The sequence below is a fragment of the Festucalex cinctus genome, chromosome 18, assembly GCF_051991245.1.
Source record: "Festucalex cinctus isolate MCC-2025b chromosome 18, RoL_Fcin_1.0, whole genome shotgun sequence".
Lineage (NCBI taxonomy): Eukaryota > Metazoa > Chordata > Actinopteri > Syngnathiformes > Syngnathidae > Festucalex > Festucalex cinctus.
The window spans coordinates 9177460-9249548 of record NC_135428.1 but is presented as its reverse complement, the minus strand read 5'-3'; the positions used below and the strand labels follow the sequence as shown (position 1 = coordinate 9249548).

Here is a 72089-nt window from a genome sequence, read left to right as displayed (position 1 = left end):
CTGCCGAGCCAATACATCTAAACAAGCGGAATCACGCTCATAACAAAAATAACAGTCACACAATCCCATGAAGCATGACAATCTATTTATTAAATGACTGCTATAAAAGTCAAATGGCTATAAAAGTCAAATGTCGATTACTAGGCTGGTGGTGAATGAGTTATTTTCCACAATTTGGAAGAAAACCCCCCCAACAATAATTACAGATTAAAAGGGGACATTTAACTCATTCACTGCCAGTCATTATAGAAAATTTTTACATTTCCAATACTCACGTGATATTACATTCAATAATTATATATAAACCGAATCTACCAAATAACAGAATAGACTCCCTACTTTTTGTCCCGTCCCGTTCTTTTACAATTGACAGCAGAAAAATGTAGGTTTGCCAAAATACAGCCATTTCTCCCATGGACTCTGAAACTGTGTTTATTTCCTATAAAATGGGGCAATGATGTCATCTACCGGTGGTTGGGCATCAGTAAAGTTGTTTCCAAGTTTGATATTTACAGTGGAGCATGCTCAGATTCGCCCCCATTTAGCACCGCTCTAAAAAATACAATTGACAAGTATACTTGTCAAAGGCAGTGAATTAGTTAAATTAAAAGGTCATATCGTTTCACCTCTTGTTCGTTCCAAAATGCTTGTGAATGTACAATGAGTGTATAGTAGTGCCCCCTAGTGGTTAAGTCACTCAAATACCATTTCTTCATCTATTCAAGCCCACACATCAAAATGTTGAAATTGCACTCGAAATTGTCACCTGCTTTCTTGCATAAAATTGAAAACAACAACAACAACAACAACAAGATCTGTACAGACTCATTTTTGCCAAGTAGTTATTCGAAATACCGGCTTGTCATGGTCTCTGCATTTCACAACTCTGGTGGGTGACGTTAATGTTCAACGTTAATGAAACTTGTTCGTGGTCCTGCCTGCCTCTTCTGCTGTGTGGCCAGTTGAGCGCCCTGCAGACGGGCTGCTTTCATATCAGCTTGCAGCAGGATTGAGACTGTGAAATCTTCACTTTTTCCACCGCTGCAGCCAGCCAGTGGGTTGCTCTGCTTTTTGTCATCACCGAATGACACGCAAAGAGAATTGCACTGCGCTGTAAATATTGACTTATTTTTCACTTCGCTCACCTAAAGGAGACAATGATTGTGCAGCCGGTTGAAATTGGACCAGATGAGATAGTTTAGCAGGAAAATAAACGCTACTGACAGATTTGGATGGTTGATCCTATTGCGGCAGAATTTTTAACATGTGACATGTCGTTAAATGAAAACAAAAGCCTGCATGTTTCTTCAATTGCGCGGTCAGCTGAAGTATTTTTCTGGTCTGGAATTACTTGTCATTGAAAAACAAGAGTAATTTGTGAACTCGCTGTGATTAACAAGAATGGCGAGACATGAACGTTATTTGCATATCCTGTTAAACTGGATGCTTAAGTGACAGCATGCAGGTAGTCAACAGGGTTTGCCATAAAAACACGACGCCAGCTAAATGAAAGTTTATGTCACGCTATGACACCTCGCGTCCACTTTTGTTTGTACAAAACCACACACTAATTATTTACGCTGCATTCCAGTCACTCGTACCTTCACTTCTTTTGGCTACTAATATGATTCTATGATATGACAGCACTGCCCTCATGTGGCTGATTTTGTGAATTACATCATGGGTTTGAAAGGCCTCCCCAATAAAAGTGTGGAAAGTAATAAAAAATAAGACTGCATGTGTCTTACCAATTACGTTTTTGTTTGTTTGTTTGTTTGTTTGTTTGTTTGTTTGTTTAATGTAATTGTCACACAGTAGCACCAAAAATGTCCACTAGTAGTTTTGGCTCAATAGTAAAATGTAGTTCTACTAGCGCACTAACTAATTAACTCGTCTTAATAGTAAGGACTAGCACCGCTATCACATGGATCAAGCTGGATAGCAGTGGTATTGAATAAATGCTGAAATGAAATGACTATAAAGAATTCAGGAAATCATATCTGGAGCTCTATTATCAACTAAAATAAAGCCCCAGACCCAACACGGGTAATAGTAATAATAATAATTATTATTATTATTTCCTGAACTCTTTATAGTCATTTCATAAAATAATTATTATTACAATCCATCCATCCATTTTCTTAGCTGCTTTTCTTCACAAGGGGCGCCGGAGCCTATCCCAGCTGGCTTTGGGCCGTAGGTGGGGTACACCCTGAACTGGTTGCCAGCCAATCCAGGAATAATAATAATAATAATAATAATAATAATAATAAAATGGGGCCACAGTGTACATGTAATAATCTCACAAAATATTATTTTGTGATAATAAAATAATCAATTATGAGATAATTATTATATTATTTAATATTTTCCTAAATTAAACCAAAATTAGAAAAATAGTATCCCACAGTGTGAAGAACATATTTGGTCGGTAGAAATTGACACCACAGTCACATCAACAGTACGTCAGATTCAGCCCCTTTTGAACATACGTAGAATTGTATGGTGTCTGCATCACTTGAACATTTGTTGCTGTTTTAAATTCATAAATATGTTCTAATTTTAACAGACAGACAGACAGGCATATTTATTTCTCTCTTTCTTTCTTTCTTTCTTACAAAAAAGTTTGTCCAGCCAAGGTGACACAAGGACACCCACCCACCAAGGCCTGATCACACTTAGCTTTGGTCTGCCTTGGCTGAGATAGAAATGGCATCTAAGCCCATTCCAATTATCTCCAGGCGGCATTATTGTTGTGGTGGGTCGTTGGTGTACTGATACATGAGAACAATTGACTGATTAGAAAGAAAACACACACACACTGGCTGTGTTCCAGCATGTGTGCAGACATGACAGTAGGGTGGTACTTAAGAACACTGTGAAGGTGACACCTCTCTGTCATTCAGTAACCAGAGTCGCGTGCAAACGCATAACAACACATAAATGCAACTTTACTGATAATATATTCCTTGAACCGTGTAGGCTCACTGATTCTAAAATGGATATCAAATAAAAGTAGTAAGAAGCTATAATTAAATTGTGGGGGGATAAACAAGCCACATATGCGCCTGTGTTGATAAATGAGACATACTGTACTGCATAGCAGTGGAAGACGGTGTCCAATCCATACACAAACAGTCGAAGCAGGGACGCAAATGTAGACGCTACCAAGAACGCTAATTTGTACATCGACGTTGCCACCATTTTAGATGTGGAAAAGTGGAGCCTCTCATCCCTGTGCTGCTTGTAGACGCACCGACCGTTTTACACTCAAAGTCAGATTTTAATGACATGAAGCCAACTAAGATTGTATCTGGGAGTGATAACATTATTTTGAGAAGAGAATTGGCTGGCTTTGTGGCTACTACTATGAATGAAGAATGAATAAAAATGGCTTCCTTGTGACTGCCATTATTAGTCGTTAAATTGGCATAAAGCACCAAATATTAGCGATGGGATGGGCGAGTACCGATACCAAGTAGCCTATTGGTATTCCCACTCTAAGGTATTGGTATTTGCGATATCAAATCAGGAGCAAAAGGCACTCATGTCTGACAGTCAGATGCCTACTAAGAATGTATGTATTATTTATATTAATTTTGTGTATTTTATAGCTACAAAATATATATTTTATGAACAGTTGGAAAAAGATACAAGAAAAGGAAAAAAAATGGGTATTTAGGTCTTTCTTTGAAATTATCTGTCATTGTTTTTTTGGTAAATTTTATGTATCAAAAGTAGTGATAGGAGCATTAGGCCTATTTGCATTCAAAGCCATCTGTCAGCAATTTAGCAAACTGTCATTCTCATTCACGCTGTGATTGAAAGATTATAATTTCAGAAACCTGGCCAGCAACATCTATGATCCTTCCATCTTTGTTGCTCTTTTCTGCAACTATGGACCTCCTCTATGCTAAATGTCAATGTAAGGGAGCACCATATTTTAATTCATAATTAGTAGATGTATTTACTTATGTATTTATTTATTTACTGTTGTGTAAATATTTATTTTACAATTGTTCGGTTTTATGTTTCACACACAGTTCAGTACATTGAAATAGAATAGAAATTGAACATAGAAATTGAGTACAGTTGAGTCCAGAACTGCCACATCCAATATGGTAAACGCGCTGACGTATTGCACCAACGAACCATGCTGCTCAATGAGACGTCTAACCTACGTATGTAAAACATCATCGTAGACGTACGCGTGACCTATTATATATGACGTCACACGCACTTCTCGCTTCGTATCGCGAGCTATCGTCCAGATAAATCCGCAACGCGGCTTTCCATTCGGCCATTTCGTCGGTGCAGGCCACAGCCGTAAAGGGCAACGGGGGAAATCCGCAATACTGGTTATCTGAAAGGCACATCAAGAACATCGCACCATGAGTGAGACAGCTATCTCTTTCGCCAAGGACTTCTTGGCCGGTGGCATCTCCGCCGCCATTTCCAAAACAGCCGTCGCACCCATAGAGAGAGTGAAGCTTCTCCTTCAGGTAAGAGAAAAAAAAAAAACGTCTTCCGGAAAAGGCTTCTTTTTTTACGCTAGCTCGTTAGCTTCCTAGCTTGTACCAACTTGCTAAATGAGAGCGCTTGTTCGCCGATATATGATTGACAACCCGGACTTTATCTCAAGGAAAGCGTTCTGGTGCCGGTGTGGTGCGTTTTAAGCGTTTGCACGGCGAGAGTTGTACTGAAATGATGTAAGGTCATCACGGGATTGGGAATGACCTACACGAGCCGGCTGCTAATGCTAGCTGTAGCTCCCCTCCACGTTAACCTTAGCCGGTAGCTAACAAAGGACAAACACGCTCAAGCGGCATCGGTACATCATGTACGAATGTCAAAAAAACGAAATGACTCATTAAACTAACATTTTGTTTACGTGTCTGTTGGTACGACATTTATACATTTTATATTCCATTGTAATTCAGCCGACAGTGTACTGTATGCTAATGTTAAATGGCTGCTAGTTCTGTTACTTTTACGACCGGGTTGACAAGTTCTACATGATTATTTACCCGGTTTTCTCTTTTCACAAACGTCTGGTAGACATTTTCACTTATCTGGTTAATTCACTCATATCAGCTAGTTAAATTCCAACTGCATGCCGTTGTTGAGCTGATAGTGGTGATTATTTGAAGAGTGAAAAATTGAGATTTAATAGGAAGCAAGGGCACAACCTTGTGACGTCACTTAATTGGCTTTCCTCTTACATAACTGATTTCTTACCTTCTCTTCCCCTCCATCCTCACTCCAGGTGCAACATGCCAGCAAGCAGATCACAGCAGATAAGCAGTATAAGGGAATTGTGGACTGCGTCGTCCGTATCCCCAAGGAGCAGGGCTTCCTTTCCTTCTGGAGAGGTAACCTTGCCAATGTCATCAGGTATTTCCCCACCCAGGCCCTCAACTTCGCCTTCAAGGACAAGTACAAGAAGATCTTCCTGGACGGTGTGGACAAGCGCGCGCAGTTCTGGAGGTACTTCGCCGGCAACCTTGCGTCGGGCGGCGCCGCTGGAGCCACGTCCCTGTGCTTCGTGTACCCCCTCGACTTCGCCCGTACCCGCCTGGCCGCCGACGTCGGAAAAGCCGGCGCGGGAAGGGAGTTCAACGGTCTGGGCGACTGCCTGGTCAAGATCTTTAAGTCTGACGGCCTGCGGGGCTTGTATCAGGGCTTCAACGTGTCCGTGCAGGGAATTATCATCTACAGGGCCGCCTACTTTGGCATCTACGACACCGCTAAGGGTGGGCGCCAGCTCTATTTGTGATCGAAGACTTGGTGACTGAGCCTTATTTATTTATTTTATTTTTTTTGCTTTTGTATGCAGGTATGTTGCCTGACCCCAAAAACACTCACATCCTGGTGAGCTGGATGATCGCCCAGTCTGTGACGGCCGTCGCCGGCCTGACCTCCTACCCCTTCGACACGGTCCGTAGACGTATGATGATGCAGTCTGGACGCAAAGGAGGTGAGCTGATTAACATCGATGAGGTTTTAAAGTCGACCGAGGCTCGACCTAACGTTTTCCTTCCCCTCTTCCCGCTCAGCCGACATCATGTACAGCGGCACCATCGACTGCTGGCGTAAGATCGCCCGCGACGAGGGCGGCAAGGCCTTCTTCAAGGGCGCGTGGTCCAACGTGCTCCGAGGCATGGGCGGGGCTTTCGTGCTGGTGTTGTACGATGAGCTGAAAAAGGTCATCTAAAAAAACGAGTCACGTTGTCACCTCACTGTTCAATTTGGCTAAATGTTAAAACTCTTTCCATTTCTTATGGACTCAGCATTCTGCCTTATTTATGGGAACAAAACTATAGTGTCCTCTCTCCACTTAGCTGTGGGTAATGGCTGTACGTTGTGCATTTGTTTTGAAACGTTCCACACCATCCCCCTTTACCAATGTCATTCCTTCAACAAGTATATTACCTCCTGTTGTTCACTAGGTTTGTATGGTCCCAATTCGAATAAATCCATTCTGGGGAACAAACTACAAATATGGATGTCCACTCTCTTCCTCCACTGTCGTAGCATGAGTACACTGCATCATGAGAAAGTGGATTACACCCAACTGCTATATTTACGCAAGCTTATCCCCCCCTGAGCTTCCCTGTATGTGGTGACTGCGAGGCTTACTGCTAGGTACAGTACAATAGAACCTTCTTGTAACTTGTTTCTCCTTTTGTTTGTTTATTTTTTTTTGTTTTGTTTCCCGCAGCGGCTCGTCAAACAACTTAGTTGTAAGCTGGCGGGATTTATGCTTGCTTTCTGTTTTTGCAGACACTTCAGTCATATGTTCAGAAATAGCGGTTAACCGTTGCTACCACCAGTAAATGATTCACCTTATTTCACATTACAATGGTTTATTGGAACATTAAAGTCATGTTTCTCAATTCATACAAATCTGTGTATTTTCTTTGGGATGGCATGGATAACTTTAACTAGTGATAAAAGCAAACTGTCAGATGAATTTTTCGATTGTGGAAGGGAATTTTTATTTTTTGTGGGCTTTAGGCGGCAAAATGGAGTCGACGTGAAACACTTCTGAGTCGAGAATGCGGAAGTTTCAGTTCTCCAAATTGCTGCATTCTTGGAATGGGACTGTAGAGGGCGACAAAGGATAGCAAATTAGCCTTTTCATTGCCGCACCTGCTTCCGGTTCCCTTTCATGAGACATATTTATTTTACTTTATTAAAAAAAAATTTTTCTAAAGCTGTACTCATAAATTGCATCCATAGGTTAAGTGTTTAAGTCAGAGTTCCTAATCTGAATGTAGAACAGTTCGACCAAAAGTACCTTTGTGAGTGTGACCCCAGCCCACCTCTCCGAACCATGCGAATACCACGTATCATTGCCCCATTGAGACTTCCAGAAGTTCACATCAGCAGCTACACAATGGCTTTCTTGAAAAAAACAAATCACTTTGAATTTTTTTTGCAAACAGATATAAGGCTTTGCGTTTACAAGCGTGTCTTAACCCCCTGGCATTAAGTGAAATAACACGACAATGCAAAAAAAATAAAAATAAACTAGCAATAAAAAAGAAAGTGTTGATTGCTTATTCAGTAAATCCTCTAGAAGGGACCGAGCATTGCAGTTTTAAAAAAATAATTACGGTAAAAGATAACATTCAACGTGTTTTTACCGTTTTCCTAATAAAAACTGCTCTGCTCAGCAGTAAGCGTCTACTACTCGGCCATCTTGTAACACCCTCCCTGTTTGTTAGCTCCTGCGGGGCCTGGCTTCCTGGTTTCGTCACGACGGTTATCTGCAGGAGCGGTCCCCCCCCCCCTTCCCCCTCTCCTCTTTATTGTTTAACTTCAAGTGAATAATACAGTGCAACATAGTGCATTGTTAAACATTATATAAATGAACAAGGGGGGGTTGTAGAGAGAGAGAGAAATTGTTTGTGTTATATTATTTTTATTATGATTTATTTTTTGTAAGAACTGCCCGTGCGGACCATATTACACATTCAGTCAAAAGAGTATTTAAAAAAAAAAAAAAATATATATATATATATATATATATATATGTAACCCAAAAGTGCTGCACCGGCCCCTGCGCACTGGCGACGTGCTTGACGGAAGTGGGTAGCGGTCAACATTAGCAGCTAGCAGCCAAGCACAACAGAGCACTTACATGACGCACTAAAATGGCGGTAAAACGAGCCAAAACATATCATTTTCATCCAGAGTGGGAGGAAGATTATTTTTTTGTTTATTATAATTTAAAACCCGTCTGTTTAATCTGCAAGGGAACAGTGGCGTTGGCGAAGAAAGGAAATCTGAAGCGGCACTTTAAAACTCTACACGGGAGCTACGACAAGGAAGTACCGACCAAAACCGCATTAAGCACTGCAAAAGTGCGGGATTTGAAAGCACAGCTTGTAGCAAAGCAATCAATTTTCACAAAACCGAAGACCAAGCGGCAACTATTGCTTCCTATCGCATAAGTCACGTTCTTGCTAAACACAAGAAGCCATTCAGAGACGGAGAAATTGTTAAGGAGCCTGTCGCCAGCTATGTGTGTTTTCCATTTGCTAAAAATATTGATGTTGGCGACATTGCTGCCAAAGTGAAAACACTTTTTGACATGGAAATCTCTGCACTTGAGGATGAGATTCTGACCTTGCAAAATGACATTGAGATGAAAGCCAGATCAACATTTGCTCAACTTGGAGAGCATGTCAAGTTCTGGAAACTGCTGGTGGAGGAGAAGTATCCCAACCTTAGAAGATGTGCCTTGAACCTGACAGCTCTTTTTGGATCAACTTACCTGTGCGAGTCTGCATTCTCACACATGAAAATCATCAAGTCCAAGTACAGCTCAGTAATGACCAATGACCACCTTGTTGCCTGCCTACGCCTTGCAACCAGCACCTCGACTCCTGATTGCGAGAAGCTAGCTGCCTCCTCCCAGTGTCAAGTCTCCCACTAAGGTAGGAAGTGATTTCCTTTTTTTTTTTTTTTTTTTTTTTTTAACTCAGCTCTATACTTGTCTTGTATCTATAAATAGAAAGAAACTGTGGTTCTCAACCTGTCAGTGCCCTGTGTCAAGTAACAATTTTGTTGTAATTATCAGTGTTCTTGTCTGTTTTGTTTGAATTAAATATACTTCCTTAAAGCAACAACCATACTAATTGTTGCCAAATATGCCATGCATAAATCGGATTAATTAAATAAATTAATAATTGTGGTCATTTAAATCTGAACTCATTCAAAAATGCTTTAGTGATCTTATCTTACAGTCTGGCTGCTCTCACCATAGAATGTTGTTCAATTTGCTAATCTCAACTCAACTTTATTTATAAAGCGCTTTAAGAACAGGCGTTGCTGTATACAAAGTGCTGTACGTGAACATCAGTTTTCAGTAATCGACAGACCTGTACCATTAAAGGAATCTAATATCTGTTGACTCCAGCCGACTCCGCCGAAAAGGCAAACAACTTCAGGCGGAAGTATCAGCTAGCTGGCTGCAGTGCGTCGGTTAGCGCTCGACAGGGCGCCGCGCAGTGATACGAACGAACAGAAAAGTAGTGGCTGGCGGTAATGGCGTCTGACTTTATTCAGGAAAGAGTATTGTGATGGAAATGTATCACGCTTTTGAAAACAAATAGTTTTTAGAAGAAAAATGCTTTATTTCCGAGACCCCGGCCAGCTTGCTGGACTATTTTCCTCTCGTCCAACGCCGGACCAGAACTGGTGTCACCGAACGCTGTCAGGGGTAAGTCAGTGCTGATCGCACACACGGGAGGTGAGGATCAAATTGAGATTCATGTTAAAAAATGCGAACGATCCCTTTAAGTGCGACCAACCCTCAACACTAGGAGTGTGAATTGGCTAGTACCTGACGATTCGATTCGTATCACGATTCATAGGTCACGGTTCGATTCGATACAATTAATCCCGATATAACTTGTACACAATAATATTTGTATGAAAATGTATTATTTATCTGGAACTTCAGCCTTATAACTGTGAGCTGTGTATTTAACAGACGGTTTCATGTTTGAACAGCATTGAAAAAACACACAAAAAAAAACAACTAAGGCTTCATGTTCCATTAATATAACATTTTTCCATGCTTAAGGTGTGAACTCTAACCATAAGTAAGACATTTCGCTGAATATTTTTCCATCAAAAATGGATATTTAAAAGTCGATTCTTGGAATTGTTGTTCTTATAGAATGATTGCGTGCCAGAGAGACGAGCAGGATGGCTGAATAAACGGCAACTAAAAGGCACAGCTAAGCGTCCTTATTTCTTGAAACAAAGAACATTACAGCTGCCGCAGCAATTTTCATTCATAGTTAAATGTAACTGCATTGAATGAACAAACCAATTCCAAATGTGCATGTGTGAGCCATAGAAAGACTATATGTTATTGATAAGTGTGATAAAACATTGGCAGTCTGTCCAAGGTTGTTTGCTGCCAAATGCATTCTGGGATACCGCCCAACTGTATGAGGCATATTATTTATGGATATTCCTTTGTTTAGTTTAATGAGTTACAGGCTCACTGTTATGCAGTTATGTGAGAGGTCACGTGCTGAGTCTGTAGAAGGAAAAGAACTCAAAACACTTCAAAAGTAATTGGGATGCAGCAATATATCCGAATATTGTGGTTAGAAAAAAAAAAAAAATCTCACAAAAACGTACGCCATTAATTGTGAAATATATAAATAATTCATGTGGGCGAAAAATGATGTTTGACACAGATATAAAAAAATATTTGCTGGTGTGACTGATTTATGAGAGTGATAACCACTGCAGTATGTTCAGTTGGAAATTTTGTCAATGTGAGCAATAATCAGACCAGGTTTTCTCTTTGGACTGTTTTAATTAGTTGTGTGATTGAGTGTGTGTGGTTTCTGTAGAACAAAAAATAAACAAACAAATACGATTAAAATTAGTCACTTATGAACTCACCACCAGAGGGCGCTAGAACTGCACAAATGGAAAACAACCTGGCTCTTTTCATAGATGTGCTGCTATCATGACGACTATGATACCGTGGCGATTTTAATATCTCATTTGTCATTCGTGTTAAAAAAAAAATGTTAAAAGTATTTTGGTTTTCTCAATGTACAAAAACAAACTATAATCACTAATAATGGATTGATGACCACCATATTTGTCGTTTTGTGAGGGTTGCTGTGAAATAAAAAGGCAGACAAAACATCGTGTGAAGTACAGGAAAGTACTAGTTTTTATTCCTTCATAATCAAACTTCACAAACAGCTTGAACTTGTACAATACCTCAGAGAGTGAAAATTACAAAAAAAGTGCTGGTAACATTTACAAAAAATCATCCTTACTTAGCAACAATCAGTTTATTCTTCCACACTTTTTTTTAGTCTTTTGTATTAAGGCTTAATACTTCTGTATAAAGTATATGCAAGATAAGTCTTCACAGTTTTTCGAAAAAAGTCACAATATTGTGTAACATAATGAAGCTTTTACGGCTATTTTTCTTTATAATAACGAATACACATCACTGGTAAATATATGTGAAATACAGGGCTTATTGTAAAATGGCAAGTTATGATACTGTTTGCTGAGATAAATTGAATTTCCACACACTTGTTATAGGAAAGTTTGCGATAACTGAAGCAGGAGGAGGGAAAGAGAAAAATGATAAGTTGTCAACAGTTGGGGAGATCGCCTCCAAACTTTGGCACATCCCACGAATCAACACAAATATGAGATTCCGAATGAAAGAAGAGCTAAACTGGCGTAAAGTGAAAACATGCTGTGTAGTAAGGTGCTAAATTAGAGATATTACATTGCCAGCCTTGTTTTTTTTTCTTAGTAAAAAAAAAAAAAAAAAAAAAATGTCATTATTCTTTTGTTTCCCCCTCATGGACTGACATGAATAAGGTGCATTTTAAGACTCAACACATTGTACACTTTTTAAATTTATTAAATGTTGACAAAATATGTAATAAATACAATAAAATTCAATTGACCAATAGTCTTGAGGCGACCTCATGCTTTCCCATGGATTGAAAGAAAAAAAAAAAACTTTCTTATGGTGGTATGTGAACATAAAACTGTAGTTATGGTGTTGCCTGTTTTTGTTTGTTTTGTTTTTTTTACATCACAACAATTTTATTTTATTTTTTTAACAATGTGACAAACTGGATGACTAAAGGAGATGGAATTGAAAGCCGAGATATATTCACAAGATCCTCAAGAAGCTGCACTGGTTTTTGTTTACAGGTCGACAGATGGGCCAACAATCTACCCTCATGCATACTGTACGGTTTAAAGTGACGCAACAAGCTCGCTTTAAATAGTTTACATCACGAAAACAAAACCAAAACAAAAAAAGCAATTTGGTTTTTAGTGCAAACACAATTGGCTGGCTTCTCAATAATAACGAGATTACAAGAAGGCACGTACTTATGCTTCCTCGAACACGCGACAACACCAGACAAAGCGGTGGGAACAGGAAGAAAAGCTACAACGCCGCATTTGATGATGACGTTTTTTGTTTTTTTTGTTTTTTTCACACATTAAATAATTTATATCAAGGTCAGACCTTGATGGCGGGACAGAAAAAGTCGATTTGGTGGATGCAGCCAATGAAGTTTATATGACAAAAAAGGTGCATTTCATTTTTGGAACATTCTAGATTTAAAAAAAAAAGAAGAAAAAAAAAAAGAAGAAAACACTCAAAATGACCAAATGAGCAAGTTTGTTTAAAGACTCAGAATGGATCCCTTCCCTCATTGCATCCTCACATCTGCTTTGATTTGTCCAAAAAAAAAAAAACAACAGGAGGAAACGACACTTTAATGCCCCTCAAATGCGGAAAACATCAACGTGTGCTATGACGGACGCCGACAAACAATTATGGTTTCGACAAGGTGTTCAGTGAATTATATTGCTTTTTTTTTCATAGAAGACCAAAATGAGTCTATAGTGCAAATTTCTTTTCTGGTTTGAAAAAGTGGAACGATCATGACAGAATTTGTTATTATCGGCGTCCAAACTGTCACATGGAATATCCCTTTAAGATGTCTTGTCTATACAATCTAGCACCAGCAGGCATGGGCATTGGACAAGGGGGGTGGTATTATTTGCAATATTAGGGCCGGACCGATAAGGATTTTTTTTAGGCTGATGCTGACACTGATTCTTGGAAGAAAAAAAAATACTGATTAATTTGCCAACTAATTAAAAAAAAAAAATCCATTTTTTTTCCCCCAATGCATTTCAGTGGGAGTCAATTATGCAGAAAAAAATGGTGCATTCATGGTACTTTCACAATGTAGGGAACTTGTAAACGCACTGCACCATTCTGCACATGAATCGTTTTACCTCAATTATAAGATTTGAAAGAATCACAATCGTGATGAAATTCCAGCTCAAGCACATAAAGGTCAAAATAATCGGCAAACTTGATTATTTTGGCTGATTGAATTGGCTTGTCGATTAATCGGTCGGCCCCTATTAAATATAATTAAAATGAATACACATTTGGCGAGCAACTGATGTTTAAAAAAATAAGAGGTGCAATGATAAATCTGCAACTAATCAGCTATCAAATTAATCGGTAATTATTTTTGATAATCGATGAATCGTTTAATTGCCGAGATACTCGGAAATTCAGCTCCTCAACAGTAAATACTCTCTGATTTCTGACATCTTTGTTTTGAACCAAAAAAAAAAAAATACTTTGGAAAACATTAATCAAATTTTTGCAGATTTTCCTCACATTACAAACCAAACGAGTAACTGAATCATAATTAATTTATGTTTGAGGCTGTCGATTTGAAATAATGTCAGACAGAAATTTAAATGGTAAAAAAATACAGATTCACCCATTAATCGAAAAGTAATAATCGATTACTGAAATAATCGTTAGTTTCCCCCCTAAAAAAATGCCCTGAACTTCTGTTTCTAAGCCAACCGGTGCACTTCATTTAAACTCTAACCAACAAGCAGTTCCGCACAATCAACAAAATTCTCAATCATCAATAAACAGATCGATTATTATGCCCACCCCCCCCCCCCCACAAAGCAGACAAGAGTTGGGAAGAGCGGGTCACCTACGCGGGTATACACCCCCTCGTCCCAACAAAAAGGAAATGTCTTGATGTCTCACTTTAACAGCTAAGCCCCTCCCCCTTCTCTCCACCTGTGCAGTCATTTCTGTCCAATACATCGCTCAGCTTGGAAATGTTGGAAAACTCACTCCAGTCCAGTGTTTGACAAATCATATATTAAAAAAAAAAAAAAAAAAAATGTCCGTTTTCTCCTATTTCCGAACAGCAGTCAAAACATTTCAAACAAGCGTGTTTCATAACAACAATAAAATATCAACGTGGAGGATAAATTACCAAAAACAAAAGTCCAAAAAAAAAAAAACCCGGTCCTGCAGCATATATTTCAGGATTGTTTTGTTTGATGGCGTCTTTAACTACCGTTTACTACAACAGCTCCACTTCGGATGTTTTTTTTTTTTTTCAAGGGGGAGTTTATAATAAGAAAGCTAATTTAGCCAGAAACAAAATATACACACAAGCAACTGAGTTTACACAAAAGTCATCTACAATCAAGATATTGCAGCAAAAAAAAAAAAAAAAAAAAGCAAGATGACCAAAAGAAAAGACAAGAAATTGACGCAATTACAGTAAATTTCCTATGTTGAAAGCACAGAATGAAATCATATATATCTTGCAAAAAAAAAAATTGCCAGAAAAACTGAAGGATGATGTTTTGCTGTTACAAAAATATACTGTCTGATGACGATCACAGTTTTTGGAGCACGTTTAAATTGAATTTTCCTTTTGCTGCTGCAGTGAAAATAATCCACGTGTGGTTATTCACTCACTTTTTTTTTTTTTGGCTTCATAACCTACAAAATATGTGCAAACTTAACATCTTGGTCCATCTCAAGTATAAATGTATTTCAAAGTTGTGATGTTAGTTTTGTTGTTGTAGGATAGCCTTTAAAAATCCAATATTTGAAAAAAAAAGAAGCAAGTATCAAGAGTAAATAATATATTTTTTTAAAAATGTGATTTGTTAAATGTAATATAATGTGAAAGTGAAGTTGAGGGGTCTACATGTCCAGAAAGATTTTTTTAATGAATGGGGTGTGCATTTTTATGTTTTTATATAGATTTGTATCATTTCTTAAAAAAAAATCTAATTTGGTCTACAAATGAAAACAAGCACAAAACTACAAAAAAAACAACAACATGAAAACAAGGCAGATTGAAAACGGATTTTTTTTTTCTCCAAATTACTCGATAATCTCAACCCTTCTTTGGTTTGAGCGAACCAACGATGGTCAAGTTCCGTTTTCCCTCGCCAATTGAACATCAATAGAAAGCGCTCAGCTCACAGCTTTGTGATTTTGTGGCTAAGAAATTCAATGAAATTAAGTTTGTTTTTTTGGGGGGGGAACATTGGTTGGAATGTTGTGGACTGAACGGGAATGCAATTGAGCTGAGCCGAAAGGAACAGAAGCAGTGATTCTCAAACTGGCTCCCTCTTGTGGCACGTAAATGAATTACTGAATTAAATGTTTAAATTGTTACAGTGGCTTAAACTTTTGTTTTTTAAAATCCAGTACAGTACGTTTTGTTAAGTACAGTTGAGTTGTATTTCGCATTTAAATACAGTTTTTATTTCCCTATATTTAGTATGTTTTTTTTATTTTTGTTTTTGTATACCGATTATTAGTAGTCAAAGGAGACTGATAACCAGGCCAATATTGGTATCAACATTTTGAACTTAACTTTGTTGAAATGTCTTAAAGCACGTTTATTGAACGAGTTTTCAGAATATATATTTTTTAATTTATTTATTTTTCATTGTCGACAATATACATTTAGAAGCTGGGCTCAATCAAACCACAGAGGTTCGGCTGAGGTCAAGCGATGGTACGTCATGTGATTTCTTTATAATTGTTAACCTTTCATGCAGCAAAAAAGAAAGTGGTTGGACGAATATGTAACAGAGCGTACGGTGTTCCACAAGGTTCAATTCTGGGACCTCTGCTATTCTACTCTACTTCATTGTATCTGCGCACCATTGGGTTCCATCTGGTTGTTTTAAAGTGCCCAATAAATATCGAGTTGAGTTGTCCTAACTCCATGATTTGCAATGCCAAGTTTCATTTTAATAAATAGTTCCCTGAAATGAATACTGATTTAAATTGAGCATCAAATATTTGGCCGATAATCGGTCTATCACTAATTACTTATATTCAATCTCTGCATAATGTTATGGTTTAAACCAGTGAATCCTCTCCAGAGAGATCCCCACAGATCCAATGTCCAATATCATTGAAGTCACAAAAACTGATCTTTGACGGCTATTGCCGTCAATGGCAGTGGATGAGTCCATTTGTCATTAACATACCTTTGTTCATTTGCAACGTATATTGACAGGTAAACAGTAAAAAGTTTGAGAACCACTGCTGTCGGCTTTTAAGTGGACTAGAAGCAAGATTTGGATTTATACGACGGTGCTTTAAAAAGTGAAAAGGGTTGCGTAATAATGGAGAAAAAAATGTTCGTCAAGAATATGACTGACATTAAAATGTGGGTGGATGTCAAGAGTGTGTGTGTGTGTGATTGATGGGTGGATGACAGGGACGAGTTATCACGTTGCCTATATCTCTGATTTGGAATGTCAATGAAACTAAGCTTTCCAAAAAAAAGGGTCTGTTTATAATCATAGCTGTTTTCTCCTAGTAAAAACTATGAATGATGGAGGACTGAAAGAACCAAAGTGGCAATCACTTCATTTGGGTTGACCATCAGGATGTTTCATGTGATTTTTGTTGGTTTTCAGAACTAATTTACTAAGTAGTATTGGGGCGCTAACTAGTGAACCGCCAGGCTTCCCGTTTTGTTCTTTGTGTCTTTTCACATACTTAGGAATTTTTATTCTCAAAAAAAAAAAAAGACTTTGTTGTCCTTTTTTTCCTTTTCCGTGTGTCCCTAATAGTCCTTTGTACTAATTAACAATAGTAGTTTGAATGTGAAGTGTTCCCACCCCCCCTCAAATTTTCAATTTGGCACGTTGACCAGGCTGGAGAATGAAAGTGTGGTAATTAGTCCACGGGGGACACAATAATGAGCCGGTCCAAAACCTTTAATCTCACAGCCACACCGTCATCGCCATCCCAAAACTTCATGTCGGACACAAAGCGCTTTTACAGACCTTTGTGCAATAATCCTGTGTTGTGTTCACTCCATTTTCTAATCTGATTACAAGACTTTTCCTCCAAAGAGGGGTTATTAAAAAAAAACAAAAAAAAAAAAGTTTCTTTTTGCACGTTGCTTCATTGTATGTGGGCAGGAAACGCTCCGATAAGATAAAGCATTCATTAACATTCGATGAGGAAATTTTGGCATCAGATTGTATATAATAGCGCTCTGTCATCAAGTTCAAAGGGCACCTGGTGTACTTTGACACCAACAACCAAAGGGTCTACTTAGGAGGGTGAACGTGCCGCGTTCACAGGCAGAAACGACTACTAACAACAACTTTATCTTCATCTTAATGTATATATATATATATATATATATATATATATATATATATATATATTAGGGCCTGTATATTTAATTTTCTCATTCTTCTCAGGGATTATTTTTATCGCCATTCTGCCATTCTTTTACATTTTGAAGGATTAGTAGCGATATTTGAAAGAAATAGAATATTTTGGGTTTGAAAAAAATATATATAATGCATTTGGCCTATTATTTTGGCCAATATTTGAAGGCATAATCAGCCAATTTAATTGGCCGGGCGATTAATCGGTAGTGCCCCGATTCGTATACATATATCGAGCCGGGCCGGGCCGGGCCCCAATTTGTATACATGGGTGGTGTCAGGTCGTGTCATACATTCATGCGGCTCCCTCTACTGCATGGTCACCAAGCTGCATTCCCTCAACCACCGTGAGCAACGTGCAAGAAGAAGAGTTTCTAAGTGATTGTGCATCTTTGATATCTTTGAATCCTCCACATGTAAAATAAGAGCGCCTGCTTTTACTGTATATGAATAGAACATTTCAGGTATTTTAAAGGGTTCGGATGCACTCACAACCACCTGGTTTTACTTGTATAAATACTGTAGTATATTATTTTTTTTAACTAAATAGACCATTGTGTATATATTGTATCTGTGCAACGTAGGAGAGAAAAACTATGAAAATTCTGTATAGTTACTGAATGTACTGATAGGCACTTGATAGGCATATTCCCGATATCCCACAAGGTAAAATGCATTCAACTGTGTGGAGATGGTGATTCTTTTATATACATTTATATTTATATATTTATATATAAATATCTTTGTCAGACGGTTATCTGTTTCACACTGATGTGTGCTGTAGAAGAGCAACTAAAAAGCTGTTACGTATAATCTGAGTGTTTTAATCTGAACTGTGACTTATTTCAAGCTTGAACAAAGAAAAACTGATGGAGACAACCAGGAAGACGGATACCACGATGAACCCTCACCATTCCCGTCCTGTGTTTGTTTTCACATCATCGCAAAGCCTATACTGTATGTATATGTATAATACACCATGAAAAATATGATTCACTAACTTGACTACCCTCCACCCAGCTAGGTGAAAGCTAAAATCGCGTATTAACAACACCACCGTACTGTGTGATCACCGGAACTAATAAGCAGGATGAACTAAGGAAGTGAATCAATGATGAATCAAACGTAGCGCTAGAAAGACACAACGCGCTGTAGACCCCGAATCTCTACGCTAAGATAAATAAAACATGTCATATGATTGGCAAACACAATACAAACAGCTGCGAGATTGGTATCGAGCATTCAATAGGGTTTGTCCTGGAAAATAAGCCAACACTTCGCAAAACAAAAAAACGGGAAATCTCCCTTCGCTAAAACTACACGAAATGAGCAAGGGACCTTCTTTTCCGAAAGGGGTTGCAACTTTTGAAACCATTTTTACAATTTTTGTTTGCAACGCCGGGAAAAGATCGTGAAGCACCACCACGAGTATCTGAAGCGGAATAAAGAATATACGGTACTGTATAACTACGGACAGTGAAAGGAAGCTAATGCACACCGGGGAGAAGAAGAAGAAGAAGAAGAAGACGACGACGAAGGCTCCGTTCCTTCCTTATCATACAAGTCAACTGATGACGGGATGAGTTATTAGCCCTCATCCGGAGAGATTGGCTACTTGTTATTCCAGAAAACCACTACCACAACAACAACAACAACATAAAAAAATGATAGCGAGACACTCTTATAGTGTAAATCCGAAATGAAATATTGTCCAAAGCCAACGACAAGCTACTTAACCTACTATTTAGACCATTGATACCACAAAGCTGGTTGTACTCATCTAGCTACAGTCTATAGTGCATTAGATTATATGTGTTTACACAAACGATGCAAAAAGCGGGTGCCGTGAAGGAATGCTAAATCACTGAATTACGTACATGACACTCAAACATGTCTGCCTCTGCGCTGAAAGATGACGTCGGTTTTGGCAGTGTTGGTGCTCGGCTCGACCAAACACCGTAAGCTGTGTGCCAAAAAAATTGCGGCAATACTGTTGGAAAAAAGAGAACTCGGCAGTTTGCTTACATAGACTATTTAGTGCATTGTCTGTTAAGGCAAGAGATGACCCTCCACGTGCTGTGTCAAGACAAATAGAGCACTAGCATGCAGCACATTTGCCATCCTGGCAGCGGCAGCTACAAAACAGGGACGGGCCAATACGCGCAACCGTAAATGCGAAAATACACGGGGAGAAACGGGTTTCCCGCTTCCGTCTCGTGTTTTCAAGGTGCGGCGTGAGGAGCTGCTCCTGGCCTTGTACCTGCGCTGCATATTGCAAAGGAAGCCCTACAAGGTCAAGATATTTTGCTTATCAACAGTTTGATTCGGCTAAAAGAGCACACGGACAGACGACACCCACGAAAGGAAGGAAAAGGACACAACGGTGCACAACCCACGGACACACACAGTATTATCAAAGAAGCTGCATTCCATCACCTTTCCGCGCCCACCCAAAAGTTGTACTAGGACACATATCATCTATGTTACACACACGCTCACGCACGCGCACGCTCACACACACTAATAAATGTATTATTATTATTATTATTATTAATAGCGTGATAATGGCTGTTATTATCACTACCGCAAAGTCAGACAGAAATCTCCGTGATTATTACTGTTGTGGCTCTCCGGGAAATTCTGTCTCTTAAAGAAATGCAATTGAATTATTGAGTTACAGGGAAGTGACTCCATAAAACATTAATTAAAAAAAAAAAAAAAAAAAAAAAAAAAAGATAAAACATAGATGAGCACACGTCATGTTACACATTTAAATAAATGCTTGCATCAAAACGGCACAAGTACTGTACAAACAGTATATGGATTGATATACTGTAGGTAACTGCAAGCAATAACGAAAGCCAAGAACCGCTCAATTACTTTAAAATTGAAACAAAGCTATGCTAACACGTGAACTCTATAAACCAAATGTTAGATTTTTTTTTTTGTTAAAAAAATCCTCTTTTCTAAAACTATATCTCTGTCAACAGTAGTGCACTTATTGGTTTAAGCAGTGCAACATATATGCAAGAAAATAACGCAGTCCACTTATCAAGATTTTTTTTTTTTTGAAAAAAGAAAAAAAAAAAACGTTTTTTTTCTGACTTTAAAATTGAAGAAAAGAAAATCATAGTTTATTTAACGAATATGATTAAATATTAAGCACAGGCATTTTTTTTTTTTAAGAAAATGTGCAAAACAGCACGTTTTTGTGTGTGTCTATTTCATATCTGCAGCACTGTGAGCAACATAACTACAAAAGTTGCTTGCTCACACAAAGGAGCAGATCCTTCAGAATGCAGTTGTATGTATATATATTTATGTGTGCGTGTGTGTGTCCTATTTTATTGAAAATGTTAAAATCCAAATAGCCTCAATTGCTGTCATGACGCATGGATGACATCTTACGCACACTAGTTTCCAAACCTAATCTGTACATGTGTGTCTGAGCTTTTAGAAAAACTGGAATGTATACTATTATTTAGAAAATCCACCCACAAGTTGCGGTATCTGTATGTGTCATATGTGTGTGTATATATATATACATATATATATATATATATATATATATATATATATATATATATATATATATATATATATTAAAAAAAAACATAATTATGTGTGAGAGCTACTTGTTTTTCTCCAATCTTTCCTTTCAAAACATTGCGGGCTGTTTGAGGAGCTCCCATCGCTAAAACAGCTTTGCAAAAGTCACAAGCAGGTTCGATCCCTAGAATCAGATGGCGATTACTTCAAAAACAATTTGCGATTGTAATTGAATGTCTCTCTCTCTGTAACACTGTTCAAATCCGCAACCATCCTAAAGCCCCAAATACATAACAGAGTGAATAGAAAATGAAAAACCACGTAGGATAATCGATAACAACAATAGTGTGAGAGACAAATCTTGTTTTAAAATCTGCAGCCCATAACAGTCCTGATGTAAGTGGAGGAGCAGCAAATACGAAGGAGAGTGTTTAGTCTCGTATTCCGAGCTGCTCCAACTGTCAATGGAAAAAGGCTGAGAAAGAAAATAGTATTAAAAAAGAAGGGGGAAAAATTGCTCTCATTTTATGATTGGCGCAGCCTTGACTAACAGTCTTTTAGGAGATTAGTGGCAGTGTATGCAAATGACCTCAGAAAAACGTTAGCTTTTTTTTTTGTTTTTGTTTTTTTCTGCTTTGTCTCATCAACACAGTCTAATTTAGTAAAGTAAACCATCAAAAATGCATGGACAATTACAAAACATACGAAATATTCCCGCCATCTTTGACGGGAAGTGATTGAAATTTGTACCTTAACAACAGCTGCATTATAATCTCTCAATACCATACGAATAAATAAAACCCAGTGTCAAATTTACTACTTTCTTTTTTTTTTGTTTTTTGTTAATTGACTTTAGAAGGCAATCTTGTGACTGTCAGTATTTTAGAGGGAATATGTCGCCCCACCCAGACGATTTTTGTTGTTGTTATTGTTGTTGTAAATTATACCACAGTAAGTTTGGACATCTATCGTTTCCAAACTGGTCAGTATGGGTTCACAACTGCCATTTTAAATGGCGTCTCTCTCTCTCTCTCTCTCTCTCTCTTTCTCACACACACACATACACACGCACACGCACGCACTGGGACACATGCAGATCCGCACACAATACACACTTATATCCGTTCAGATAGATCTACACTAAAGGTGTGTTTGTGTGTATGTTTCTTTCGTAGGCCTTTCGGTAGTGTTCAACACATAAATCAGTATTTTAGGAAATCATACATTTAGAGGCCTGTAGTTTGGATCCATCCAGTAGATCAATATCAAACTACTAAGCCTTAAGGCCACCATCTTTTTGTTTATTTAGAATAACAAAAAAGAAAATCTGTTGTTTTTTTTGGGAAACTTAATGTGCCAGTGTCTCTACTCATTACTCTCCATACCTCAAAAGAAGAAAAGGAAAATCTAGTGCCATTTTGTTTGTCGTTCGTTTGGAGAAGTTTATCGAGTTGTACTTATCCGTCAGAGACATGCATTCGCATGTGGTCGTTGAAGTGCTCCATTTGGTCGAACTTGACGGGGCAGACGGAACACATGTAGGTGGTCCCTTCCTGGCAGCCGGCCTCGGCGGCCACGCCCACTCCCGTCGGGACCCCGGGCCCGTCTCCCGCTCCTCCGCTCACGGGCATGGCGAGGGCCACCACCCCGGCGCCGGGCTCGGGGACGGCCATGGGGAGGGGGATGGGGATGGAGACGGGGATGGAGACGGGGCCGGGGGTGCCGGCGGGGCCCGTCAGCCCGGCGATGGCGCTGCCCGTGCTGTGCAAGGCCATGTGGCGCTCCAGCAGGGTTTTGTGGGAGAACTTCTTCTTGCAGATGACGCACTCGTAGGACTTCTCGCCACGGTGCAGCCGCATGTGGACGTTGAGAGAGCTCTTCTGGGTGAAGCGCTTGTTGCAGATGCTGCACTGGTAGGCCCGCACCCCTGTGTGGGTCACCATGTGTTTGATTAAGTAATCCTTCAGGGAGAAGGAGCGCCAGCAGATGCTGCACTGGTGAGGCTTCTCTCCTGCGTGGGCATGAAAGACAAACACAATTTTGGGAGAAAAAAAAAAAAGAAGATGCAATTATATACTGAATGGTCACACAGAAGCATTAAAAAAAACTATTTGATCGTGTTTAAACACGTTCTCTTCAGCAGAGAGAGAGAGAGGGAAAAAAACCTCATGAATGTAAAAATGTTTTCCCTTTCCTTATCTGAGGCTGAAGCTGCTCCATCTGTTAATGGCATCAACAAACACATGTAGAAGCCAACGCCGGTCATTTACACAAATCTGCAACGCCGTGCATGTAGTCGGCACGAGAAGCCAAACAGAAGGTGTCCAGTCCCCATTTCATTAAAGAATATGAGCTCGTCAGCAAGCTGACAATTCAAAGTTAATGCTCCTGCTGACTTCATCTAGTGGACGCCTCAAGGCCACTGGTGGGGAAGCATTAAAACGTGCTTTGTGTCTGGCTGGAGAGACATTTATGTCTAGACTTACTTTACCTAAATTGAAATTATGAGCATTCTAAATTCTATTTTATTGGCTCCACTGATCAGATGAAATTCACGTTTTACACAAGGAGACATGTCTGGTTAAACGGAGAGCTTTTTTTTTTTTTTTTTTTTTTTTAATTCTATTTTTCAAATTTTGTTAAAATGGTCATAGTGACTTGACAACAGTATCAGTTATCAGTCTGGACTGTAGTATAAAAAAATACATTATATGATTTAATGAAAAAAAATATATTTTCATGAGGCAAAAATGCAGCCACATTATATACTGAGCTAATTACCGGCAATTGTGATAGTTTACAATTCATATATAGTAAAGATTTTTATCATTATTATTTTTGCAGGGCCTTCAGAATCAGTCCTGTACTTCGGTTGATGTAATTTGATCTTGATTAGCAATGACACTGTTTTTGTTTTTTTAAACAATTCAAAGTTATTAAGTGTTAGAATTAATGCCCCTAGATACTGCTCTCCTATTGGATAGCGACACACTTTTAGGTTGCATCTGATTGGTCAAAGTCAGACAAAAGAATACAATCCCATTATTGCCGGTCGGTGTAATAATATGCAGTTTGCATGGACCGTTACTGCGATGACAATATTTTTTTACATACTGTATATTGTGTGACCCTTGTTTGATGTTTTATTTTTTGCAAGGCCATATATATATATATATATATATATATATGTATATATATATATATGTATATGTATATATATGTATGTATGTATGTATGTACACAAAAAAAAAAACACAAAAAGAGCCAAATTGAACATTTGTACAATTCGTATTATTAATCTTGTTATGATCGTAATTTCTGGAGTTCCTTTTCATCAGTGACTCATGAATTTTGCAGCAGCCATGCGACATTTGATTGCAGCTCTTATCTCTGCTGGACTCAAACTGTAAATGATGAAATAGTACTCAAATGTTTGCATGCGTTGATCACTTCTACAAGCAAGCACATGATCGAGCAACGTATCCGTTTGCTTGGCTCATGAAATGTGTTTTTTTATGTTAAAGCACACACATATAGGAATAAAATTCATGACAAATGATCACCTTGATCAAAACATTTTAGTCCTATTTGTTTCCCACAAGATTCAGTCGACTTGACTTGTCAGTGCCTGTCACGATCCAAGAACTGATTACTCCCTCGGTTAATGTGTCACTCTGCTCGACAGAGTACTATTTTGGTTTTTATATAACCTCTGTAAAAGATTTTTGGCCAAGCGCTGGATTCTAAAGCTGGAAATGAAATTATAAGTGTCGTGTTTCTGCTTTTTTACACTAATTGTGTTTGGCAAAATGTAAACGGTGCTGATGTATTTCAAGAAGGGGCGAGACGACGTGACTTACCAGTATGCACAAACATGTGTTTGACGTAGTTCTGTTTTGCAGTAAAGGTTTTACAGCAGAGAGTGCATGCATAGGGTTTCTTCTCCCCCTGCCCCATCGCCTGCTGCTGCTGGGATGACGCTGGCGGCACGGCCATGGCGTTGGGGAATGATGGGATGGCGGGGGGCGGCACCGTCACAAACTGGGCCTGCTGCTGGCTGGGAAGGTAAATGAAAGACTTGCTGTCTCTGGTCGGCTGCTGGGGGAAGAGCGTGGGTAAGAAGGCGTTGGCGGCGCCCAACACTTGCGAGTTGCTGGTCACGGTGTGCGGCATTCGGAGATTGCTGGTGTGTGACTCGACCTGCCGCAGGTAGTGCTGTGAGGCCAGTGATTGGGACATGATGGCGTTGGGCAGGGGCTGCATCATGGTACTGTCACTAGTGCTGTGGCTGTGGTCGCCCTCGTCGGGCTCCGGCGCTTGCTCCGGGGACGAGTCGTTGACCTCGATATGGACCGGGCCGCCTTCACCGTGCTGGCCGTCGCCGCCGCCGCCCTCCCGGTTAAAACTCAGGTAGGGCTGCTGCTCCATGGCGTCCGCCTCAGTACTGATGGAGGAGCTGACACCCGAGTCGAAACTTTCCACTTTGGACTCGCTCACCACGCCCTCGGTGTGGTCGTTCTCCACCTGGCAGTCCCCGACGGTGTCAAAGCAGCTGTACTCGTCTTCGGCCTCCTGCTTGATGTGCATGCCGCCCGTTTGTAGGCGTACCGGTCGGGGCTGCTTGCGACAGTGCGTGGACTCGGCCGTGGAGATGAAGCGGTCCACCTGCTGCGATCGTTCCTGGATGCGGTTCATCCAGGGGGGGTCCTGCGACTGCTGGTCTTTGTGAGCGCCGCCGCTCGCGTCGTAGTTGGTCGCCATGGGGTTGATGTAAAGGGAGCGCTCGCGGGTGCCGTTGGAGAGGCCCGAGTAGGAGTAGAGCGACGGGTACGCTCGGTCCATGTTCTGCTGGGTTGACGTTTGCATACAGCCCGACTCGGCGTCGCTGCTCGGTCCGGACGTGCCCGACTCCGGCGTGCCGCGGGGGGTGTCCTGGCCGGAGTCTCCCGGTATGACGGGGAAGCCTCCGGGGCCCGCCAGGCCCACATTCTGGGACACGATGCGAGTGCACTCATCGATGACGGTCTTGATCTGCAAGATGCTGGCGGCGGTTAGGATCTGCAGCGCCTCTGACTGGGACACTCGCAGAATCCCGCTGTACATAAAGTCAATCAACTTTTGGATGGATTGCACCGAGACCACCGAGGGGATCTCAATGTCGCTGTAGCCCAAAAGCAGCTTGTCCTGAAAGAAGGGGCTTCCAGCGGCCAGCACGCAGCGGTGAGCTCGCAGCATACTTCCATGGATCCGAACAGTCACATCACAAAAGTGCCCACGGTTGCGCTGCTCATTGAGGGTCTCAAGTACAGAATTGCTGAAGTTGTGGAGATTGATGTTATGAATGCGCTCGGTCATCCCCTTGCAACTGATGTGACCTGAAAACGGGGCAGCAACACACCTCATTTAGAGAGACGCTGCATTATTTACACACGTTAGTCACACTGCACTTGTCCCGCTTGTGTTGTTACCATATTGGAATTGCTAATTGCAATAAGAAGCTGTCTTCAGTGCCATTCGCACGCGCGTGATTGAAAAACGGAACACTGGGGGCATAAAATTTTACCTTTCCGGTAACACAAAAGAGAACTATTCAAGCCATTTTTGTTGCTTAAAATTGTGATTGCTTAAAAATATGAAAATTGTAAAGTACTCAATCATTGCATGCCCTCCATTATATATGAAATTGTGGTTAATTAGGCAAAAATCTGTGGACAGTGCTATATAATTTTAAAGAGAACAATTAAATTACATATTGTGCTGTGTAGTCAAAATTTTACAGCTGTAACTCTGAATTTGTCCTTCTTACAGATAACACTGGCTGACCAACTGATAACCATTAATACATGTACACCACTCAAAACTCTAAGCACATCAAAATAATAATAATAATAAAATTCTGACGTTAAACAAAGCAAAATTGTATCTTTGTAAAAAAAAATGTTTGATTTTAGATCTGACCACTGAAAATTAATAATGATAATAATCATCATCATAATCATAATCATAATAATAATAATTTAGACATTTACAATTTCTGGACAAACTGCGTGTGAAGGCTGAAAGGCTGAATGAAAACATTGACGCATGTGGAATGATTTGGAATGACGTTAAATGAGGTGAAGATGTTGATGTTGGAATGGTTTGAAGTGGTCTGCATACGTGGAAACTGGAGGCAAATATGGAAACATTTGGAACTTGGGGCTTTAGAATGTGAATGTGAATTTTGTCAACAGCAATAACAAAAAATGAGATACCTTGAATGATCTTCACATTGAAGTTGGAATAGTTTGAAGCAGTCAAGTAATGATGAGGAAGGAGTGAATAATATACAGTATGTCCTCATATTGTTTTTTTTAAGTAAAAAAATGGGAATATTTGGTATATGTAAAATTTTGGCATGTTGAAAACTGCTCATAAGGTTAACAGAATAAGTAGAATGATTTACATTTCAAATGGGAACTATCTGGATCTATTATTTTCATTCTGCCAATGGAAATTAACGGCAAATAAGTAATGGGGGAAATTCGACCTAATTTGGAATGAATGGAGGACTTTCAGGTAAAACATGTTGAATTATGGTAACAATTGTGAAGGGGGGACGGGTCATTTGGGGTGGGGAGCCATCAAAAAAATGTAACCCCTCGTGGTAAGAATTTTCGGAATGTGTTTAAATTGGAATTATGTGAATCGGATTAATTATGTGGGAGGAGAAGCGTATAAAAAAAGTGGGATGAATGAATTTTTTTTTTGGGGGGGTGGAATGTTGAATTATGGAGAAAACATGAATTTTTGGAATTAAAAAAAATATAACCCCACATGACGTAAATTCATGGAATATGTTGAAATTATAATGATGTGAATCGGATAGATTATGTGGAAGGAGAAGCGTGTCAAAAGAGTGTGATGAATAAAAAATAGGAACATTTTTAGGGGGGGGGATGCTGAATTGTGGAAAAAAACATGATTTTTTTTAATAAAAAAAATATAACCCCATATGGCGTGGATTCATGGAATATGTTGAAATTACAATGATGTGAATCGGATAAATTGTGTGGAAGGAGAAGTGTGTCAAAAAGTAGAAGGAATAAAAAAATACAAATAACAGCCTTCACACAGTAATACTGATAATAATACTGTCCATATGCATGTCTTAAATTCAATCTTCATTCCGGTGTAATGAAGCTGATTTTTTTGGAGGAGGTGCAGCTCCTTTAATCGCCAGTGGGTGGCGCACAGGGCTCAGAGGACAAGCGGACTCTTTTGTTGGTCATGTGCTCACTATAATGGTGCTTCCAAACTCAAGACACACTGCATGTGCCGCCGTAGATCAGTATGCTTAGATTAATCTTGGTGCATTTTTTTTCAAAGATTAGCTCCAAAATAACAGGGAATCTTAACTTTAAATTATAGGTGAATTACTTCAAATGTGTTCCTTCACACTGCTCCATACATAGTTTATATTTACTTCATTATCATGTGGGAGCTGGAAGATATTTCAAATAATACAAATAAAAATAAAGAAATGTATCATTTAAGCCACAAACATTGGCCTCATTTATATGACTAAAAATGTATATTTAAACATAGTTAGCTTACACTGTGAGCAAAGGGTAAAAACGATTATGAAACATATTTCTGGTAAAACATTAGACCGAAAAATAAAGCATAACCACATTGAGCCAAGGGAAATAGCTTTTGAGAAACGCTTCAAATTTCCACTTGCGCATCGGGGCATGATAGATGTTAAATTAACAGTAAGTGTAAAGCATATCATCATAATGTAATAACCCTAACATTCCAAAATCCCAAACTAATGAGATAGTATTTCCAATAAGATAGTACTGAGCATAATTCCGAGTATTTTACAGCTGAATATGAAAACGAGAAAAGGAACTCACAGTTAGATGACGTGCGGCTGGTGATGAATTGCGGGTCAAGCTTCAGTTTGCTGGTGGAGATGGCTGAACAGAGGCCGGGCGCTAGGCAAGGCTGTCAGTCCTCTCTTCCCAAATCATGTGTTGCTCTGCCAAAGTGTTTGCAAGGGGAGAGAAGAAGGAGAAAAAAAAGGACAAAGACAAATCTTTAGATCACATCGATATCGCCACTCCCTTGATGGACCCGAAGCAACACGACTGTCTACCTCCGACATGCTGCAACAGATGTGTGAAGAGTTTTCAATGCCAAATTCAAACAAAAAACAAAAACGGACCGTCCTGTGTACAATTCCGCAACAGGGGTGAAAATTATATCGGAGATAGCTAGACTCTCAGCAGTTATCTGAGTCACTGGGCAACAAAACCACACCCTTTAAAAAAACGATCTTGATTCCACATTAATTAATGCACTCAGTGTGTGTGCGTGTGTGTGCGTGTGTATATGTGTGTGAGAGAGAGAGTGAGTGAGTGTGTGCTTGTGCGCTATTTTCTCATCTCCAACAGCTCAAACAAGACAAAGACGTCCCGCAGTTCTTACAAGTTGCAATAATAAAAAAAAAATGAATTCCAATATTAAACACATAAGACATTCATTGCAAAGCACAAGCTCACCATTCAACATCATGAAGCATGTGACAAGCCGCTTTCGGTGATGGTTTGGTGAAGGCAAGCTTTTAAACAGCAGCTTTATACAGTATATAGAAGGCTGGCTTGCAAAAAGTTCAACCTAGCTAGCCGAAACCTGGAGCAAAATGGTGTCATTTCAGGTCACTCATACTGGGTGGCGGGAGGGGGGGGGGGGGTGGGGGGGGGATTGAATGGTTTGAAATAAACCATTTGTTGCAGTGTGAAATTTCCTTTTGGCAGTTTCCGGCACCAAACAGTGGCATCACATATTTCCAGTTTTTCGGTAAATGGCAGCAAAAGCAGCACTTGAATGTGTTTATCTGATTAAAACCTACACATTCAAAGTATTTCTGACTTTAATCAAGTGACTTGGGCCTGACCAATACGGATTTTTTTTTTAGGCCGATGCCGATTCTGGCAAAAAAAAAAAAAGCATATTGCCGATTAACCGGCAGAATAATTTAAAAAAATATATATATATATACACATATATAGGGCTGGGAATCTTTGACTTTCCAACGATTCGATTCGATTAGGATTCGATTCGATTCACGATTCGATTCAGAATCGATTTTCGATTCTCGATTCAAACAATTTTCGATTCAAAATTGTTTGATTGACAAATGATTTCTGCTTCAATTTAGAGATATGCACAACATTGTCATTTTGTCACTTTGCAAGACAAAATGACAAATAGAGACGTTAAAGTGTCTTTTTTTGTTTTTCTTGTTTGGCCCTTTATTCCCTGTGAATAGCTGGCATCAACTGTAAATATATGGTTAAAAAAATACATGCATTTCCTTTTTGGTTTTAACACATTTAATTGCTGACATTATAAGGACTTTAATCCTTCTCATATGTGTGTTTGTGTTACCAGTCGTTGAATGAGTGTCAAATTTCACACATTGCACTATAATTTTATTTATTTATTTATTTTTAACAAACTATGACTTTAGGTTGTGCGTAAAATAATGACATGAAGGTCAATTGCTTTCATAACTTTAGCATTGCTTGTAAAAATGAGGATTTCCTTTGTTTTGCATGACAGGTCCACAGAACATCCTTATCAACAAATTATATTATATACATTTAAGTATCCAAGGTTATTGCATACATTTGGTGTAATAATGAATAATGAAACAATTGTGACTTGTGTACAACTGCTGTTAAAGGCTAGAGTACATACATAAAGGTAAAAATAATTGGCAAACATCGGCCATTTAACTGATTATTTTTGGCAGATATTAGAAGGGCTATAATCGGCCAATTAATTGGTTGGGCCCTATAAGTGACCTGTATTCTCCCATCCAACTGAGCCAGGCCAGAATATGCCAAAACTCTTTGCAAATTGAGTCAAAAACTGGCAATAAAAACCGGAAACAGTGATGTATGTATTTCTCATTTGAATCTCCTTGTTATATTTATAGAGTTATGTCTAATAATGGCCTTTTGAAAAGAAAAGGGTGATCACAGTTGGGCTCATTTTTTGGCACACACACACACACACCCACACACACACACACACACACACACACACATACATTAATAGTAGATAAAAAAAAAAATGTCAGCAATATAAGTTGGGGCAACACATTGCAGGGATTTGGAAATAATACGTAAAAATTTAAAATAATTGCAAGTTGAATAGGCTGCCGGTGCAGCACTGAAAGCAAAGCTGTCATTTGCACTAGTTTTCAAGTACCCATTAAAAGCCTGGCGGCTTCGTTTTGGGTTAATTGTACTGACAATACAATCTTTTTGCTGAGGACTTGGGGAAGGGAGTTGGCAATGATGATTTTTTTTTTTTTTAAGATGGAGGCGGTGATAGAATGGCTATTTCGTATCACAGTAGTACGACAGATGATACAAAACTAAGTGCAAGTCAAGCTGAGATCTCCGAGTCTTTTTTTAAGTTGAACTGCAAAAAAAAAAAAAAAAATAGGCCAACAATGTATGAATGTCCTTGGGGTGGTTTGTAAGCCAAAATGGGTAATTTGGGTATCATCTGCATTAAATGGAAACCGATAACTTTGAAGAGATTTCCCTTGGCAGCATGCAAATGTTGAACAGAACTGGGCCAAGCACAAAACCCTGAGGAGCCCCGCATCGCAAAAGGCAAAAGGACAAGGAGATCGAACATAACACATGTCCTGTCTGAGAGGTTATATTATGAAGCATTCAAAGGGCAGGCTATCTATTGCCCTAAGTAGGACCTGAGGAGCAACAACGTCAAACTCAGCAGGTCAGTGTCAGAAAGGAGGCATGCTAAATAAGCAGAACGGAATGATTCAAGAAATGAGCCAGCTAAGGCCAAAAGTTCATTTCAAAAGCACACTTGGAGGAAGTGCTTCTTCTTGACCATATTGCTACAGACCTAACTAGAGAGAGGCTGATTTTTCAGGGCCTTTACCAATCCCGATTATTGGTAGTCAAGGAGGCTGCAAAGTTAAAATAACTCCATATTGTTTTCTATAGTAAATAAAGTTTTATAAAACTTCAAAATATCAGAAATGTAACATTTTTACTCATCTTAGTTTTGACTTCAAACAAATACAGAAGGTGTAGAGAGTTCCCAAGCTCAACAGAATCTATTTTTAAATTTTTCCATTATCAACCTTGTGATTCTTCAAAAAGGCTGATCCTAATATACGTCAATATGCTAACCGGCGATAACCGGTCTATCCGTAGACCGCACTGGTTCTTAACCTGTGTTCGATCGAACCCCGGGGGTTCAGTGAGTCAGTCTCAGGGGATGGGCGGAGGTCAAGACACCCAAATGACTCGTGATGAGCTTGGCTATCATTGGCTACACGTAATCATGCTACGTTGCTTCGCCAGTGAATTCGGTGTGACTTGGGACTGTCGCGTGGGTATATTTTGTGATTTTTCTTCATACTATGTCGAGCAAACGTGGATAACTTAAGGTATGGTGTTCCACAGGGTTCAATTCTGGGGCCTCTGCTGTTTTTATTGTATGTGCTGCCCCTGGGTCCATCTTAAGAAGCAGCACAACTGGCTATCTAGCAAAACTAAAGAAACACTTCCTTAAGCTGCGTGGAGATGGGAATACAAGAACACAAGGCTTTCAGAATTCAAGGTGAAGAGAGCCAGATTCGATGAAAAGGCAATTCTCCCTGCTCATTTTGTTCACCAGTAAACCCTTTACCCAAGCCTTGAATTTGAAAACAAAAAAAAATCACACTTTATTTTCCAACAAATAAGGGTTCAGTGAATGTGCATTGGAAACTGGTTGGGTTCAGTACCTCCGATAAGGTTAAGAACCGCTGCCCTCGACCTTGTTTCAACCCAGGACCGAAAACCTCGTATAGGTGTAACTCGTGTTCTGCCTGCTTGCTTCCATTTGACTAAGTCAAATTTGGAACTGAATAACAACCACGTATGTGCCAAAATTCTATTTGCCATCACCATGGCAAATATTATCAGTCAGGTTAGGCTGTTGCCAGGGGCGCTACAGTTAGGCAAAGCAAACATACTGTACATATATCTCCATTTCTGGCTGCCCTGGTCCATGCAGACATGGAAATCCACCTGCCTTAGGGGTAGACTCAAGTGAACGGTGCCAACAAAGGGGAGCAGGCCAAGGGAGGCAGGCTCCACTTGCCCAGACTGCCACTCACAACAGTGATTCCATTTTAGCCGTGACACAGTGGGTGAGCAGCAGCCAGCGCCTACCTGCAGTGAATTCTAATCAGCCCAGGGGTCTGTCTCGTGCCCCCTCCCTTTCCTCCAGTACCCTGCCTCACACTAAAGGGCCTGATGATCCTTCAAAATTAATTAGATCCTGGTAGGTGGCGGCCATTTTCCTCCCACAGCCGCATCAAAAAAAAAAAAAAAAATTGCCAAAAAATCCAACCAAATTTGAGCCCAACCCCTCGCACTGATCTCTTTCTGCGTATCGCTACCTGTTTCCTGTTTCATCATCCCTCTCGCCGCCTTCCCCCTCCATCTGTCTGTCTCCCTGTCTGAAACAATCTCCCACCACTCCTCTCCTCTCCTGCCTCCCCGCCCCGCCCCTCGCCGCCTGCCTCCGTGCTCCGAGCTCTGTGTCTGCCTCTGTGGAGTTTGCTGTCAATAAATCCCCAGAGGTCAGTTTGTCTGCTGGAAATCAGACACAATGCTTCAGACCGCCAATGCGATGCATGCTCTGCTGCAACCGCCACAACAAAGACTGAGGAGGGCTCAGGGGTGGAGAGGAGGGGTCTGATAGTGAAAAAGGGGAGGGGGGGGGTTCCAAAAAAAATTTGGGCTGTAACTCCAGCAAGCAGCCAGACTCCAGGTTAATCAGCTGCCTGTATTACGTGACAAGCTCATGAAATATGCTGCATCAAATTGGACATCGGTTAATAAGGCGGTGAGGGGGTGTGGGGGGGGTGAAGTGGCGAGACTGGGGGATGGGGGTTGAGAACAGACACAAGAGGCACGCGTATGAAAGGAGCAGTATCAGCCATGTGAATAATATACATCTTGAATATGCTAATAGCGCGTACAGCGTGCATTCAAGGCCACATTTACATCTGGAGACAAAAGGCCACATGCGCAGATTTGTGACCATGCGTGCGCACGCAACACAATATCCACATCGCTCCGTTTTCAAGGAATCGTTTTTGGGTTTGTTTGAAGCCCCGACTGATTGATGAACACCATTCAGCGCTCTTAATGATTTATTTTAAAATCAGTACGCCTCGCGTATGTAGATACGTCGCCTTTAATTAAACGCACAATGTAAACGCGCCGCGAGAACAATGGCAAATTAAACAGCAGACAGGTGAAAATGACCTCAATAGAGGAGGCTCTGTTTTCTTCTCTTCTCACTGCTGAGACCCTCATTAAAGTATTAAAGAATTCATTAGTTTTTGGGTGCGTAACGTTGCGCCAAAATTAACAGGTGAGGCGCTGATTAGCATTAGCGAGAACAGCTAACTGTTTCAATGGCTTTTAAAAAGGGGAAGACAACCTAAAATTTTCTTTACAGTATGTTGTATGCACCCCCACTGGTCTAAACACACCATTCTGATTAATATAGTGTTTGTGGAATATGAATTAAGCATAAAAATCCGTCTGTTTATAGCAAACATTTCGTCACTTCCTGTCAACTGAAAATGACATCACAGTGATCACTCAGGGCTGAGCTAACGACCAATCACAGCTCACCTGTTTTATGAATTTTGGTCATGTGACATTCACAAGCTGAGCAGTGATTGGTAGGGCTGAGTTAAAGCCAACAATCAATTTTGAATAGTCTAAAATTAACAAGTGAATCTGTATAGCATTAGTGAGCACGGCTAATTGTTTCACTCGCTGTTAAAAAGGGAAAGACAACCCCAAAACTTTCTTTACAATATGGTGTATATGCACCCTCACTCGTCCAAACACGCCATTCGGATTAATATTGTGTTTATGCAATACGAGTTAAGCAGCAAATTAATACCACCCGCCACTGGGGGCGGCCATTTTGCCACTTCCTGTCAGTTAAAAATGAAATCTTATCACAGTTGCTCAGGGTTCAGGTAAATGACCAATCATGGCTCGCCCAATATCGATTCATAAAACTATAAATCAATCAATGATTTTAATGTATTTTTCCTGTAAATTGATGAATAATATATATATATATATATATATATATATATATATATATATATATATATATATATATATATATATATATACATATATATACATTTTGACTCACCACTGTGACACTTGGATGCTGAAAAACTCTGACCGTTTTCGCTGTGCTATGCTGTGTTTTTGCAAGTATTTTATCAATGAGAAAAGAAAAATGAAATGTTTATCTCTATTTTCTTACTTTTATGAAAGACCTGACTCATTGGAATTTAACCCTCTTGTTCCTTTTATTTTTCGGTTAGGAAATTCAATTGAGTTACCGGGTCAAATTGACCCATTATCCAAAGTACAGAACACAAATAACAGTAAGAAACGTGTCAATTAGTTAGTCATCATCTATCAATCATCATCCATTAACATTTATATTTCATTGCGCTACTACATTTAGCTACTACATTATTGGAATTTAATTGTTTATTGAGTTTTTATCATTGCTATTGAAGAATAATTTATGTTCTGTAAATATATGTATTTTAATTGATATTGGATTGAATTGAATTAAATTTGGAAACAAATTGAAATTGAATTGTGAATCGAAATTGAATAGATCGTCGTTATTTGAACTCTGAGGAACTGTGATGTCCTTTTCAGTGGACAGCGGACGGTGGTATCATATCAAAATGGCTGCCCCCCCCCCCCCCCCTGAGATAAATTGGATTTTGCTGCTTAATTCATATTCCACAAACACAATCGTAATCAGAATGTCATCTTTGCTTGACTTGCCCTTTAAAAACATTTTTGGTCTGTTCAAGTTGGAATCTGTGAGGCGTAACACAACCTCAATGCTTTTCAAGTGAGTCATGATGTTTTGTGATTGTTATGGAATGTTTGAATTACATTGGAGGCCTTTACATTTCATTCAGGAGACTTCTTCTTTCTTTCTTTTCCTGAACTTTGAACTGGCTTCTCCCAACTAATCCCGAAATAAATTCCTCCTTAAATTGCAACTATTATAAAACATGCCAAATAGCATTCTTGCTCGCTTAGCCACTCTGATTGTAAAGTCAGAAGAAAGCGAGCAATTTTTCAGCTCAGATTTTTGGAGTAACTACATTTGGTAAACTAAATGGGCCTCATAAGATAAACACAACACTAAAGTCAAGTTTGGATTGAATAATAACACGCAAGATGAACGTGTTAAGACATTCAGTCCAACAATTCAAATGTGGCGAAATGAAATAAAACCCTGCAGAGAACAACATACAATAAACACAAGTGCAGGACAGTGGAAATATTTTTTTTGACAGGACAGCTTGCTCAACTTTCTGTCAAAAACACACCCACCACCACCCGTTAACCATAGCGGATCCTTTGTCCACTTACAGATGGGAGCAAATTCGACACCAAATCTCCTTCTCTCCCTCTCTCTTTTTCTTTCTTTTTTTTTTTTTTCTGTCGGGTAAAGTTAGCACAGGCGTTCATTCTATTCCATGGCAACATCTCACGCTGCATGCCCTCATTAAATATTGCAAAAATTGTCGATGAGCTGCGCTTTTGTTAAAGAGCATTTGACCCAAAAGAACCATTTGACAACTCACATGATTGTCTCCGACAGTCCTTCAATCCCCCCCCCCCCCCCCTTCCACCCCTCACCACAAAGCAGGTAATGCTTATTTCAAGAGTTATCGTTTGGAGGCAGGCTGCCTCTCCACAGTTCCGATTTTTTTCAGAAACAATAACACATACAGTGAAAAATGGAAATAATACAAAATATGAGAAAAAGTACAAACATTCAAAGTAGACATCAAGTCATAACGTCCAAAGAAAAAGTTGCAATCTGAGAATTTAAAAACACTAGAGGTCTCAAAATTAATCTATGAACAACTAATCAAGTACCAAATTAATCAAAAGCTATTCTAATTAAATCGAGTAATCCAAACGATTAATCACGTAATCTACATGATTACTCAATTATAAAATTTTAATAATCTTAATAATTATTAGAATAATGTTAAGGAAATAATACAAAATGTGAGAAAAAGTAAAAACATTACAAAGTAATAACACTGACATTCAAGTCATAACGTTCAAAGAAAAAGTTGCAATGCGAGAATTTGAAAATACTAAAGGTGTCAAAATTCATCAAATAATTGACAAGCAATCGAATACAAAATTAATCAAAAACTATTTTAATAATCGACTAATTTAAACAATGACTCAATTACTAAAAAAAACAAACATTTATTTGTCTGAAACTTCAGTCTTATAACTGTCTTTAACAAACAGGTTGTAATCTGTTTGAATAGCTTTGAAATAAAAATATTAAGGTTTAATTAATAGAACATTTTCCATGATTAAGATGTTTTGTTGAATATTTTTCCATCAAAAATGGACGTTTAAAAATCGATTTGGCCATCTATTGAATCGATTCGAGAATCCTGCGCTGTGATATCACGATATTGCAGAATCAATTTTTTAACACTCCTAATAAATATATGTATATATACATTAATTAATTTGGTAATCCTCAATTAAGCCATTTTTGACCTAGAACTGTCCACTCATTTCAGCCTCTTAACAGTAATTATTCTCTGATTTCTGTATCTTACATTTGAAAACATCGACTTTTACTTTGTAAAACAATTACCGAACCAGTAACGGAATCAATTTCAGAAAGTTTGGTGACTACAATATCAATCCCTCTCATGTTGATAAGTTGTTGTTGTTTTTAATCGCCAAACTATGCCAAATAAACAATAATATTTGGTTATTCGATTAACAATGGAATAATCGATTGTAAAAAATATTCATCTTTTTTTTTTTTTTTTAATATGACTCTTAAATTCATTTTCTGTATATACGCATTGAAAACATAATCGAGCTGCTCAAAGCACCTTTATAGCACCATAAAACAACGTGTCATTTGTGACAATTAAAAGGAATGTTCCTCAAGTCGAAAACAATAATTACGCCACAAGTTGCTTCGGCACACTCTCGCCTCGAAAAAGAATGCAACTGGAGTTGTAGCAGTGAGTGTATTTTGAGGTTATAGTGTTGTGTGTGTGAGCGTATGGACATATGTAGGGACATGTGCGTGTGTTCCTGAATGCTTTAAACACTTCCAGCTCGGTGACCTACATGTTACATCCATCTGTGCATTTAAGTACACAAAAGAAACATTCTTCATCCTTACATGGACATTAATTCCTTCGGGTTTGAGTTTTTTGGCATGGGATCCTTGGCTCTCATCATGCCGATACATTTATTGGCCACAACATTAGATACGGTACATCAGCACAATATGAGATTGAGGAGCCGTTTCAGGAATCAAGCTTTAAAAAAAAAAAAAAAAGGGAATAAAAGTTTTCATTTAATATTATATTCAGGGCAGCGATGAACAATTATTTCAATAGATTAATATGGTCACGTTTTGTCTATTAATCAGATAAAATAAAAATGTTTTAATTTTCATCCCTGCATTGAAAAACAGGACATGAATTCAAATTAACTGTGCAGGAAATATAAATTAATTATGATTCAGCTACAGGTTTGTCCGGTAAATTGTTTTTGACCATTGTTTTTCAAAGTAGGGCTGCGTTTAAAAATCAAATCGATCCTTTTAATACATCTTTCCCCTACTTTGAAAATGTAATTTTATTGCTGACTCGTTGCAATTTGAGACAATCCAGAATTGTTTTCATTTATATTTACAATTACTTCAATAACAGCATTTAAATATTGTATATATAAATATACAGTATATAATATAAATATAAAATATGCGTGAAATCCTTAACTGAGTCAAAAATCAATCAAAGTGAATCGTAACTCGAATCCGGTCGGGCTCTTGTGAATCAATTTTGGAAATCTGAATCAATACCCAGCCCTATTCCAAAGTAAATCAAATGTTTTATTCTGATTCAACATAAACGGTTTGCTAAAATGGAAAAAAAATAAAAAATCGGCGAATTGTTACGGTTATATAACTGCATATTTACTGAAATTCTGAAGATTGGGAGAATATCTGATCAATAAAGTATCTTACCGATTTATCGATTATCAAAAAGTAATTTTCGATTAGTTTGGTCGATTAATCGTGACACTTCTACTTATATTGTACAGGTAGACGAGTTTAAACACAAATGCGGAAATGCCAAATGGACCGCTATTGACTGGCTTTCGTCAGCGTGTGTTTTAGCGCGAGGTGAGCAGCTGAACATTGGTACGAGGGTGCTTTAAGCTGTTCAGCTTGACCCCGCACTTTTTGTCAGTTGGCCTGCGCTTCAAGGGGCCGCAATTGAGCCCCTCTTGTAGACGCTGGCCAGCTCAAAACACACTATGGGAAAAAAAAAAAAAAAAACGACAGGGAAAAATAGCTTAGCGTGACGGATGAAATGTGGAAAATAAATGAAGACGGACGACGCCGAAAATATGTCACAGGGCATCATTGATCAGCTAAATGGCCGCTTTGGACGCAAGCGTTTCTACATGAATGTCATATCCATGAATTGAAGCACTTGGAAGTGTATTTATAGTTTGGCACGTCTTTGTGTAGTAAATACATGCATATGATACATACCTCATCAGCTCACTTGACATATGAGCCATCTAAAAGTGTCATGCTGACACATTGAAATGCGCTCAAACCACGTGACGCCTCGTGCACTCTAACCAAGTGCTCTATGGGCCTGCTGAGCAATTCCACTTATGTAATACGACTTCAATCATATACTGCACCATGCTACAAAATACAAATGCAAAGGTATCGTTTTGTTTTGTTTTGTTTTTTTGGTCACCCCAGCAGGGTAGAGCTGCAATCTGAGCATATTAGGACAGTTTTGCAAGGCTGATCTGTTAAGCAAGCCAGGTCCTGAATTTCACAAGAAAGAGAAAAAAAAAAAAACTTTCACAACTGTATATAAAATCAATGACAACATGATTCAACAAAATAAAAGTTATCGTGGGATTGAATGGAAAATTCCATTATCGAGCAGTGAGCGGCAGAGGGAAAATAACTTCAATCAATCGGAAGAAAATTACAGGAAAAAAATGCAAGTTTGAATAAATGACAAAAGGCACTATTATAAGATGGGTTTCTAAGAATGCTGTGTGACACACTGTTACTCAACACTTTGGAGAAATCTGCCCCCAATCCAAACTACTTGTATAATCTAATAAACACATGCATTGATACTGTGCTCACCCTATTTTATTGTGATACAAACTTCTGATGCTTACAGAAGAAGAAAATAAAACAACAAATACATGGTTGTAGTCAAGACAACCACTTTGTATACCACTTGGCACTCGAGGTGCAACAAATAATCAACTCTTATCAATTTATCGTTTAGAGACCGAAAATAGAATTTGGACAGTAAATATTCTTTGATATATCTAGTTTTCATTGTGTGAAATCAAAATAAGACATTTACACACATCTGCTTTTACTTCAGAAAACAATTGGCCTATTTTTTGATATGTTACGGACCAAATCGTAATCAAAAAAAAAAAAAAAAAAATGTTGGTTTTTATTTCCTGTTATTTTTGAGTGAAGGGATGGAAATTAAAAAACGTTTTTATAATCCGATTCATCGATTCATCGACAAAATATAAATATCAGGGGGAGGCAACTGGCGCCCGTCTGCCCGTCAATATTAACGGACGCCCGTTTTTCTGAGGAATGACTAGAAACTTAAAAAAATAAAAAATGAAGGAGTGACAGAAGCGTCCATCAGTGTGTAACCGTCATAAACTGGGTCCCGACTTTCCGTCAGTACTGACGGAATGCCCAACTTTGTCTGTCGGTCCTGAAATAGTGGTGACGGAAACGTGGTTCAAATAAAATGACGGTCTGTCTGAAGACAATTTGAATCAGGAAAGAAAGTGGTCGGACGAATACGTGCAAGATGAATTCATGTGTATAACGGAACTTATGGTGTTCCACAGGGCTCAATTTTGGGGCCCCTTGTATAGGGCACTGGTGGGGTTCCGTACCTCCAACAAGGTTAAGAACCACCGACTGCACTAACTCTTCCAAATGCACACTCGACTATTTCAATGGCATAAAATCCACAATAGAATGTTCCTCATCTAAATGTACGGAACTTGGTGCTGGTAAAGGAATGACTCCAGGAACCAAACGTTGAGGTGGTTTTACGAGTTGTATTGCTTATAAATTGCAGTGCACACAACCAGGCATTATACTATCACAAAACAACACCTTTTGCTGCCAAAACATTCGGGTCGCGTCGTTTTTTTTAATCGTTTCGATTTGACTAATTTGAAAAAGGGGAGGGTGACGGTCTGTTTACTGTAATACAGGCCTCCAGCTGTACGGCCTTCCAAAGCACAAGCTCAAATGTATCTGATAAAGCGACAGTATGTACATAGTTAGCTGTTTACTGTTTCTAACCAGAAAAGCCAGTCTAGCCGTACAAAGCCCAACGCAATAAAAATAAAAGCCCACTTTGTTTGCATGCGTTTCCAACGTCTTACTTGACTAACGTTTGTTGCTAAGAGATGCGATGGATTAGGATACGAGCAACACCACATAAGACTGCGCCTTCCCCAAGCGCTGCACTTCACAGATTTACTGTCATTTACTGTTTACTGGCGTAGTTGTTGTCTCCAATCTGAGTCACTACAGATACGCCTCATAGCACATGATCACCCTTCAGCGCGGCCGATGGTAATCACCGGCCTGGCTAATGCACATGAATGGCTGGTTAGTGTGGTCGCTTTGGATGTGGCACAAGTCTTCTCTTTGAAGGGCAGTTGGTTGCCCCCCAGAATGCAACCCGAGCACGTCAGCTGGTTCTGGTAACATTCCGCTAAATATCATGCCACATGACCGACCGTTGGCGAGGCTTTGCCATCTGAATCGTTACCGAAACACCAGAGGGGATTGGGGCGGGTTTTCGCGTAACTTTTACATGTGATTTTTCATTTTTGTCCAAAACAGGGTTTAGGTTAAAACTAAAAACAACCCTTTAATGACTAGTTACTGCCACTTCAATAGGAGTGGATTTCAGCCTACTGTACAGTATGTGTTAGTCAAGTGACCTGCCAGACTGTTTACCCTGGCTTCTAAATGCTTGTTGCAATGCACTGGACTTAACCCTGTATAGAGGTAAACAATGAGAAGAGAAAAAAAATGAAACTGCAGTTCTCTAGAAAATGCAATAGATTTGAGTTTATAACGATCGCTCACGCACAGTCAAATTTAGTATAAGAATGAGTCCTACGATTCCTAACTCCAAATTTGTGAGACAAAAAACAAATACAGTATACTTATAGGACTATATCATTGTGGGCCTCTTTACAATACATGAATCGATACAGAGGTATCAGAATCTATATTGCACATTCATTCATAAAGTGTCTCTTAAAAGCTGTTGCTAGCTGTGCAGTGTGCACACATTTCAACCAGGCATGGCACTGTTGCTAAACCGGAAGCGATGCTAAAAATATCCATTGGATGAACACATGGCTGTTTTTAGAAAAATGTATGCAAAGTAATATAAATTAACTAATTAATCTCACAGTTTTTCATAATGAATTGTGATGAATCACATTTTTCTACTTACCAAAGTTTACGTACAGGGAGTCCTCGAAGTTCCGTTCCTACGCTGGCAGTGTAACCCGAATTTCAACTGAAGCCAAATTTCACCGTTAAAGTAATTATTTACGTCAATATAATTTGTACAGTAATTTTAAAAAACATATTTGCGCAACCCGGAAGAGCCGGAAATAATATTTCGTGTTTCCGCACGGACATTCATTGCTGACTTAACGGCAGAGCGGCGCTAATTCAAACTCAAGCACGGAAATGTGACGCGCCAAATGGCGAGCCGACCTGCTCGATGGACGTCCGTTGCTGGAGGTAACAACAACACAACTTTAAATAACTTTACAATGGTGTGATTACTGTGGGAAATTAACGAAAAAGAAGGTGCTGCACGGGAGCCGTAAACCCGAAACGACGTACCACACGACGTAACTCGAGGACTCGGTGTATATACTCACTTAAATAAATGTAAACAATATTTTCACTAGGGGTGGGGAAAAAATCGATATCGCAATATATTGTTGCGCTCTCTGTTGCAATAAATTATCGATATACTTGCAGTGGATATCGATGTCATGTGTCCAGTTGTGCAGGTGTTATGTTATAAATGTTTCTACACTTTAATTTGTCTCACTTTACAATGTTTATAGTTAAAAGGCTAAGAGGCAGTGAGGCACAATACAGAACTTTTTACATTGTACAAGTTTTGGCATTAATAAATGCATAATTAGACATTTTCCTTTTAATGGGCATTTGTTTGGCTTTTTCAGTCACATATTGTGATATATTGCTAATTTTTTTGACAATATATCAAAAATCGTAGATATCGTGTATCGTGATATTATCGATATCGTGAGTCAAATATCGTCACAGTATCGAATGGTGGTTTACCCGTATCGCCCCACCCCTAATTTTCACATTCTTTTTCATCATATAAGCCAGAATCTGTCTCGTGCTCTCTTGCCGGCTTAAGTGCCACTCGCGGCTGTTTAGGTTGCTCAAATGGCCCGGAGGCAGTGGATGTGAGGACTTAACAAAAAAATAAATTAATTCAATAAATAAACTGTCACACTCGCCTACTCTTTATTTAAGTTTCGTTCACATTTCCCACAATAATCACGTCACCCTTACACTCACACTTGATCACTGCTTAGTGATGTGTTGATTGAGCAAGTGATGCTAAGCTAAGTTAGCTAGAAAAAGAAAGCTTTAACCTGCACTAATGGCCGATGCTTTGTTACTGTAAAGTTGCGACGGGATGTACGGTGATAAGGTTTAAGTTCAGTGCTAGTTTACTTCAAAAGCACACTGGTAATAGTTTATTAGTTGAAAGCGACCCCGAACCTCAGGCATTTTTTTTTTGTTTTTGAGTATTGCTCCATGCACGGACTGACGGACGGTCCGTCAGTCACAAATGTCTGTGTGGTAAACAATCAGCCAAACATTTGGTTGTGAGTGTCATAAATATGTATACATGAAACAAAATGTCTCACTATATTGAGGCGTCAGAATGCGTGACCACAGCAGTTGCTGTTGCTTTTTTAATCACATTTGACAGCTGGCAAATGCATCTTTATGTAGCCAGAGATTTTGTTCAAATATTGCTGTGTGGAATTAGTCTTTTTTTTTTTTTTTTAATCCAGATCCAAGAAGAAATGTGTTTTCAAAAACACCCAAGTTGCCTAGAGTGAATATAAAAAGTCTACACACCCCTGTTCAAATGCCAAGTTCTTGGTATAACAAGAAATTAAACCAAGAAAAATAATTTCTGAACTTTTTCCACCGTTAATGTGACCTATGAACTCTACATGTCAATGTGATATTTTCAAGAGGGAAATAAAAAAAAAAAAAAATCTTCACAATTAACAATGTGTTTGCACAGGGTGCTATCTTATTTTTTTCTGTGACAAGGTAATTTCTTTGTCTCACCAATTCTTCTGGTTAAGATCGAAACTGTTCAGTAAAGTGCTTAAACTAAATTTCGCATGCATGTGTGGGAAAATGTGGTCATGATCCGATGATTGCAAGGTTGGGCTTTTTGGACATATTTCCAAATGGTATGCATGCTTGTTGGACTCAAACACAGCACTGATATATATATATATATATATATATATATATATATATATATATATATATATATATATATATATATATATATATATATATATATATATATATATATAAACATCCCTACAGTCGGTGGAAGCATCCTGATTTTTTTTTTTTTTTTTTTCACCTGGTCTTATACAGGTTGGAAGCAAAAAAAAATCTGAATGGAAGATCTGAATTTTACTTGGGGTTAATTAGAGGAACTTACGTGGGACTGCCAATTGCAGTCAACATTTTTAACTGATGAGTACGTTCAAACGTATTTAATTCTATATTTTGTTTAAAAAAGTAATTGATTGTGTTGAATGAAAGAAAAAGCTGTTTATATTTACTGAAATACTACAAAAACGGGAAAAAAAATAGCAGCATAAATAATTTCATGATGTGCTCTAGGGCTACACGATATTTGAAAATCACATCCGTGATAGAGTGAATTTGTAATAAGTGAACCGCGAAGTAGTGAGGGACCACTGTATTTGCAAATATGTTCGAATGTATTTGCAAGTATGTTTGAATGTACTTGTATGTTTGACCGTATTTGCGAGTATGTTGGAACATATTTAAATATGTTCCAACATACTCACAAATACGTTCAAATGTACTTGCCTGACAAAAATGTTGACTCCACATTGGTAGTTCCACACTTCCGTCAGAACATTTAATTAATGGGGGGAGGGACATGCGAACTACCAATTAATATAGTTATATAATGTGATTTGTTCATTTTGAATTTTGAATTACTTCACCTCTCAAAAAGATTTGTTAATGTATGCTTAGGTTGCATTAATGGTAGAAAAGGTTTTGAAATCATGTATTTTGGTCTCATCACATAAATCTGGCATTTGAACTGGGTGGTGTAGACTTCTTATATCAACTGTACAGTATGTGTGGACTTCCCCCTAAAAGACCAAAGAACAATGAACTCTCTCACCGACTGGCTTGATATAATTGTACTGTGTATTTGACTATATAGCAGTGCATACAAATAATGCAACATGATGCATTTATTTTGAGTTGTCTAAACAGTTTCGGTCGGATCTTAACCAGATGAATTGCTGAAACAAACTCTAATAACCTTGTTGCAGCCACAAAAAAAAAAAAAAAAACACTAACGTGTATCTTTTGTATGTACTTTCGAGAGAAAATAAAAACCTTATGTGTGGCAACAGCACAATACATTCCACAAACCTGAAGCTACTAGTAGGATCAGTTTGCTTTCTTTGTATTTATCCTAAACGTCAAACATATTGTGAAACAGCCTCATTAACTTTGCTCCAACCTAAAATAGGTTTCACCATTTGGTAGTTGAGAAACAGGTACTGCATACCTTTCCTTTTATCATGAGCCTAAAGCGTTGGCAACCAACACGAGGAAGAGGAAAAAGTTTTGGTTCGCAGTTTTATCGTTAAAAGCAGCCAAATTAATAACGAGTCTCCAGCAGGAGTGGGGGGTTGGGAGGGATCTAGATCTTCGTGTGTCTTTATCAAGGTTGATTTTCGGGCAATAAACAATGTAGACAGTATCCAAGAGAGATATTTGGAGAGGGATTATATCAGACTCCCAATAAAAATGAGGATTCAAAAAGAAAAGTGTCTGCCAAAGCGCTTCTTTCAACAGACAATGTGTATTCTTTTAGCTGCTTTGGTAGGGGGGCGGGGGGGAGAAAAATGCTATAAATTCAATGTAAACACTTCCAAAATGTCTTCATTTTAAGATCGAACCACAATGTAAATAGTATTGTGGATTTTAGTTTCGTCGTTTCACAGTGCATACAGACAAACCTGGAGAGAGAGCCTGCTCGCAACCTTAACATTTTGGCTGCTGTGGCTTCTGTTTGCTGGCTCAAGGCTTAAAAAAGGTCTTTTCCGAGCCAAGATGGAAGCAGAAAACACAAAAGTGACAGTATATTAGTTTGAAAAGTTACCAACTATTCTTAAAAAAAATGAAACATACCACCATACCAAAATGCTCAACCTCTGCTTGGATTCGTTTCCCATGCAGCGAGGCCCGGCTCACCATGACTTGTAGCGAACCATATGGGTAACAGGGTGAACTGAGGACACACATGCCTCTTGGCAAACTCACGTCTTCACTATTAGAATCCAGGATACATTTTTCACATGATTTGAATGCCAGGACCTGCTTGTGTGTTCAAAGCAACAGAATGCAAAATAAGTTGAAATGTTTGTCTTATTCACACACACACGCACGCTCACACACACAAATGAACTTTTTTTTTTTTTTTTTTTTTAACTAAGTTTAAACCGCACAGTCTCATACTTTAACAGAGCTCTGAGTTATAAAGACCTTTCCTCACGGACAATGAATAGCTTTTGGACATGCTCTCATTTTTACAGCAAACAAAAGAGGCTTTGAAAAAATAACAAATGTAAAGAGAATCATGGTAGTTGAGTCAAGGTAATGGAAACACATGGTCCCACCATGCATCAATAGAATCTGATAAACACTGTAATTGCTTTAAAATGATTTACTGTGCATGATTTTACAAAGGACTACAAACCCTGGGAACTACTGAAACGATTTGACATGAAAGCTTTAATGGCTGAAAGCTTTTTTCATTGAACATGACATTGCTGTGCTGCATAAAAATAACATAAAAATAATAAAAGGGTTGTTTTAAAAGGGCGGGTTATGATTTCTATAGCTTTGTGGTTCTCTGTGTCGTCTCTACTGTTTTGTTTCGTCATTCACAATCATGTTACAGATAACCCTGACAGACTTATTGTGGTGCTGTAACTGTACACTCTCTGTACAGTAAGCATGAGCAGTCCACAGAACGTGTCGGCAAGCTGTCCCATGCTGGAATGTTTGCTTTGTATTCATAGCGTCGAGAATATCAAACAACACAATCTAAGAAATGCCGTATTTATTATCAAGCCCAACCACGGAAATTACATTGCGCATCATAAGACTGACATTTAGACAGTATTGCATCGGAACAAAAGCCTGCTGACAACAACGTTGGCAAATTGGGCCTCAATGTGTGCTTTCATTATGCATTCCTGTGATACTGGCAGGGAGCAGAGATTCCAAAGCTAAAGTCTTCTGAGAAACCGAAAAATATGCCTTCAAGTTTCTATGCCTGACATTTTTGCACTGGAAGTCAAAGGATTGGGAGGGGTCTCCAATTTGGTTATGCAATTCAGCCAGTTTTATGAACCTAAAACACATTTCTTCAAACATGGGAGCATCTCAGCCTGCCAAATTTAAAAAATATCCTGATTATGAAATTTAAATTAAAGTCCCATGAATGCATAAAAGTGGATGGAAATATTTAGTTAGTCCACGTTTGACCTTGATTGAAAAAGAAAATTCACCACATTACAAAAAGATCACCCCCCTCACCCCCTCCTCCTCCTTCCCTCCCTCCCTGGCAAAACCAGATTAGTTTCTTTCTCTTGCTCCTGCTAGGAAAATCACCAAAATTCATGTAACAGCATTTTCAGTTGCGCGGGAGACAACTCTCATTAATTACATGCAACAGCAGCACATTTTGCCTCTTGTGTTACTAGTATGGGACGACAAGTTGTTTTTGTTGTGGCGAAAATGGGCTGCAGTGCGATGGCAGCAAGCCGACAAATTATTTCTTGTTTGAGAACATTTGCTTTTGGACCAATATTTCGGAGGATTACCATTTTTTTTGCTGTGACTTCCTTTTTTCTTTTTCTTTTTAATCTGTGTACAAATAATGTGCTAAACTGAATAATACCAGCTGCTGCTACGTGTTATTTTTATTATTGTTAAATAATTAATGAACATTCAATCACTACATGATTTTTTTTTCCGTTCAGGATTTCAATCTACAACTTGGATTCTTCGGTAATAATAAATTGATTTACTATGTTGTTAGCTGTTTTGTAAAACAGCATTTTTTTTTAGAGAATTCACAGATAAAAATGATTTTAGCAATAAAATATTATTTTGGTCAAACAGATTCTCCAAGCAAGTATTTACAGTCATCACCAAAATGAAAAAAAAAAAAATGTTGGTAATTACCAATTCATCATGTGATATGGCCTGTAAAAAAAATATGAATTTTCTTTTTGTCCGACAAATACAACAAATATATTTTTTATTATAATTTTACTTGGGTGGCTAGCTAGTTTTTTTTTTTTTTTTTTTTTTTTTTTTTTTTTTTTTTTTTTAAAGTTTAGATGGCTAATTGTTAGCCTCATAACTCTAAGTTGAAAATATTATCTGGTGCGAACATTGTAAAAAGCTAAATTATACATGTCCTAAATTGTAGATAATATTCAATAATAATGATCTTTTAATCATAAATTAACTGTGCTGGATTTGGTGAAATATTTACCTGTACCTTTACCAATCTACTAATCTGTTTCTTTACCTATCTTTACAATGAGCCACTTACAATAATGTTATGTGTTGAATTATTACTACTATATTTATATTACTAATACATGTACATTCTGTCTTCTTCACATACTGTCGTTCTATTGCCAACACAGTAAGTTGGGTGGCATCCATTTTGACTTGAGTTACCAAATATGGTTCCTTGACTTGTAAAGAGCTACAATTTTGCAAATGAATAAAAATTATTTTTTCTTCAAGCTTGGGAAGAGTCTACCTTGTAACATGTTGGGTGAAAATGATCAAAAGTACTGATAAAGACTCAAGGAAGAGACAACAATCGGGTTTTGGTGTGTATCGTTTCTTCAAACAGCAGATTTGATTTCAAGGTCTACTATTATAATAATGTTCTTTTCGGAACGTATTAATAATTTTGTGTCGTTGACATGCACGGCATGGGTAAATTTTTCAGCCGTATTTATAACAGTGCAATTTTGAACTGCACTCATGACTAAAATTACATTTTCTTTGCCACTCATTCTTCTATCTAGAAAATATCTCCTAATAAAAAGGCTCTAAATATAATTAATTAACATTTACGGGAAGGTAACACTGCAGGGTCTTAGTGAATTAACATTATTTGGAATACTGATATGCATGTACAGTAAAAACTGAATTTTTATTGACATATCACTGTGAACTGCGCTGAATTAAACACAAGACTATTTGGAATATTAAATGTGCTACTTGATTGAAGGCATCTAAGGATTTTTTTTGTTTTTTTTTGTTTGTGTGAAAAATACATTTGAGGATGTGAATTGGTGACAAGCTACAGAGGACGAGAGAAGAATGGTGACACCAAAAGAAAATTGGGATTGATTGCTGGGTGTGGATTAGCACCCTCTTCACACACACGCACGGACACGCACACTCACACACACACACGTACTTAGCTCTACAGTTTCTCCTTCATATAATAATGAGCTTCCTTGGTCTGCAGACATGCTCTTAAATATTCATTAGTCATGGGTGGGATTTTAAGCAGTGACACAAAAAGCGGACGCACGGTGATACATAAACACTGTGCATATTAATGTACACGCGGAATATATGCATATAATAAATAGCGATTCCACCGAGATGAAACAAGTCACACTGAGGCCTTATCTCGCCTCCTCTGGGCTGATGAAATCACTTTTGGACATCAAGCTGTGGTGAGAGCTCACACACACACACACTCACACACACGCGCGCACACACAACACGAGTACTCTTCAATTCATCAAACAATAAAACGTCCAAAAATACAGGTGTTGAGTTGAGTCTTTGCAGATAAAAGGACTCAATCCCACATGCACATTTTAACTGCACTCCCCCACATACCAGCCAGTGGATCAATACAATCACATTTGGGATGATCTCACATCACATGTGCCACATCAGGCAGCAATAGTCTCCCTCCACATGTGTCAAGCAATAAATGAGCCATTCATTCCATGAGGCGCCGTAACTCATTCCTGTTATGTTGACATATAATGGAAGAAAATCCGAATTAAGAACCACGGAACGACAGACCCGAATGGAGTCTTTCAGGACAAAATAATCCGGACTGGAACTTTGGGGCAACAAGGCCAGGTTCAACCTCTGACATTGACCTCACTCACAAGGTGCCCATGTTGGATGGTGCTGCGGTTTTAATAGGCACACAAGAACATGCTGTATCATTCTCCACCAATCTGACCAAGACAAGCACAGTGGGACAACATCTGTTTGCAAGTCAAACACTCGCATGATCTGCCTTACACAAAAACACACGCACATTTAGGCGCTCAAACGCATGCACGAGTGTAGGAAGCCGTAATAAGTGACATGTTGCTCCAACTTGGGCCACAAAAGATAAATTAAGGACATCCACCCATGTCATAATAAATATATATATTTTAACATAGCTTGTGACCCCCTCCTCTCAACAAAACACCCTAAAGGCGCGCTGAAAAGCTCCTCTTGCAACTTTAATCACACCACAGCATGCACGGCTCCAAATCTAGGCCAACCTCCGTCAAAAAAAAAAAAAAAAAAAAAAAAAAATCACATTTAGCTGGCAGATAATAAAAGGTGCACAATTGAACTTGTGTCACACACAACCGATTGGAAAAATTACCCAGCCTTCCTTCTCTGCTCCGATAAGCACGTCTTCGTGGATCACCATCTCCGCACGCTCTACTGATATTAATTCGTATTAAAAAGAAGAAAAAAAATGTGGGCCGGACATGTGCTCGGTTGGAATCGAAGCTAAGTTGCACAAAGTGAAATCGCATGGAGAAGAAGTGGGAGCTTGCGTGCCATGCTTGAGAAAGCGAATCTAAAAGTGACCTAAAAGCCAAAAGGCGCACACTTGTTCCGATGTGTAAAATGCGAGCATCGCTGACGGGCACTTGAACGCAGCATTGTGCTCAAGTGTTTAAAAAAAAAAATAGAAGGGGAAAAAAAGTAGAAGGTCACGTTAGGTTGGGTTATGTTAGGTAGGTGGGCACGTTGAGAATAGTGACAGATGGGGAAACTTGCGTCATGTCCAGCTTTTTTTTTTTTTTTTTCGGCGAATATAAATGGACATCGAAACACGGTGGCAGCGTGGACTGAGCCCACGTCATTTCGGTTTCGCCGTCTGATATTTACTGAATAATTAAGCGCAAAAAAAAGAGTGCACGCAAGTCTCCAGCTCCCCTCCAAAAAAAAAAAAAAACTCCACAAGAAGCCCGTCAGATACAGGAAAATCCCTATTCCAAATACCCGTTCAACCCCTTTACTTACTTCCCAAAAATAAATCCTTATGTCTTACCTCCACTTCGAAGCTCGCTGCCCTTTACGAAAAGTGGCATGGATCTCCCCCCACGACGACGTCTGAGCTAGAAGATGTCTAACGTGTCCTTTTTACTTTGTTTCATTTCTCACTTCCATCTTCTTTTCATCTCATCAATAAACACACGCTGCAGCCTACCTTCATAGAAGCAGCTCGCTTCAAATGTGCCCTCCCATTTTTTAACTATACATCGGGTACTTTGAGAGGGGTGGGGGGTGGCGGTGGAGGGATGGAGGGGGGGGCGCAGGCACGCCTTTTCACTTAAAGCTGCCATTGGGGGGGGGGGGGCGAACAGTACACCGTCTTGGGTTGCTCGAGCCCCCCACGGAAAGGGAGAGAGAGGAGAGCGAGAGAGGCTCCATTATGTGCAAGCAGTGGGAGTTGTTATAGTACTACTACTACTAGTAGTAATGTGCCTCCTACTCGCCGACGAGCCACAATATTTACAAATAGAAGCCGCGGCGGTGACATGGCGGGCTGTAAATGAACATGTTTGGTCAACCTCACTTTGAGATAGTCACATATGTGTCTTCGTGCTCGGAAAAGAAGGAACTCCGGCTGATAGAATCAACCGCGTCCACAAATGTGAATGAACTCACATCTCTTCCTCCCCTCTCTCTCTCTCTCTTCCTCCTCCTCCCTCGTCTGGAGGACGGCGGAGGAGCCGATAATATGTCCATCACGCGAGCGAACTTCCTATTGGACAATGAGGTTGTCACTCATGTGGAGCGGCGGCGACTCGCCTCCCGATTGGCCGACGTCGCCGCCAATCCAGCGGCGGGCACCAAACAAGCTAGATTGTCTGCGGTGTCTTCCACTTTCTACGCATTTCTATTTTCTCATTTATTTATTTTTTAACGTCCCGAGCTGACCTCGAGTTTGGGAGCAGGGGGGAACAAACGGTGCCGGTTCGCCCGGCCAATCAGATTTAGTGGAGAGATTGCTTTTTTCTCCCCCTCGTGTTGTTGTTGTTGATTTTTTTTTTTTTTTTACCCCCTCTTCTTCCAACGCCTTGAGATAGATTTTGGCTGGCACAGAATGAAGCAAATGGGTCATGTGGGACCAACCCCCCCCCCCGGACAACCACACCCCCGCCTTAATGTCCCCCCTCCCTCGCTGTCTAGACAGTGACAGGTGTGCGTGTGTGCGCACACACGCGTGTCTGTAGTCCACATCAGAATAATGAAGCGCGCGGTGGGTCGTGTTCGATAATGACCGCGTAGTATTCATGTGTGAAAACCGTGCCGTGGATAGACACGATAAGCAAAGCATCTTCGAATTTTAAAAAAGAAAAAAAAGAAAAAAAAAGAAAACGCGTTTCCTGACAAAGAGGTCAGCTAAGGTTACGCGCGTGCAGCCCGCTTCGCCTCCACGTAACATCGCGAGTGTTCGTGTCATGGCGGCAAACATCCACGTGTTCCCAAGAAAAAAAGAAAGAAAAAGAAAAGAAACAAAGACGAGCCACGCTTTCAGCAACTTTAGCAAGTACCAACGGAGAAGTAAGAAAGAGGTGAGCTTTCAGACAATCGCCATCTCCGAGCTGTGCTGGCAGTTTGTGGGGAAATCTCCATTCGGCGTGTTGGTTGCGTGGGCTGGACGTGCGCGCCCCCTGCAGGCCTCTGGTGTGGCACCACGCCACGGGTTCAACGGAGGACAAGCCTCCCGCCACTGCTTTGACCTACATCATTACGTGAGAGAGAAACGCCCTCAAAACTCACTTCAGTCACTTTTGTACTTTAGTCAAGTTACAAATTCCTTAGAAAGCAATATACCTTTTACATTAATATATACGTTTGTGTTTCCTTTTCTTACTTGTTGAATAAACTTCAACTCCTAAAACTAAAAATAACAAATAAAAAAAACGTACTTGCTCTCCTTGTATCACCATAATGACAAACATTAAAATACAGCAAAGTAGTAAGTGTAACATGGAAAATGCTTTAGTATTTGATATCATATAAATTCTTAAAGGCAAATGGTGACTGTAAGTAGGCTTCTGCAGAAGGGTCAATAGGTCACGGTTGTGTTAGAGTCTCAAGTGTGAGAAAAAGAAGGTTTATTCTGTACGTAAGTTTAGTCTTCCAGCGTATATGGATTAGTACTAGGGATGTATATGGTACATATCATATGTCACACACTTTGGACGAAGACGAGATCTGTGTATCTAAATTTAGAGAATTTAATTTGCTTTGAGAACTGAAAGTTGAGAAAAGGTTCATATAGAGTTCCAGAGAAAATAAACTGCATTTTGTAATCATAATTTTAAATTAAGTTTGAAGTGATTGGACTTCAGTTACAAACTAATACATTTAAATTCAAATTGCACAATTCAGATTCTGGTTTTCATTGTAATGATTCAAATTAAACAATTCAAATTCAATGTATGTATTCCTAATTTTAAAAAAAGTGTCAAGTTTAGCTGTTCAAATTTGAATTTAAATGATTCAAATTTAGTTTCTGGTGGCGCAATTCAGCCCATACTTACCGTCTTCTTTGGAGTGCCTTTATTTTCTCACATTGTGCGCATGTACACATTTAATAATCCACTAAACTCACTAATACAGTCTTTGTCAAGCAATGTTCACAAAAAGAATACAAAAAAATCAAACCCATTAATGAATTATTTAATTGATTTCAGAAATAAAAATATACCACCTTAGAATTATTATTATTTTGTATGTGAATTTAATGCAAAAGTGTTTGAGTCATTGCTTCCAATGTGATTATTTACTGTAATAAAAAAAAAAAAAAAAAAAAAAAAATTAAAACGACTCTAATTGGTTGAATAACAAAATTCCGGACTTTAAAAAACTCAATATCGGCTCGTTGGCGGCAATTTTACTGCGATTTTAATAGCTGCAGAAGCCTGGGTTGCTGAAAATGGTCAGGATTTTTTGAAATAACAATTTGCAATAACACTCTTCTCTGCAAGTATAAAGTAAAAACTGTCTGCGTGCCTCTCCTACACCGAATTTAAAGGAAGTTTGGAGCCTTTTTTATTGGCCAGGAAGTCGGCTGTGTTCACTCACACAACGGCGCAAGGACCCCTTCCGAGGTGAAATGCTTCTTGTGACTTTTGCATTGCACTTGTACTGTATGTAAATTTTTGGTGGGACTATTTTATTTACCAAAGGCAAATTGTACAATTCATATTGAATCTGCTCTTTAAATTTGACTTGAAGAGGGTGTGTATTATTCACATTATTTGCACAAGCTTTAATAATTAATTAAGGAACGGGATGTCAGAATGCGGGTTTGGATCAAAACAGTGTCTTCTTTGTCAAGGTGTGGTTCATGGAGTAGAAAAAAAAAATAAAAAGATTTAAAGGCAGAAAAGGTGACCGGCAACTTCCAAGGTCTTCTTGAAGCTTGCAAAACATATTAAAAAAAAAAAAAAGTTTACATTTGTGCCCTACTCTAGTGCTGTTTTGAATTTTGGAGGTCCCAAAGTTCTTTTTCAGCCAACAATGATTCTGCTCTCAGCAAGATTTTTCTTTCCACCTACCAAACCTTGACAGCCGAACCTGTTATTGTGTTGTTTACCATTTTGCCAGAGTTGAATCAAACACGGAGAGGAGAGGGGAAATAATGACTGAATAAATTATTCCTGATAAATTCCTCATTAATTCTCCCCATCAGTAAAAAAAAAAACAAAGTACTATTTAAAAACAAAAAAAAAGCAAGTAACCTCAAGGAACCTCTTTAAACACACACGCATGCACACGCTCTCTTTGGTAACACTTGAGCTGAACAGCTTTTCGTACTGTAGGTCAAGCCTATTCTCACATCCGTAAATGGAGCCAACAGAGGGCAGCAGTAAGACTATTTTTTTCCCTTAAACGTTTGTGTATGCATTCATTCAAGTGACCTTTGGCATTTTTGTGCAAACATGAAAAAGGCTTTCACTCGCTAGCAATTTGGCTGTAGTATTTAAAAAAAATAAATAAATAAGGAAAACGACTGAAGTCCCATGAACTTTGAAATGTGCTGTGTGTCACAGTGTTATTGTACAAGTCGGGCTATTGATTGTTTCCCTTCTCTTCCTTTTGATTTAAAACATTAATAAGTGAACGGCCGCGGGCTTTTAATTTTACAGGGTCGAGACAACTCATTACGAGCCGGATGCTCGTTCAAACTTGCAATGTTCAAACTTGTTTGGAACGAATTTGATTAGTTGTGATTCAATTAACGATGGAATGAGAAATGTGATTTTGGAGTCTAACTTCTACTGGGTAATTTATTTCACTTTTTTAATCCAATAGTTAGAAATTGAAAGGGAATATACAGCACATAGAAAAACAGTACACGCATTTCCCTGAGGACTGCAACAAGCGATTTTATCCAAATGTTTTTCCAAGGTCGCCGTCTATTGCAGTTGAATAAAGGACATATTAAATGCCATACCAAAAAAAAATAAGCACTTTTAATTCAATAGTGCCACGTATGAAAGTGGTGTGCATTCTTCTATCCTGGCTCAATAATGTCTTAAGTGCCTGAGGTGTCTCGGACTTCCTGTGCATTGATACAAATGTTTCCTTTTGAATGTGGTTACTACGGAAGAGTGGAACTGCCAGTGTGGCGTACGTGTAGGCTAAATGCTACAAACATAGCATATTTTCCCATAACGCCACGGGGTATTACTTGTATCCCTTTGCATTATGGGAAAAAAAAGTCCAAACCTAAATTATGTAAAAATATGCTGTTTGTAGCATTTAGCCTAAAAGTACGTTTGAACGTATTTGCAAGTATGTTTTCAACGTATTTGTGAGTATGTTCGAATGTATTAAAATACATTCAAACATATTCATAAATACATTACTTGCCAGTCAAAATTGTTTAGTCGCTTCCGTAGGTTCCAGAGTGCTTCCTCTATAGCGGTGTTGCCTTTTGGCATTTATTTTTATTTTTTTATTTTTTTATTTTTTTATTTTTTTTGTCAAAAGTGATGAGGAACAAATTTCTGGTGAGAGCAGAAACATTGTTGCTGGTTTTCCGGTGTGCTTTAGGGTGCTTTTTTTTTCCTGACTTTTGGCCACTTCCATGACGTCCTTTCTCTTACAGCGTCCATTACTATTGTATGCATATTGCCGATTATGCAAATTAGGCAATTACGTCATTGGGCGACTTCTAGCGACTTTTTAGTACAGTCAATAGCTATACTTTCCTTATTCGGGAGTTGGCAACTCTGCTCTGGAGGCATTTGTGAAGATGCATTATTGTACTAAAATAATTATGCAAGTAATTATATTTCCAAGGACAACACACTTATTTAATTGGAGCAAAAATCACCTCTAAAAAGAGAATTGTTGAACCAATTAAAGTTTAAAAACAGATTTTTTTTTAGCCAACTTAAAAAAAAAATCGCTTCAATTGATAACACATGATTGAATTAATTTAAATCAAAGTGACTATATAAAGTTTAAGTCATTCACTCTCAGACATTTTGACCGAAGTAACCCCCTTCGCTTCTGGCTGTTTTCCTGCATTTTGACTGATTTTGCAAGGCCCACAGAAGATTGCTATAAAAACATGGAACCTACTAAAAGAAATATTAGAGTATCTTCTTTCATCAGGAAAAAAAAGTATATTTCTATCTATTTCCGTTTTGCAGCAATTAGCATTAGAATATAGCTAAGTTTCATCATTCAATCACAAATCTGTTTAGAATTGTGGGGAAAGCAGCTTGTTTTCAACATGGCCCTGTTTGATCTCTTATACTCTGCTGCCACCTGCTGGCCGTTTTTGTAATTTCTATCATTTTTTCTCACCCATTCTCTGCAGTTGAGGGGCTGCATCAAAGCCTTCTGTATGGTCTAGCACAAAAAACAAAAAACAAAAAGAAACAAAAAACAAAAAAAACGTATAAATATGTCTTTGGGAGACATAATATATTTAAAATAGAACGTAGTTATACGTTTTTGGGAGCAAATGAGTTAATGAAGATTAAATTGAATGTATTCAATTTAAATGAACATTTCTGCGATTGGCTGGCAACCAGTCCAGGGTGTAGATAGCCAGCTGAGATAGGCTCCAGCACCACCGCGAACCTTGTGAGGAATAAGCGGTCAAGAAAATGGATAGATGGATTCTCTTTTTAGAGTGCTAGCTAGAAAGGAGGTTTGGTTACAATTTTATATATTAGTCAAATAGTTTGCATTTACTTGAATTTTGAGTGCTCATTTTGTTCATTTAATCCCAAAAGAGAAATGCAAGGTCATTCTTGTCACTATAAATAATATGGTGTGCAACAGCCTGCTCAACCAGTGTCCTCTGATCATGATTGGAGTAATTTTTTCCCCCCACACTTTTATGAACAGGGTCACCAGTGTCAAGGCCAGGATAATGCCTTGATCTTCTCCTGATCCTCCTCAACAACAGCCTGCTATTAATAATTTCTCTCTCGTTTCCCTTTGAGAATTAGTGGTACCTTTGCGCACAATGAAGATAACTTCCAGTCCATTAGATATCATGCCTACAATGCTTTTGAAAAATGTTTTCAACACTCTGTCCATTTTTGCTCTTCATGACCAATTCCTCATTTGCTGTGTGCTCATGGCCCATTTCTATAAGGAGCCCTTAGTGTAAAAAAAAACAAACAAAAAAAACAGTTGTCACAATGTTGAGTAGAATTTATTCATTTCAATCTGGTAAGCAACAATTATATTCAGTTAAAATAGTTTTTTTTTTTTTTTTTTTTTTTTTGGTGGTTGCCCCCCCATAAATAAGAGTCAATCCCCGTTTCCTGCGGTGTTCCTCAAGGGTCAATCTTAGGGCCAATCCTTTTACGCTTTTTATGCTTCTTTACTCCAGTTGAATGAAGTGAAAAAAAACTAGTTTTATTTGTAACAGTATAAAATACCAGCTCGGCTACGAAAGCTTTTTAGGATCACTTTCTAAAAATGTCCACCCAAGATTGAAAAACCTTGATGTTAAATTCAATCAAGCCATATATATATTTTTTTTTTTTACCCAGAAAATTATTTCATCTTTGGTCCATTGTTTTGAACTACAAATGATCACTCAATGCCTTTGTCTCATAAATTCTCAACTCCAATTAGTTAAGAATGCCGCTGCAAGGCTTTTGTCTAGATCCCACAGGTTCAGCCACTTTATTTTGCTCTTCCCTACTTGCTGGATATGGTGTAATTTTACTGTCAGGTCAAATTTGCTTTTTACTTAATGTGCTTTACACATGATTAAAAACTACAAGTGATGGAGCCTTGCAGTCTGTTCACCTCCACGTGTGAAATTCACTTCCCTTTGAGCTAATATGTTTTTTATAGCTGGGAAGCGATTTCTAAGTGTTATGAATAAAATGTACTTACTTACCTATGTAACTAAGCAACTTCAAAAAATAAACATCACTAGTCTGGATTTGAAGTTGAAATGATCTTTTTATCTCTTTCATTTGCTTAGTATTATTATACATGAGTCTTGACCGTGAACCCAGTGACATAGAAAGCGCGTGTGACAATATAGAACATTTTAGTGTATTTTATTTGTCTGGTAACCAGCCAGCAGCTTCTGCAACTGCTACATCCACAATAAAGCGCTCCCTAATATGAAGAGGACAACAACATGTAGTCATATTTGTATTTTTGTTGTCGAGATACGTTCAAGTTAAAATAGCAAGTAAACCAAAGCTTGCAACATTTTGCAAAAGGCTTCTTATCTTCTAAACAAACTCACAGAAGACAAGTACACAAAACAACACGACTTGGGTTCTTTTTGGGGGGTGGGTGGTATTTTGGATTTAATTTGTCAATTATTGGGCCTAAAATAACTTGGGTGGCAGTGCACGGTGACAACATTGGTATTACATGTTACAGTGAATCTAACAAGAAGTGATCACAGACGTGGTAGATGTGACAGAGTAAAAGGCCCCCTCACATTACTGCCAAATGTTTGTTTTTTTTATCATCTTTTTTTGGGCTGGGGCACCACTTTGTTGTTGATTTTCCAAAAATGATGAAACTCTATTTTATTTTGTGCCGTGTTTCATGTGTGACTGCGGCTTGTGTTTTTAATACAACATTTGGGGATGGGTTGATCAAACCAAGCAATAAGTCAAGATTGTTTTATTCCCCTTTTTTGTATTCAAACATGAGGATGCTTTCAACATTTTTGACAGTTTCTGCACTGCTGGTGATCGTTGTCAAAATCCTTCATGTGTGCTGGCTTTGTCCATTTTTTAATTAATTTTTGGAATGATTTTTTTTTTTTTTTTTCCCTCCACATTATCCGAGGTAACCAATGAGAAAATCAACCAAATATCGCTTTTATTTCACTGGTTGGAATTCTTCCTCCCGGTTCGCTCATTTGAAATATAATCTAAAAAAGTGCAATCATCTCGCCACCCCATTAGCAAAGAGAATAATACTCATTAAATGGAAATTACCTATTGTTCACCTCTCTTACACACTATTTAGATTGGAAATGGGAATCCTCTACTTTCCTCTTAAAAAATGACTTTCACTTATTGTGGCTCATTGGGGAAATTATGGAAAACGTATTTTTTTTATACTAGGTCGAGAGGATAAAATGACCCTTTGTCCCAAACTTTTTTTTTCTTTCTTTTTTAATCTTTTCCCTTGTCTTTTACTTGGGCGCAATATTACTACAATTTGGTAGCTCGAGGTGAACTTTACAGAGCCATAACTGCCCAAACGTAATGAAAACTGAAAATGTTGTGCTTGAATAACATTTCCAGACTCTGATTATTGCCATCGCTACACGTCAGTGTGGCTCAGGCTAGGTCGACGTCGCAATAATCTCAAAAATGATCAAAGATGACAAGTTCAACCCCCTCCCCCCCAAAAAGCATGTTCTTGTTCAGTCTAGTTGAAATGAGCTGGCACAGTGCTGTCTTTTGTGTCCAAGTGGTATAAATGATTAATAGGCTTCTTCTTGTTGTCTTTTCAGTGCCCAAGCCTCCCTGTCTGTGTCAGCCGTCTAGCTGAGATAAGAATAATGTGGTCTCCTGTCTACCTCATGATTCCTACTTCATCTCGTCCCTCATTGGTACAAAATAATGTTTTGGAAAATGTGAGTGGGTGAAAATGTTTTGTGTTGGCCTGCAAGTCTTATAGAACTGACACAGAGTGACCTCAATATCCGGGCATCGATAAACAGCATCATTCATTTCTATATTGTCTAACTAAGTTTATTTCCCGCACCCTTTAACAATTGCTCTATTAGGAACCTGGGTGACATGCTGAATGACAATCACGGTAACAGGTTGATATGCTGAGATAGAGGTAATCGATATTGCTTGTTAACTTTAAATGGGAAGCGAACGATACGTTGCTTGCACAGGCCTCTACAGCCTCTTTGATGTTGCGTAGTAGAAGTATAGGAACAGAGGACACACGGGTGCTTTTGCAGCTTGCATTGTACCTAACACAAAAAAAAAAACAGCGTCTTTGAAGTTAATTGACTTCAATTAATGCTCGTGCAGGAGGAGCGTGAGTCATTGAGCAAGGAAAGAGACACGAGTGCCTTAGTTTGCATTGTACTTAGTTAAGTGTACATATGAAGTCTGTTTTAAAAATAGCTCACTCGTGATTGGACACTTTATCTTGCTAAGAAAAATTAAAACCGAGGAATAGCAACATTTATTTACTTATAAACTTTACATGGTACATGTTTCTTACTGTACCAATTTTCCTATATTTTGTTTAAAAACGAAAAAGAATGTGCTACATGAGAAAAAAAATGCTGTTTTTATTTTCCCAAATATTTCAAATAAGCACATTTTAGAGCTGTAATTTTAATACTTTGATATTTTTGCTCATATCGGCTCATGCCTATTCATAAAGTTTCCCGGTGCACATTTAGACCAGTCATGCCGCTTGGTGGCTAACAAAACACATTTTTGCCATTCAAGCCCCCTCACAAGTAAATTAATGTAAAATATTGGAATATGTGTATTGGCATACATATGTATCGTGATACGCATCGTATCGTCACCCCGTCCATATTTTAGTGGCCCGCGACATATGCTAAAAATGGCATTTGACTCAGTTCAAATAAAATAAAAACAAAAATGTTTGGAGATGGTCAAAGTAAGAAGGGAAGGGGTCGAAAAACACAGATGCTATTAAAGGTTATTTTAGTTAACTAAAACTAATTTAAAAAACAAAAATTCAAAAAAACAATTTCGTTAACGAAATAAAATAAAAACGAAGATGCTTTTTAAAAAAAGAAAACTAACTGAAACTGCATTTTATTTTTACAAAACTAACTAAAATAAAACTAACTATAATTATAGCAAACATGTCCTTCGTTTTAGTCTTTTGAAATTAATTTAATGCATGAGCCTTTGGGGATGATTTTAAATGCGATTTTTAGTAGATTTATTTTGATATAAACCAGAATAAAGTTTAAGTTTAATAATGTTTTTTAAATATTGCGCACAATACTACACATTAAAAAAACAAAAAAACAAATAAAACTTATACCGAAACTAACTAAACTAAAACTAAGCAATTATTAAAAAACTAAAACTAATACAAAAAAACTAACAGAACCACTGTGAAAACTAATTAAAACTAACTAAATAAAAAAAAACTAAACTCAAAACAAAATAAAAACTAACATGAAAAATTCCAAAACTATAATAACCCTACTGCCATATTACAAATAAATTGGTTTATATACTGTAGCATTTTTTTCTAAATATGCAAAAGCACAAATAAATTATTTGTACAATTTTTAGGACTAAAAGGACTATTTCTCTTCATAACATTATGTGGCCCTTGCGTCCTTCTGATTTTCTGTATGTGGCCCTCAAATGAAAAAGTTTGGACACCCCTGATCTAAATGATCACTTACATGCTACATTTCGACTAAGGGGCTATATAGCCTTGATATAAATCTGTGTAGCCTCAATAAAACCACTCCAAAACTTTGATATTCTATCCATCCATCCATCCACTTATTCCTCACAAGGGTCCCGGGGGTGCTGGAGCCTATCTCAGCTGGTTTGGGGCAGTAAGCGGGGTACACCTTGGACTGGTTGCCAGCCAATCTCAGAACTTTGATATTCTAAAATATATTTATAAATTATTTTCTCAGCTCCCCCATTGCTCTATCTGTTAAAAAAAAAAAAAAAAAAAAAAACTAAGCAAGTCCCTGCTGTCTAACGAACAATAGAGGTAACAGGTTGCTATGCTGAACGTCTGCATGTGATCATCAGTCAGTATAACCACTGATGTAAAATGTGCCCATTCGGTGGCTTGCATGAACGAGTTTTCCCTGTTTCATGTTGAGTGTAGAAGACTAATGATGTCTTATACTTACAAATGTTGTTAACCTCTTTGGGGCTTTCGTGGGGATAAGTACCAAAAGAAGGAAAAATTCAAGAGCCAGCTCTTGAATTTCGGTTTTTATATCAGTCGAAGAGAAAAATTGCACTCTGGCCCAAACTGGAAGGCTGTGGCGTGGTGGAAGGCAATTAAGGGTGGCAATGGAGTTTTTGTTTTGCGAAGGCCACAGGGAACTTGAATACTTTTTTTTTTTTTTGCTTGTCCAAACAATATGAGCGTAACTTTTCTGATTCTTGACTGAAAAATCAGAGTACCGGTAATTTTTTTAGTTATTTTTTTGCTGAATGTGCACAAATGTTGACATGCTGAATGCCTAGAGAGAAATCGCTTCCCCAATATGAATTAACTGGATAATATGAACTGACCTGTATATTTTTCTCCAATTTATCCTGCTGGGCGCACAATCGACCAATATGACTTTTAGACCTGGTTTTAACTGCTTTCCATTATTTTAAACACACTCATGGGTGCACAAAGACTGAATTAATTCAGTGTGGGCACAAGGACGAAAAAAAAAAGACATGTATTTCTTGGAAATGAAGGGAAAAAAAAAATACTTATACCGAGTGAATGATTGGCTCCCAAATAATGGCTTCTTTTTCTGCATGCGGCCTGTCCTTGAGTACAGGAGGAACCGTTTTCGAAATGAAGTCAAGCAATTCCAGGCAACTGGTGCATTGTCCATAAAGTATTCACAATGAGCTGCTCAATTCAATGTTTGCAATTTGATATTCTTTATCAAATGAATGATTTATTAGCTCAATATGCCCTCCCACCCACAAAGGATACAAAAAAAAGTACTCCACTGTGAGGCCAGGCACATCCTGTTTGGAATAATATGTTACATACTGTACATCTGTCCTTCCATTTTCTATAGTGCTTATCTTCATTAGGGTTGTGGTTGAGCTGCAGCCGATCCCAGCCAAACCAGTGTATTGAATAACCCACAAAATAAAGCACATTTCCACGGCATCGAAATATTTATTTATTTTTTTCTTTAATGCATTATACTACCCAAACTAACTATTCTGTCTCATGTCGTTATATGTGCTGATATTGTTCTTTAATGGCCTCAAGGGACAACCGTGCTTACAGGTCACACCCAAAATGCCGAGTTGGCTATTTTCATATAACACAAACATAGCCCGCAGTCTTTTTATACTGGCATGATTATGATGCACAGGTTGAACAAGTCAAATGTAACGCCTCTTCTTGGATTTTAATTCGTTTTACATAAAGTGAGACAATCCAAGCAAAGACGTATTGCTTTAATAAGCACAACAAATATGTACGGCCATGAGCTGAACATGTTGCACGTCCTCCAGCCCCTCAAATAACGCACATGTGCAGGGTTTATGAATGCAATGAACCCACTGACCCGGTACGTTGTGTAGCTTGCCAGAAACAACTGTAGGACAAGTCGACACCAGGAGGTGGCGTCATATCCCCGGCATGCCAAACAACAATTCAGTCAGATTTCATTTTTATGGCACTCAAAAAAACAAAAAACACAAAACAAAAAAAAAGTGTTCACCAGAAGATGGCGTTCAACTCCATGTAATTGTCACATAATTTCAACTGCAGCTCAGTCAATATTTAATGGCGGTACTTGAAAAAAAAATTATGGGAATGCATGAAGGATAACACGAAAGGAGGTGGGCAGAAACATTAAGCTAGTGATTAATATACCGTAACAAATTACACTTTTCTGGGAAGACTTTCTAGCAGATGTTGAATGAGCTCGTCTGTTGGAATTTTTGTCCATTTATCCCTATTCCAAGAGAGGTCATTGATTCATGGGCCCGAGGGACAATTTCCGTTTCTAGTTCATTCCAAAAGTGTTTGACACAGTTGAGGTCACAGGAGCCAGGGTTCTTTCACAAGAACTCCTTCAACCATGTCAGAAGTTACATCATGGTCAAATTGAGGAAGGGGAAGGCTGCCCTCTACTGGGCTTTTTAAATCGCAAAATCAGGCACATGACGTTTTTTTTTATTTTTTTTATTTTTGCATTATTTAGTTACACAAGAAGGACAAATTATTAGAAACATCTCTTAGTGTGATGCAGGGTTTTGTTTTTTTGTTTTTTTTTACATATAGTTACACAAGAGGAACAAAATATAAACACCTCGGCGTGATGCAATGTCAATATGATCAAATAAACATAACAGCAAAATATTGACAGAAATATTCTGACAGAAAAAAAAAAATGTTTAAGATTGCTACGTAGTGATAGACCGATATGGTTTTTTCAAGGCCGATACTGAGACAGATTATTCGTAAACAAGGAGACCGATAACCGATATTTCAAGCCGATATTCAATTTGCAGCGCTTCCAGGGTCATTAGCATGGGTTAAGCTAAATTAAAATAATAATAATAATAATTAAAAAGCAAGTAAATAGCTTCCCAAGTTTTCTAAAATTTCAACATAATTTCTTGATTTAATTTTTTAAAATAAAAAGTGTAAGTGTCAGTTTTTTTCTTCTTTCCCTCCAATAAAGTGGAAATTTAAATAGACCCATAAATGAAAAGTTCCCCATATCTCACGGAGTGACAAATGCATGCTAATATAGCTAATTTGGGTTTTTTATTCGGGTTCGTAAAACGTTACAAAAGATCTTCGCAGTGAGAAATTGTCTGAATATGTTCCAAATGTGTTTACGATAAATAAAAACTGACTGAATATCTTAAAATTCCTGATGAAAACCACAAATTCGTTACATTCACAAGTATTCACTGCTCAATGAGATTACAGCTTTATCGGCCTTCAGATTAAAAAAATGGCCGATGCCGATATTTGTCAAAATGCCAAATATCGGCACCGATAATCGGCCCGGCCGATAATCGGTCTATCCCTAAATTTGCTAGTTTATCTAGTGACACGTGCTTGTGTTGGCCGCTAAGTGCTCGTTAACAGTTCAACAGCTGTAAACAAAATTAATCCAACTTCTTTTGAACATGTAAACCATGACTAATGAGGACTGTATAAGGTTTTTATTTCTTCTATTTTTTTTATTTTCTGCTTTTTGTTTATATGTTCAAAAAAAAACAAAAAAAACGTATGAAGCTTCCTCACTCCCCATTATCATCATGCCCTGTCATGTTGTTGTATATGTTGTATACTTCTTGGTCCCAAAGAGTGCAATGATATTGCCCCACATCGTTTTAATTTTAAAAAAATATATAATAATAATTTATGGATAGACAGTATGTGTCTATACAGTATATACTCCATATTTCATTTCATTTGTTTTAGCTCTCTTTTTTCTAACATTTATTTATTTATTTTTTAATCTAACTCAACTTACAAACAATTTGACTTGACAAACAGTTACTTGGAACCCATTGTGTTTGCGAATTGAGGACTACGTGTAATGGTCATTTTCTATTCTTCAGGTTCCTGATTGTAAAACAGCCACAAGAGGGCGTCCGAAACTGGTATCGTCCGCGGTACAGATACCCTGAAATAAGGTAGAGTATTGGCCCGATATGAACCTGGTATCGGTACTCGCCCATCCCTCATAAAAATCAATCTTACTTCATTATGCATTTGCAGATTAAACAAAATAAAATAAAGAACTAAATGCAAATTAGGTAGACAATATAAGTAAAGGAATTAAAAATGATTAGCTCATCTTTTGCATATCTCTTGTGTTCGATATCATTTGATTGCTCAGTTGCACCACATGTGCAGCTTTTTTGTATCTAACGCAACTCCAGTAAAAGCACGTTTCCATGCAAACCAAGGCCATGAACAAGCAGTCGGGTGACATACTATATTATAAATACGCCTCCGAAAAGAAACACTGCATCAGCCGAATGCAGAACATCTTCTTTTGGGACACATTTAAAGACGCGGATCCGGCCTGCGGCCGATTTCCACGGGAAGTCACACATGGTACATCGCAACACCTGCACTACTTCTGGGGACGCGTTCGTGACATCCATGCAGAAAATCTGCAGGCGAACTCAAACCTCCTCATCCGCCTCCTCCAATTCAGGCCCCAAACAACAGCGAAAAAGTCACACTCCGTCATGCAGTGTGTAGAAACCTGTGGGTGTCTCTCGTCCTTGGTGACTCAGAATGGCTTTGTGCTTTTTTTATGTCATTGAAAACGGGATTTTATTTTTTTTTTCTGCTTCGAGAAATGCAAAAGACTTCAAGGCAAAATTATTGATTGTATAGAACAAAGATATGAATGTGTGAAATGTCACATGAGAAAGAAGTTATATGACAGAGCGTCTGAGTCAAACTATCGTAATATATTACATCATGACGTTGCTCACGAGCAAACTTATTGTTTGGGCATAAAAAAAAAAAAATATATATATATATATATATATATATATGTTAGTGCTGTCAAAGTTAAAGCGTTAACTAATTAATTAATCAATCACAAAAAATTATCACATTAATCATGTATTAACGCAGATCAATTGCACTATTAATTTTGAACGCAGATGATCCTTTAGCTTGACACAGGATGGCTACGTTAAAAGGTAGCACAGGTTGTGTTTGAACAATAAACGTAACATGTTTTAAAGTGAAGCATTTAATAAATGTTGGCGTGTGACATTCAGAATATTTGCTCATGTCAAACTATCGGGGTCATATTTTTTCCACATTAAATTATGCAAGTAATTAACCGATTAGAAAAAAAGAGGAGGATGAGATGTCCTCTTATTATTAAATGCTGAAAAAATTAACACCTAAGAGGTGCATTTTAAATTTGGAGGTCAAAAAAAATGTTTATAAAAAGCCCTTTTAATTAAGCGATTAATCGTGATTAATCAATATTTTAAGATGTGATTAATCTGATTAAAAAATGTAATCGTTTGACAGCTCTAATATATATATATATATATATATATATATATATATATATATATATATATATATATATATATATATATATATATATATATATATATATAAAATTAAAGCGTTAACTCTGGAGATTAATTTAAATGAATTAAAGCGTTATTTATTTATTCAGTTAACTCAATGTGCAAGCCAAACTTGGAAAAGTCACTGGCGGGAAGATGAATAAACATGGACTATGTGTAGTTCTGATTTACTTGCCTGGTGCTTTTCGGAGAACTCTAAATTGATTTGCGCACTTTGCAAAGCCAAATTCAAATAACTTTTAGGAGTGTTGGGGAATCCAGATCCAGAAAGTAAAAAAACCTTGCCACAGATTGGCTTTAGCCACAGGTGCTTCTACTTAACTGGCAGATAAACGAGCTCAGAGAAGCACCTGTAGCTGTTTCAGGGTTTGTTCTTTCTGGACATGGATTCCCCAAACCTGCCTATTAGTTGTCTGCGTTTGGCGTATCTTCTTAGAGTAAAATTCCCTGCTCAAGTTACCTCTACGGGGCCTCGCACACCAATGTGCATGAGCACAACAAAACCTGTAAGTGACAAGTGCTGAGAATTGGTTGAGTCCCTTTTTGACTTTACTCACGTAAATATCTGTTACAAGCATTGAAGAAAAAAGTAGAAGCAGAAGTGGAAAATTGTGATTAATCACGATTTAAGATAATTGTGCGATTAATTACCGTAGTTAAAATATTTTAATCATTTGACAGCACTAATATATATATATATTATATATATATATATATATATATATTAGTTGCAAAAGTTAGTGTTAACTAATTAATTAATCACAAAAAAATAATGCATTAATCATGTATTGACACAGATTAATCACACTGTTAATTTCGTCATTTTCAGTCGACAGCAAGTGGCAAAATGGCCGCCCCGAGATGGATACAAACAGGTGGATTTTGCTGCTTCATTCATATTCCACAAATTAATCAGAATGTTCAGTCTAGTAGAAGTGCATAGAACATAATACTGTAAAGAAAATCTTTGACTTGACTTCCTGTTTAATAATAATGGCGGTTAACAGTCTTAGTAGTAGTATGACACGAAATGATGTAAAAATATTACTTTGAAATGACCCAACAGTTGGTAACAGACATGATGTCATGTACATGTCCTGCACAGGTTTAGCCTGTTTAGTTGACCAGCGCCTGTCCTTGGCCTACTTTTGGGTGAGAAACACGCCATGAAGCCAAAAGACTATCATCATTAAGCACAACAGTGCCACGGGAAGGAGACCATGCATTTGTGGGTGAGTCCCTTTTAATTCATATGTTGCACAGTGAGTTAAATATGATCTGTTTACAAGCTGATTTTTGTCTCTTATTTTCGCAACATACAGTATAATGTGTGGCTGATGTTACTGGGAATATGCATGCATATTTTCTTAAGGCTGTGTGCGTCATCTTCATGCTTTATTGTCTATAAGCTAAAATAGTTAATAGTAGATATGCAAAGAAACCTATTTCACTACTATTTAGTTTCATAAACACCATCCAGTAACTCATTATGCATGCATATAAATTACTGATGCATCTGATGGACTTCTGCAGTCAAACATTTGCACACATTTAAATATTCCCGAATCTCGTCGGAAGACCTATTTTCACTTTCAACTACGGCAGACTGGTTTATATTTAGCTCATTTGTGTGTAAGTGAGATATATTTCACAAGGAAGTGTCAAAGAGAGTCAGGTGTGACAGAGGAACAAACAAATTAAACATCACAGGCTTGATCGTCTGCAATGATTGACTCACTTATTACTAGTGTTGTTCCGATACCGATACTGGTATCGGCAGAGGTGCCGATACTGCATTAAAACAGTGGTATCGGTATCGGTGACTGCTCACAAGTAACATGCCGATACCATTAATTCCAACGCTAATATAGGATTTTGGATGCAGCATCTTGTGTCTTGCTGGTGCACGACATTCACTGGTATGTGACATGTTCACTGCATGCCGATCTAAGATATCCTATTGGGCCTTGAATGCTCTGAACCAATAGTAGGACAGCTTTTTCATGTTGAGGAAAAAAAAAAATCTTAAGTATCGGTATGGTATCGGTATCGGCCGATACTGCAAAGCTGGGTACTGGTATCGGTATCGGGAGTCAAAAAACGGTATCGGAACAACACTACTTATTACTTAATGTTAATATTAGGGGTGTTAAAAAAATCGATTCGGCGATATATCGCGATACTACATCGCGCGATTCTCGAATCGATTCAATAAAAAAAAAAATCGATTTTTTTTTTTTTTTTTTTTTTTTTTAAGAGCTCAGAATTGTTATTCAACAAAACGTCTGACTTCGGGGTTAGGATTCACACCTTGAGCATGGAAGAATGTTATATGAACGGAACATTAAGCCTTAATATTTTTATTTTAATGCTGTTCAAACATGAAACAGATTACAACCTCTATAAGACTGAAATTTCAGATAAATAAATAATACATTTCCATATAAATCTTACACTCTACAAGCTTACGATTAGTATTTTCTAAATTTGAATGAAAAACAATCGACTTATAAATTCGTATCGGGATTAATCGGTATCGAATCGAATCGTGACCTGTGAATCGTGATACGAATCGAATCGTCAGGTACTAGGCAATTCACACCCCTAGTTAATATCATAGATCAGGCATTGTCATGTTGCCGAGACTTCAGCTTCTCTTGTGGAAATTTGAACACTATTCAAGCCATTCATTGTCTATAACGCGTGTCTTCATTAAAGGGATACATGACTCCCTGTAACAGTAAAAAAGAACATATTAATATTAAATCAATATTATATATATTTTTTTTAAATAAATAGCTATTTAAATAAATATTAATATCAGCAAGAATTAATTTGATAACTTCATTATTTTTCACGAACAATTAACACATTTTAAAAACTAATTTTGCCACTTGCTGTCAACTAAAGATGACATCACGTGCTGAGGAAATAGGTAACGACCAATCACTGCTCATCTGTTTTGTGGGATTAGTCAGCAAACTGAGCCACGATTGGCCGTTACCTGTTTCCTCAGCACAGGTGATGTCATCTTAAGCTGACAGCAAGTGACAAAATCAGTTTTTGAAGGTATCAATTGTTGATGAAAAATAATGGTTATCAGATTAATTATAGTCAAAATATTGTCTTCTTAACTGTTAAATAGCTCAAGGAGTCAAGTATCCCTTTAAGGTCAGAGGTCAGCTGGGCCGGACACATCCTGGACTGATTGCGAGTTCCAAACAGTGGACCATGTGTACTTCCATTCACGCCTATGGGCAATTTAGATTATCCATTTATGTGGTATCGAGTCATAATGGCCCCCTGAGGGAAACCATAATTACAGAGCATGGCCCGCAACAAAAATGAGTTTGACACCCCTGATTTAGAGTATTCAATTAAATTAACATGCGTGTTTTTGCGCTCATATTTTCTGAATCGTGTGTCCTCAAGGGGGCTCATCATTAGAGGTGTAATAAAAAAAAAATCTATTTGATACAAATGGTCAAATCATTGGCATATGCTTGGATGATAAATATTTGAATCCCACCGCCGTTTTAATGAGGTGGTACATAACAAACTACATTGAACAAAAAAAAAAAAAAAGTGACTAATTAGTTACGGGTTTTATTTATTTAGATTTCGGCCCATTTATAGCCAGACTAGAAGCTCAATCATCCCAGAAAAAAAAAAGTGTAAATAAATAAATAAACC

The 72089-nt window shown here is 38.2% G+C and overlaps 2 protein-coding genes and 1 long non-coding RNA gene across 5 annotated transcripts; 2 read left to right on the top strand and 1 right to left on the bottom strand.

The window, feature by feature from the left end:
* Positions 1-4280: 4280 nt before the first annotated feature.
* Positions 4281-6906, top strand: LOC144006250 (ADP/ATP translocase 2). The gene is made up of 4 exons (XM_077504999.1): positions 4281-4502; positions 5267-5753; positions 5837-5977; positions 6057-6906. Exons 1-4 carry the CDS (start codon positions 4392-4394, stop codon positions 6212-6214), a joined length of 897 nt encoding a protein of 298 aa, XP_077361125.1. The 5' UTR covers positions 4281-4391; the 3' UTR covers positions 6215-6906.
* Positions 6907-22418: 15512 nt separating this feature from the next.
* Positions 22419-52303, bottom strand: zbtb20 (zinc finger and BTB domain containing 20). 3 transcript variants are annotated; one of them, XM_077504729.1, is made up of 4 exons: positions 52139-52303; positions 29037-29161; positions 24999-26513; positions 22419-23149 (listed from the first exon to the last, which is right to left on the bottom strand). In XM_077504729.1, the coding sequence occupies exons 3-4, from the start codon at positions 26491-26493 to the stop codon at positions 22596-22598; spliced, it is 2049 nt and encodes a 682-aa protein (XP_077360855.1). In that variant the 5' UTR covers positions 26494-26513; positions 29037-29161; positions 52139-52303; the 3' UTR covers positions 22419-22595. The 3 variants fall into 3 exon arrangements, with proteins under 3 accessions (XP_077360855.1, XP_077360856.1, XP_077360857.1); XM_077504730.1 differs by lacking the exon at positions 52139-52303 and adding an exon at positions 51461-51553; XM_077504731.1 differs by lacking the exon at positions 52139-52303 and adding an exon at positions 29279-29367.
* A 16462-nt stretch (positions 52304-68765) lies between these two features.
* LOC144006211 (uncharacterized) lies at positions 68766-69613 on the top strand. Its single transcript, XR_013279764.1, has 3 exons — positions 68766-68902; positions 69226-69271; positions 69502-69613. It is a non-coding gene; the product is annotated as an uncharacterized LOC144006211 (long non-coding RNA).
* Positions 69614-72089: the final 2476 nt, after the last annotated feature.

Bases quoted from the DNA above. Each gene is read 5' to 3' on its own strand.
- LOC144006250 (XM_077504999.1), top strand. From the start codon at position 4,392: ATGAGTGAGACAGCTATCTCTTTCGCCAAGGACTTCTTGGCCGGTGGC. The intron at 5,754-5,836 runs GTGGGCGCCAGC...TTTTGTATGCAG, and splicing joins CATCTACGACACCGCTAAGG to GTATGTTGCCTGACCCCAAA. The intron at 5,978-6,056 runs GTGAGCTGATTA...CTTCCCGCTCAG, and splicing joins GCAGTCTGGACGCAAAGGAG to CCGACATCATGTACAGCGGC.
- zbtb20 (XM_077504729.1), bottom strand. From the start codon at position 26,493: ATGACCGAGCGCATTCATAACATCAATCTCCACAACTTCAGCAATTCT. The intron at 23,150-24,998 runs GTAAGTCACGTC...ATGCCCACGCAG, and splicing joins ACACATGTTTGTGCATACTG to GAGAGAAGCCTCACCAGTGC.